The 72,089-nt window shown below is 42.9% G+C and overlaps 1 long non-coding RNA gene across 1 annotated transcript; it reads right to left on the reverse strand.

Annotated features, from left to right (window-relative positions):
- Positions 1 to 21,252: 21,252 nt before the first annotated feature.
- LOC119154534 lies at positions 21,253 to 59,563 on the reverse strand. Its single transcript, XR_005106486.1, has 3 exons — positions 59,064 to 59,563; positions 49,225 to 49,298; positions 21,253 to 21,357 (listed from the first exon to the last, which is right to left on the reverse strand). It is a non-coding gene; the product is annotated as an uncharacterized LOC119154534 (long non-coding RNA).
- Positions 59,564 to 72,089: the final 12,526 nt, after the last annotated feature.

The following is a 72,089-nucleotide window of genomic DNA, read 5'->3' on the forward strand; positions in this document are numbered from 1 at the left end:
ATGCTTTCCTTCAAAAGGTGCTCTGGCAAGTTTCAGGTTTCCTTGTGAATGCCCTACAAAACATTGTTTAGAGCTCTTAACGCCAGGCAGCATCGCCACTATACCACGCTAAAAAGCCTCAGGTAATTTATGAGCTATTTCACATACAAGGCCAGATTCTGGTCTCACGCCACACACTGTAAAACTAGAGCCACTTCCACTTCAATATATCCAGATCCAGACAAGTTCGCCACTCGGGCCCCTACCATGGTTTCGGTTTCCTCTATTGCGTTATTATTATATTACTTAGCAGGTCTGCCGATGACATTGCATTCAAAATGGAGCAATTATAAACACTGGCAGGAAACACTGCAGTAGCAAATGCTTTTTAAAAAATGGCAAGGATGTGAAGAAATTCAGTGGAGATCTTTCATCTGATATATGAAAAGCAGAGGACCGGGGAAGGAATCGGTGGGGCCACGAAAGGGAATGAGTGAGAAGTCAGTGACAGATGAGACTGATGCTGCGCTGAGCCTGAATTAATATCCTTTGCCTGAGTATTTACAGAAGAAGCTGAAGGTCACATCCCGGAAACAAGGATCCATTTTCTTGAGCAGGAAAAAATGAAATGTTAAAAGGCTTTATGATCCAATCTGGACAGGTAGTTAGTTAATTAGAACTATTAAAAGTTGACAGGACCCAAGACTTAGATTAACTGCATCTCGAAAGTTAGAAGGAAATAGCAAGGGAAATTGGCAAACCTTTAGTGATACCGCTTGATTGCTTCCTGAGGACGGTATATCTCAAGATGCCTAGAAAGTAGCTACTCCAGCTTTACATTTTAAAGATAATAATATTAAAAAAAAAAAAACAAACCCAAAACAAACAAACCCAAAACCCCAAAATCCAAACTTTTTTTTTTCTTTTTTTTTAAATCAAGGGAGGATTTAGGAATCCACTCACCAGTAATCCCAACTGCAGTCACAGAACGGATATTGGAAACATTAATATGGGACGGGGTTATGCAACATGTAGAAACAGCCAGCCCGGGGAAGGCAAGGCAGCTGGATTCACGTCATGTCTGTCAAATGTGCTTGAAGTTTTTTCAGCACTTTCCTCAACAGAGAGGCAAAAGTGAAGTGATGGGCGTAATTTATCCAGATGGAAGAGATTCATTTGGTGTCACACCCCACAAAGAGATTGATCTGTAGAATCAGTAAAGCACAGCACAGAAAAAGCGCAATAGCAAATGGCTTCAAAATTATCTGTGGGACAAGAAGCAAGGTGTCAGCAAAATGGCATGGTTCAGGGTGACTAAAGGGACAGGAACAAGGCACTGCTCCCAAATTTCAGCACCATACCCACTTTTGTTCAACTTTTATATAAATGGCCTGCAGGGGATATAATTTTTAAAGTGGAATTTTCTGCTGATAGCACATAAGTGTAAAATGGTGCACAGAGCAAGCAAATTTAAAATGATTTGAATAAATTAGGCTTATGGACAGATAAAGGGCACATCTAGTTCAGTACAGCAAAGTAAGACATAATGACTGCAAGGCACCAAATATAATCACAGGCAGGAAAAAGGGAGAAGAGAGAATACTGACCAGGGGAAAGGATGTAAGGTAATTACTGATAAAATACTAAATTAATGCTTAGAATAACCAGCAAAAACAAAGACAGGCAAATTCCTCATGCTAAAAAAGAAAAATTCTCATACTACATGCTGAGTTGTCTCTTCAGTAAAGCTGAATTGAAACACCTATTCCAGCACTCTAAAAATACTGAGATAAAACCCCAAGAGTTTGAAAGAGCTGCATTGTCTCAATAAAGACACACGAGAAGAGTTTTAAAATATGTTTTCCCCTCCCCCCAGCAAACAAACATACAAAATTACTTTCTCACACTTTGAATGTTAATTTGGGGTCTATCTCTGTAAAGAAAAACAAGCATAAATAAATTGAAAGGTAGTTATTACCGGTGAAAACAGCCTTTTTACTGCAAAGGTTATGACATTAACCCAGGGAAAAATTCATGAATATTCACAATCACCATTTGTCATTAAGAATCATAAAATGAAATGTTGAGTAGGGCTTTAGAAAACTCCTCCAGCCTACTAAATTCCCTCTTTACTACTTGCATTATGCTAGCGTATATCCCATTTTTTTTTGGCAGTGCATTCTAGAAACCAAATTCCTGTAACTTTTCCTCATCCATCTCTATGAGGAAAAGAGAATGAAGATAGGAATCACAAAGATCTGCAGAAACCTGCTAAAAAATGGATGACTAAAAATTCAGCCAAGGAGTTCTTCAAGTGTTTGCAACCAAAGCCAGGAATTTCCCCAAAGAAACACAAATATTAGAAGAGGACAAAGTTACTGGGTTTGCCCCTAAATATCTCAGAAACTATTTAATTTTCATATTTGCACCTGTCAGATTTGTTCTAGCCACCAGGTGTTACATAAAGTGTGTGCAAACACAGCAGAGACTTTTGCAAGGGAATAAAAGGGCTGGAAGCCCGGCTGGGGGAAAAAAAATTAGGAGGCAGGTGTTTCTCAACCGGGAGCAACCATAGACAGGTAGAAGGACTGAATAAAAAGATTAAATTAGGTGAGGCGCTTCAACTATTATCTCAATAGGCAAATGGCTTTGCCAATATCCTGCAAAGCAAAGAAACGGCACAGGCACAGAGCACAAAACTGGGGGTCAGCTTACTGAGCGAGCGCAAATTCTGCAGACGAAAGCCTTAACACCAGAGGGGAGGGATGAAAAGCCATAGCAATAAATGAAGAGCCATGGTTAAAGCAGAAATCATATGCATTCACTGAGCAAAGCTGTCTCCCACGTGGAGTGCAGCAGAAGTCCGTGTATGGGTACACGCACAGAGTCGCACAATAGCTTCTGAAACGTTTAGGAAAGCTCAACTGTTTATCTACATATCCATTCACCCTCATAATACGAAACCCAATGTGCCAGTGGAGGCCCGACTGTCAATCAGCAATGAGAATAGCTGTCCCCAGTGCTAAAACATCCCAGGCTATTTGCATGTTTACTGTGTTAAGTGATTAACACACCACAAGGGTGGCAGGCCAGGATAATCCACAGAAAGAGAACTGGGAAAAGGTACCCAGGCGTTCAAATGAAGGACAGGAAAAAGGGAGTGCGCTCCCATCTGTCCCTAAGTTTTAGAAATAAGGGAAAGCACAAAGCAGGGAGTTTAAATCCTGGAAGTCTGAGCTATGTCATATGAGCTGAGCATGGCTGGCTGGGCTCAGCCCCTCCAGAAGCTACAGCAACCCAGGTTTGTTTAGCAGAGGCAGGGAGTAGCTCCCTGCTGTGGTGCCCTGGAGTGCTGCTGGAGCTCTGGGGGGCTTCTGGCTGTGGGCTGCTCTCTAACCTCTGTCAATAAAGGCCACCCTGATGATATGCTCTAACATCTGTCCCCAGCTGCTGCACAGGCTCAAGACTGCTGGGTATTTTTGCAATGTTAGCTATATGTTACCTAGTCCCAGCACCACCATCCCCTGCTGCAATCTCAGAGCATCTGGGCTGCCTTTGGGAAGCACATTTCCAAAATGTCTGAACAGACTTTTTTCCCCAGAGAGAGCGAGCAGTGCAATCAGATGTCAAATTCTCACCCTATGTCCACATATTGCTGATGATAGAGCTCACCTCTGGTAGCTGGCGCTCCTGTTGCATTCACATCTTCCCTCTGGCCTATTAATATATACAGGCACTTGTGCTCATTGGCATGGTGACTGTGCTTATGTCAGTCATGCTTCTTTGTATTCTCCCTGCTTAGCCACTCGCTGTTGTGCAAAGGATGTGCGCATCAGGCTCAACACCTGCTAGAAATCTCTGAGCTCTCTGTGCCTTTCCTCTCTACCCAAGTGCTCTGTCCTCACATCAAGTATTTTGTATTCTTTTTCCAATCCGATTCCCATTTTTATTACTTTTCCCACTCTTTTTTTCCACCTATCCAGCTTTCTTGGTATTTCTTCCTTTGTTATATTTGCTGTATCACTCGGGTTTTGTTGCATTTGAATTGCAGCCATTCAGAGCCACATTAACGGACAACAAAATAAAAAAAAACAACTAAAAAATCCCAGCTCTCCTTCCCTTTTCCTTCCCTCTCCTCACCCCCAGGGAAAAAAAAAGATAAAAAAGAAAAAAAAGAAAAAAGCTGCTAATACCATGCAAGAACAAAAAGTGAAAGACAAGCAAACTGAAATTGTTGTCTGGCCTGTCTGACTCATCAACACAACGAATCCTGAAAGCACTTAACACACAGTGGTGACCAGACTCATAACTACACCATCACCTTATGCTGACAGGGGTCCTCACTGCTGCCACCTGGGCAATAGCGCCCTGCCCCCTTCAAGGTCTTTTTTCCCGCTTGTCCCCTCTTGCTGGGAGCAGCAGTCATGAAATGGCACAAATAAACCCAAATCCTGATCTAAAACCTGATCCAGCTCAAAATCAAACCTGATGAAAAAGGACACCTATTTCCAGCCATATCCAAATCTAATCATGGTCTAGATCTAACTACAAATGTATCCTCAGTCATAGATAACTGGAATTTATTATTTCAGTAAAAGGACTTTGGCAAAGCCCTGAAAAAGCTTAAATGTTCTGCAGAGACATCCCAAATTTTGGCAGTGTTTAAACTGGGAAGGTTTCTGGGGGTCAGGGTAGACCCTTGGGTTACTTAGAGGAAGACTAATTGAAAACCTAGCCCTTGCTGTGTAAAGCAGATGTTTTGATAGGAAGTAACATCAGGAAAACATTTGAAAAATGGGCTAGCTATAGTAGGAAATCAAGATATATTTCAAACCCTTACCACTTATTTTGTACCCCAAATTCTCTGTTCCCTTTTTTCTGTATTCATTTAGACCCTAAATGGCACAATGCTGCTGGAATGGTTTTATACAGTATATATTATTATAGTATTTATTACTATTAATGTTTAAACATCTTATTAACTCTCAAAGTAAAATTCACACACACACCCTCTACAAGATTCCTTTCTCATCACAAAAACTAGGAGTGCCTTCCAGATACATGCAAGCATAGCCTCCCCCTATGCTGCCCTTCTGAATTGCCCGGAGAACATCAAGGAGCCCCAAATCACAGCCCAGGGTTCAAATCTTAACTTTCAGGAATTCACTTTGCACTGTTCCTATCACCTTGAGGAGAGCTGCACAGGGCCACCCCTCGCCATTCATCATTTCCTCTTCCCTTAAAGATTTTTCTTTCCTCCGTTCACTTGCTGCGTTATTTCCCAGAGGACTGCGGCTGGATTGACTGGGCTTTAATTGCTCGGCCCTGCCAGGCTCAGTGTGGAATTTCACCTCCGCTTCTCCCCCCGCTCCTTCTCTCCAGAGCTGCTGCTGCAGCTCTCAGTGATTTCTGAGAACCAGCGATTAGTGATTCACTAAGTTTGTCACTTTATTGCCTTCATGTGGATATGCATGATGTAGGCCAGCTGATTTGCATTTATTCTCACTATCCCCTCTCTTTCTAAGACCTATGTTCCCAAGATATGTATTACTTTCCAATCATCCTTTATTTTAAAAATAGTTTACTGTTGTTACTACTTTACTTATCACTCCTTTCCTCCCCCTCCTCACTTATTAACGGACATGCTCTTCGTAGCATCAGTCCTCCCGCTGATGCGTTCGTACAGTTGGTTCTCATTCCCCAGACAGCTTTGGCCAGCTTTGCTACCTCCCCCTCTATCCCTACCACACTGCTTTTTCTAGGTTATACTCTTGCTTTCATCGGCCTGCTTCTCTGTTGACAAAAAGGTAACTTATGCCTTCATATATATAAAATCCTTCATGCGTCTACAAGAAGTAGACATTTGCTGCCACAGGAACCTCTGGCACAGAGCCGTCAGGAAAACAGGTAAGGTGAACAAGGAGTGTCTGCATTATCATAAACCCCGATACCTCGGCAACATCAGTCAGCGGTTGCCTGTATCCTTTGCTATTAACTCTTCCTCAGACTCCTCACAATGCAACCGAGTTGGGGACAAAGACTCTGCAATGGGCAAGAAGGTGCTCGTTGTGGGGAGGGGCTTGTTTCTGCTTCTTTCCTACCCTCTTAGAGCAGCCAAGCATTGTCAAGGGGCCAAAACCTGGGCCAGCTTTCCTTGCATTCCCTGTTTCTGACTGGTTCCAGTTACCACTCCTCACCTGTGCTCAGTGTTCATTTTGCTGGTGCTTACCTGTCCACACGTCCTGGCCCGGATTCTCCAGCTCCAGGACACACAGACTGCAGTCAGTCCCTTTTTTTCTCCCAGTGCTACAGGCACAGCATCTCCAAACACACAATCAAGTAGGTCCAAGCCAAAGGTACACCAGCAGTATTTTAAGTTTTTACATGGTCTCCAACTATGCAGCCTCTAGCTGGAAGCATAACTTGCAATATAACTTTGGCAACATTTTCTCAGAAGGGATTAGTTTCAGTGACTGTCTGCAAGAAAGGAAACCTCCCTCTGCCAGCTCTTGCCTCTTCCTCTTAGTTTTCCTGGTTGCTTTATCCTCCTCATGAAAGTACACTGTGCCCGCTAAGTACATGGGAAAGACACAGGGATGAGCTACAAGAACGAGGGCACACCAACTATCAGTCTAACATATGAGAAGACCAGAGCATGGACTAATGCCTCATTCCAGAGTTTAACAAAGAGCTTGTCAGCTTCTTGCTCTTTCATCCAAGCCTGCAAGCTCCTTTATGAAAGAGGGAGGAGGCTAGATACTCACTGCTCGTCTCCAAGAGGTCTGTGCTCCGAGGCCAGCCTTGCACACTCATGGGAATGCAAGAATCTTACAGTTGCACATGAGAACTTCAGGATCACAGCTGGATAGCTGAACCCTGGTGTCATCACATGAGGCTGCATCTGTTGCTTATGTTCAGTGGAGCAGGGGAAATAGCCAGTGAAGATAAGGAGGAAATAGGAAAGAAAGGCATCTGCATGAAAGCAACATTCAGCTGAAAGACTTCCAGAAGGCAAAAAATATGGGCTTTGGCCTGCAGAGCCTCTGCTGATGGGCTTGCACAAAGGGCCTCAGTGCGCAGCAGGTATTCCAGCTCTGTTGTTGTGCAGATAATTAAAAACAATAATGAGAGACTGGTTTTTTATGCCTGTGCTCTAGCCACAGCCACAGCTCCTGAGCTGCAGAAGCTGAGTGGTCCCTCTGCAGCAACATTTGCATTATTGCTAATCTGTAATTGGGATCCCTACTTAGCTCTATGACTCTCTGACCATTCTCAGACCTTTACCATTCAAGTCAAGAGGCTCCTTCTTCTAGAAATTGTATTAAGATTTGAAAGGACATTTCCTAATTTGCTTTAACAGGCTGCAATGATTTCTGTTCATATCTACGTGAGTGCATTGTCTTCCCAGCATACAATTCAAAAATAGAACAAGAATCATATCCATTTCATAATTCCTTCTAAAATCAGGTATATAGGAATTAAAAAACATTGATATTGTTATGTCTCTCTCATCTAGCAACAGGAAACAATGAGGTCTTGCTTTCTGCCTCACAGTAAGGACTAAATTCACATACAAATCTAAGTGAATGTGAAGTATTCCACCTAAAGCAAGCTAGCTGGTGTAAGCTAGCTACCACTTACTTTAATTTCTATCTTCTTACATCCTTCAGATTGCTGTCTTTCTTGCTACACATCTCTTTCAGCCCCTCATCATGTAAATTATTCCATGTTAGACTCCTTCAGATTCAGTTAGACCAAGAGGATTAATTTCAGAGCTGATGTGTAAGAAGGTGTAAATTCTGCACTGGGGTGTGAGAAGGGATGAGATTTTCCCTGCAGGCTTTGGCTGTCCTCCTCCTGGATTTACACGGAAAGGAATCCCAATCCCTTTATCATTGTCAGGAAGAGGCTGAGTAATCTAGAAGTACACAACATAGCATCTTAGATTTATTCTCACTCATCTCTTAGTTTGGGCCTGATACAAGTATTGCGTAGACTTGTCCCTTCCAAATTTAAGGCCTTGTCTGGAAATGGTGGGAGAGGCTCTTTCTTAAGGAGATAATTTTGGAGTTAAACAAACAAACAAAAAGGATATATAAGTCATACTGTCCCCAGTATAACTGAGGACATACTCAGATCTCTAAATGCAAGCCACATGAATGTCCAGTGCCGCCTAACTTCATTTTTATTCACTTAAATAGGAAGCTCAATGATCAGAGCTGGTGTGTGGCTACAGCTTTCACTAAGCCCTGTCTGTTTACAGCACTCCTGGGGGGATAAAAATCAAGCCATTTATTTAGGTGACTTCCTATAGATGGAGGTTCATAATTTCAGTTTTGCAAGCCTGAATGTTTGTGGATGATATAAAAAGATGTGAAACAGGTATCGACTAAAATCACCTCAACATTTAGATAGTTCCTGAATGTAATAAAATGTCTCTGTCAGAATGATCAGGTTTCTGTTGGTGCAAATTCAGCCTGGAGATAAACAGGCATGACTTCAGAGATGCCAGTGGCGTTAACCCCAAGATAAATTTGGACCTGTAAATCCAGTCAGAACACAGATCCCAAGAAATATTTCAGACTTTCTCCAGCCTTGCTGAAAAGACCATTCTGTCTGCTCTAATGCTTTGCAAGGAAGTGGAAGATGAATTACAAACCCTCAGCCCACTGTCTCAAGTGAAAATTCTCACTGCAATAGTTTTGAAATTCAGAAACCTTTTGTCCATTTAATATGCTAGAACCTTTCCCCACTGGGCAACTGAAAATTATCCCCACCTAATGATTATTCAGTGACATCTGCAAGATAAGTTTGATGTTTTGGGGGCAGTTTCTGTTGGACAGATGTCAGTATTATAAACTATGCTGTCTTTGGCACTAATTGCTATCATCCTTGTCAAACAATCTGCAGTACAGCAAAAAACCCAGAAGCAGCACTTACATTCAATTTCCCTTTTGCCTATGCCAGTTTTTCTTCATGTCATAGACACTTTCTTTTACCCCAGTCATTCCTGTACCTTTGAAAAACAGAGGACTCGCCAAGGTAAAAACGCAGCCTCTTCAAGCAGCATTAAACCCAGCGTTCTGTGTGTAGATCCCCACAGAGAAGACACAGACATTAAATCTCATTCTAAACTCTGTTTACTCTCAGTAAATATTTCTTCTTGCAAAAAGCATTGCCATGGCATTGTGCAAAGCTGTATAAACAGTTGTAATTTTTGTCCTACTTTTTGATCCTTGCAGCTTGCGTCCAGGTTGCTGAATTGTTCAGTTGTCAAGGGCAGGTTTAAAAATTTTATGCATCCGCATGGCATGTGATATAAGCTCTCATGCACCTGACATCTCACGCATGAATAAGTCAGGCATGGCTTGTGATTCACTGTTGAATCTAAAGACAAATAAGAGTAGCTTTCTATGTGGATACAAGGCAGTGAGCTCAATTTTGCAATTAGGAATTAAAAAATATTTTAAATCCCAAATTAGATTGTTTAAAAGACTGTTCCCTGGCAAACTGTTTTCTGTAAACCACTGAAGCTATGCAACTTTTTCTGTGCAAATATATGCATACTGGGTCCTTTGCCTGTCTTAAGATGGGCTGTAACGTACTCCTGACTTAGTTTTTACTTGTCCCTCTGCTAGTTACAGTGCTCCTTGTTCCTTCTGTGCTAACCTCACAATCCTCTTATCTCACACACTAAAGCACTGTCACTGCAAAGAACTATGATTTCTCTTAGGACCTTCTAGGTCCACACTGGGCATGGTACTGCAGGACAGGTTAGAAATCCAAAAGCACTGACATTTCAGATCAGTCTCAGTCAAACAATGCTTACTAGCTCTTCATGTATTCAGGAGTAGCAAGCAGTTGCAGAGTAAACAGCTGCAGAGAGTTATCAGTTTAATTCTGCCATGTAAGCAGAAGATCAAAATATGCAGAATAATTACCTACTGTCCAGAATTTCCTGGTTCATATTTGCCTATGTCCCAACGCTGCAACCAAAAGCATGAGCTCACTTCAGACCTGCAAGCAGCACCCTGTCCACTGCCTTCACGGCAAGCATTCATATTTAACTGTGCAAGTTTGCAAAATCAGGGCCTTAATTTGGGAGCTTTTGATAATTTTTCACAGACAGGCCTCAAATTTGCCCTTCCTATCCTATTGGCTTCAGTGTGAATTATATATGAATTTCCAGGGGCAAGATAAGGGCCACAGTCATTTCTCTCTCTTCTCGGTTTCCAGTCATTTCTTTTCATTTATTCCACACCAGCAGTTACAAAAAGTGGTCTGGGGATTGGAGTGCCATTCTGGCAGTGAGTAATAGGGAGCCTGGGTTTGTTAATATGGATAGTCTTCAAAATAAACAGGTAAACTGAAAGATACTGGAGGAAAATGATTATAAGGGGAAAAGAGGGATTTATGTCTAGCTCTGACAAACTGCTAATACCAGCTCTCTCAACCAACAACTAGTCCACAGCACTTTGTTCCAAGTTCGTTTTCCAGGGAGACATTTCAAGGCAAGCCTCCCTGAGAGACAATCACTCTCCCAGAATAAGAGACACGAAGGATATTAGAAAACACGAAGGCTGATTGAGAAGAAATTCCTTCCTATGGCAAACTGGGACATAGCTGTCATCTGAGGTTGTTTTTTTTACTCTATCGGGCTCGTAGTTTAATACCTTATTTTAAAATTTTTTTTTGGTCTAATCAGAGAGTATGAGGTAAAGACACATTCATGTCCTTCAAAAAAGGTAGCAACGCAAAGAGTTTCCAATTACCCTTTAATTAAAATATTAATTAATTAACAAAGTGTATTTATGGAATAATTATATAATTTCACACACCATCGATCGTATTTTAAACAAATTCATTTAATTAAGTTGACATGTACACGGCATGCTCTCCGTAGAGTTATTCTTAGAAACCAGTGCATGTCTGCCTTTAAGGAGATTCAAACTGCACAGGGGATGTTTACAATGGCCCACAGTGGCATTCAGAACAGAAATTAAGCCACTTCATACTTTTAAGTAAATTTAATACCAGTGACTGTATCCCCGAAGGCTGAAGTCCCCTATCTGCATAAAAGGCAGTGGGAAGGCAAGAGCAGCGCGGGCTTTCTCACAACCAATATCACTCATCCTGACCTGGAGGGGCTGACTTTAATAAACGGTTAATCATTATCCTCTTCGCCAAGCCTGTTAAGCAGCTTAAGAAGCTTGGCATTTCTGTGGTGGGACTCAGCTAAGGCTACCAAATCATTTCACGCAGCCTGCTGAAAGCCATCACATGCAGATAGTGCAGTGTGCCAGGGCAGCCTTTAAAGAGAGCTCTGGGTATATTTTGGCAGATTTCCCCTTGGAGTCATCAGCTTTGCTCTGCCTCCTGCACTCCCATGGGCTTGTGATGGATTGCAGCCCCGATTCAGGGGATTGTCACCTTGGTTTTCCTTCCAGCACCTGCAGCCTTGTCTGCCTCTGCGCTGTCGCCTCTTGCATCCTTACTGGTTTTTAAGGTTAAATCAGGATCTTCTAACATTCCTGTTCACAGTTTGGGTCTCTGATGTCCATTACCATCTATATCGGAATGAAGGTTTCCAAATTATCCGTGCAACTGCTAAGTCTTAAACCTTGTAAGTGTTTCAGGTGTCCCCCTTTCTTTTGGCCTCTCATAGGAAACTAACACATGGTTCCAGAGTTTCATCCCTTCCAATTACAATATTCCTCACCTTTCTGCAATGGTTTGGTAACATTTTTTTACTTTCTTCACTTAGCTTATTAAACAATGTTAGCTTGCTGAACAAGCCATATTAATAAAGCTGCTTGTCTGTTGCTCATATTCCCTTGTGGAAGCTCCATTCAACTTAATAGAAAGGTATTTGCTGAACTGGTTTTGGACATTCAGCGCTTTTCTAGAGTACCTGCTCCCTGGGAGTCCTTAGCTGCTGTTCTGTGATGGACGCCACTCACAACCTTCCTTCCCACTCCTCCCCACACCGGACACCTCACAGAGTCCTTTGCCGCTTGGTCAAGAACTACTCTGCACTTTGCAGCCTTCTACCTGTGCAGCCAACAGATAGTACTTGCCACCAGCTTCCGACATATGTCCATTTGGTGACAGCAGCCACATCTGGTTGCCTGTATAATGCAAACCTCACAGAATTCATCAAGCAAGTTCAAATCCCTGTAGAGCTGTTGACTCAAACGGATGTTAGTGGAGTAACGGGAATTATACTCTTAGGGATCTTGTCCCAGTAACATCACTGAAATGGGCTATTCATGAACGTGAACATCAGAAGCTGAATCTACCTGAGAAAAGACAATATAATGTACCTCTGGATGTTTACAGTCACACATTTCAATTCTTTGTGTTTCCTTATGTCTTTAAAGTAATTTTTTAGGTCATCAGAGTCTGAAAACACAGCTGTCACTCTTTTACTCTTTTGTTCTTATTGAGAGTTTATCCATAATTTAATGAAAGTTGCCATGAATTGAATAAGGGAAGAAAAGCAGCCCTCAAACTGCCCTAACCAGCCCCATTCACTTATCCACTTCCAATTTCTCATGGCATGGAAGTCAGAAGGAGCTAAAATTTTCAAGAACCTCTTAATGCTGCCTAGATTCTTCAGTTTCTGTTCAGTCACAGACAAATGCAATAAAACCCTGCATTAAAACTGGTATTTAACACCACTGGCAGTATAGAATTTGTGTGAAGTTTTACACTATACGTGTTTGAGGAAAGCTAGCCAAATGCAGAAATAAATTACGAGACTAACAAGACAATACAGGTAAGAATATTAGCAGTATACAAGTGCTTCTCGCAAATGGGCAACAGTTTTCAAATCATTCATTAGAAACCAAGATGAAGCTGATTCGTAAGTAAAAACATCCAGGCAGATTCTGCACTAGCATGGGTTGCAAGAGCTCCACCAACTTCTCTTTCCACTATCTCAGATTCTCCTGTTTCTAAGAATGAAAAACTGATTTGGCAACAATCTATTTTAATAGCAGTAATCTGCCTTCTGCCATCCAGGTAACTCTTCCAATTTCCATATATTTATACCAGCAAAGAAGGTATAACAAGCCCCCTGATCCACTTCTTTTTCTTTCACATGTGTGAAGTTGCACCCATAAATCCACATTTAGATAGTCAGATAGGTGGCCTGAGATTCAACTGTGCTAAGCATCCAGCAGTTTTTAATGAAATCACTGCCTTTTTTGTTAAAAATTACCACTACGTGAAGCTCTTCACACTGTCTCTTTGCAAAAGGTCTTTTCCATCTCTCCCTGTAGATTTCCAAGCATTTTGCCCACAACCAAAGAGACCTTCCCAGTGGAATGATTCTCAATCCCTCACAAAGCACAGCACATTTTCTTGCTCTCACAGCCAACCTCTTTCTTCCACCTCTCTGTTTTTCTCACAGCCTCTGCCTGCTGATTCCCAGCCAACTCTTGGACTTGCCACACAGGTTGCTTGTGACTGGCCCAGCTTTCCATCTTAATATATTACCCCAGGACTGCAATTACCCTTTTTCCTTTGCTCTCTGTTTCAGCCCCTTTGTCTTCAGCCTGGCCCTTGAATGTTGTTGTTTCACATCTCCCCAGTCTGTCCGCTATTTTCTCTCTCCGTTTTCCCACTCTGCCTTCTCTGGAAGCCCTTAATCACACCTCTGCGTCCTCCCTGCTTCACCTCTTTCCCTCTCTCTCTTTCTCTCTCTGGTTACAGCTCTGCAGGCAGGGTTTACGAGCAGGGATCTCTAGTGATGTCCTACAGGAATACGCCTTGGCACACTGTCTGGACTGTTCAAGCCCTACTGCACCCCTGAGTGCCACAAAAAGCTCTACGCAGAGAGGCAAAACAGAAAAGAAATGCTTTACAGCCACTTTCTCTGTATGCTATTTTTTCCTCTCAGCATCTAAAGGAGATTTAGGAGGGGGGCGGGGAGAAAAGAGCTGAGATTTACAAACAACAATCAGGCAGGTAAATATTCTGCAGTTTAATTGCAGTCAAGGGAATACAGAAAGAGTATATTCAAGGCAGAATAAGCTAAAGTCCCCTATGCTCATAACTGAGCTACGATTTCAGATTCTTCTGGTGTGTCACCCAGTTACCTTAATACTAGTAATATCATTCCTGGAACCCACTTAGCCCTCTTTAGAATTAACTAGTATCAAACAGCCTGGTCTGGGCTGGTGAGCTGAGTGCCTGCTGGGGGGTGCTCAGAGTTAGGGCACTTGATAGCATCAGGTCCCATCACTAAGACCACAGACACAAGAGAATGTAAAAATGAATAGTCACGCTGTACTCTCTGCTACATTTTCTTTCCTGGTTTATTTTAGGGGAACACTGGTGTTACTGAGAGCAAAACTTGGAACAAATTTTTCATACTGATCATTCCTACGTAAGAGGTAGGCATGGCTACTTATCAGCTCCTGCAGTGCATATCCCTTGGTGTACCCAGTACTGAACTGGTGCAGGCAGAGATGGACTGCTTCACTGAGCTGCAGGGTCAAGCCTAGTCCACAAGGCCCAGAATCATGCCCAGGATTTTCCTTCACTCACAGTGCTGGGTTCCAACAAGGCATGAGCACATTTTTCCTGATGCATCAAGATACCTGTATGACTCCCCAAAAGGCCTCCTATCATCTATCATCATGGTGGCAGGTTTACCCCTTCACAACTCCTTCTTAACTTTAATCTAGCAGCAGTGTGCTCAGTTTGTACTTTGAAAGGAAGCGAGCATTTATTTCTAAAGATTGAGATGTATCACTTATGCAGCTTCACAAAGCGGACAACAGCAGTGTCCGGCATTCAAGTGAAGCAGAAAATGTTGCAGTAATTTAGAAGCCAAAGTCATATAGAAATCAGGAAAATTTTGGCTCTTAACTAAACACAGTTAGAAAACAGAAACTCTATTTACTGCCTCCCGGACGGAGATTTTTAAGTGTGTTCTACATAAAATTATTTTGCTGCAAAGTACTTTGCACTGAACTGCAGAGACAGCTGATACAGGACAGCCACCCATAACTGAGCTACAAAATGCCCTTAACGATTCACTGAAGCATCCAAGCCTTCCTCCCCTTCTTAATCACACTCTTTGGAATTGTTAAAGATTCATGCAGAGTGCAAAGAGGAGAGTTGCTTTGTGTTGAAAGTACAAAGTCTATTGTTGCAACAGCCTGAAAATTACACCCCTTAGTCACGTACACCCGTGTAGCAAAAATAACCTGTGTGTTCCCACACAAAACTTGAGAGCCAGCAAGTTCTGGCTGGCACCGAGGGTGGCAGTGCTCTTCACGAAGCAGCTCCCCTGCCTGCCTGCATCCACCGTAACTGAACACCTATCCTAACAATTGATCACTGAGATGAAGATACTGAATCTAGTACTTCTCTCATAATGAATTCAACATTTCTTAGGACAATGAGCATTTAAATTATTGATCACATAAACGGTCCAAAACAGTCCATAAAATTAACATATGAAAAGAACAAAAAATATACCCCTCTATGTTTTTGTTGTTGGTTTGTTTTGGGTTTTTTTTTCCTGGTGACATACAAGGCACTGGAACAAAGCTCAGAAGGAAAAAAAATTCTATCTGTACACTTAAAGGATTTTATGCGTGGCTTTTTTCCTTAATAAGTCATGGTTAGCAAGAAAAAGAATGTGCCAAAACCTGGTATTTTAATTAAACAGTGTACATTTCTCACTGGTTTTGTTTGCTTTTCTGCATATGGATTCCTCTAAGGTCCTTAAAGTTAGCAAACACAAATGCTTTTAAAGATGTTTCCGTGCAATATGTAATTGAAATTCCTTAAAATATTTAGAGACTTCTAGGAGGGAATGTTCTGCAACAATAAATTACTGTAGTGTCATGGTAGCAACATCAATGGCACGGCTGAGAGGGCACAGTAGTTTTTAAACTCCTATTCTTTGCTACTTATAATTTTGTCTATATGCTGAAATTTTTTAGCATTAACTCCAAACTGTATCTTTGGAATGCTTTTTTCTCCCCTCTCCATTTCCTAATTTAGTTCTGCATCATAAGCCAAAAGCAGTTTTCTCCTAAAACTCCAAAATTGTCATGCCTAGAACTGAATGAAAAGAGTTGGGTTTGTCTTTTAAAAGGAACAGAAGTTTGAAATATCTCTATCGGGTAAGAGTATTTCTGTATAGCTTGAATGCGTTTGCTCCAGCCTGTGAGCTTTTCCTGGCTGAACCAGGATGCGTCTTGATCTATCAAGGGATGCTCACATGCCCACCTAACCAAGCATGGAGACAGTCCCACAGAGCTCCACACGTGCTTAGCACCAAACGCTTTACAGGATACAACCTCCATTTACAAGATACTTAATTCATATGGTAAGACCTCTATTATTTCTTCTCATTCTGTGTTTCCTAGAATAAACCAGTACACAGCCACACAGAATTTACATCTTCACTATTATTTCCTAGGCTTATGATTGATGAGATAAATCTTAAATACATGGAGTGGAATGTAACTGCTCATCCTGTATTTTCCGTATCCTGAAAGAGAAGATCACTTCCTTCTCAGACAGCTTAAAATCTTAGCTATTTGGGGCCAGATTTTCAGGTATTTAGGTGCTCAATTCCCATGCAGCTGCTTAACTAGGTATTCAAACACAAGAGGCCTTCACAGCACTTGAGAGACCATTTCTGTGCTTTCCCCATTTTAATTGTTTTTCAAGGTTTATCTTTCCTTTAGCTCATTCTAGACTTTTCTTGCTTTTGTTTGTAGATCTTTCTAGGGCTTCCCAGTATGTCCCAGGGTAATTTTCTCTCTTCCCTGCAATCTGCTTTTACACATTTTAAAGAATTATTGGGCAGATCACTGACCTTTATAGGGGGCAACACCAACAGCACTGACATTGCAGTAGGGTGTAGACGCAAAGCCATAGCCTCTAGACCTTGGGTGGACCATTATCTATATTGCAAAGAGATTCTCTGTGTATTCACAGCAGAGAATGCCATTGCACTATCCTTTACTTTTCAATTAGGAGTAAAAATACAGGCCAGCAGGCCAAATTAAGAAATTGGGTGGGTTGGATTAAACGATATTAAAAAAATCTGGAGAGTTAAATTGCTGAGCAGGTAACAAATATGTTATTTTCTGCCAAATTTTTAATGGTATCTTTTAAAACAAACATGCCATAAAGTTTATACGTAGCTATGGCTAAAAGTGCCTGCAGAGCCAGGAGCCATACTTTAGTATGGGCAATAGCAGTTGAAGCTATAGCTAGGTAAATGGAATATGGACAAACCTGTCCCACTTCTTTTTATAAAATAAAAAATTAATTTATTTTCTTTTTAAAAACCAGTCCTCTCTAATCTGCTAGACCCTCTGAGGCTGTCAGCAAGAGCAGGCAGCGAAAACCCAGCTGACACAGACTGCTCGGACTTTTCAAGGAGCGTTGGCCAGACCCCCTCCGGCCAGCCATGAGGCAAGCGGAGGCGCCCGGCCCCGCCGGCAGCGGGCATTCCGGCTCCGCAAGCGGCACAGCCGGCGGGAGCGGGGCCGCCGGGCCGCAAGGGCCAGCTCCCTGCCGCAGGCCGCCTCCCCCAGCAGGCGGGGGCTCACGCTCGGCCGCGATCCAGTACCCCCCGCGCGGGGATGCCCGGAGGGGCCGCGCAGCCCTACGGGAGCGAGCGGCGGCCGGTGCCAGGGCTGCCCCGGGCGGGCGGCACAGCGCCCCTGCCGCGCCGGCCCGCTCAGCGGCTGCCCGCAGCCCCGCCGGCACCAGGCCCGGCCGCCCGAGCCCGCCGGGAGGGTAGCGAAGGCCAGGCCCGGGCTCCCCCGGCCGCCGGGGCTGTCGTGCCCACTGAGGCCGCTCCCCCGGAGGAGCGCGCTGAAGCAGCGCTGCGTATTCCAGCCAGGATGCGTTATCGGAATAAAACCGCATACCTGTACTTCACCTGCCTGCTTTAATGCCCCCCCAGGTCAAAACAAGGTCAAAAGACTAAACATAAGTATTTCTTCTTTCTCGGTAACCCATGACACGTCTCAGTATACTTAACGGTATCCATAACAACAACTATTCCTTGAGGAAATTTTAATTACAGCATTCTTCAGAACTGTTGATTGTTTATTGTGACAAGACAAAGCACATGGGAAGAGAAGACTCATTGAGAAACATGCTTTAAACCAGGCTGAGGAAAAGGTTGCTTTACACTTTTATTTCTGATGCATAAAAAGCCACATTAAGCATAGGATGAAAAAGATTTAAAAAAAAAAAAAAAAAGGTGCCTGTACCTAGTATTGCTCTTGGAGGAGTGATCACGCTGAACAAATTTCAAGGGAGTTGAGAAAGCTGGAAGATGCACTGATTGCAAATTAAAAAGAAGAGCAGAAGATATGCAACAATGCTAGAATTTTCTTGGTAATATTGAACTAGATTCTGGCACCCTTAACCACTACAGGCATTTTTTTTTGGGGGTGCAAATTCTGGGACAAGGTATTCTTAATGCAAATAGAAGTCAAGACTACACCACAACTTAAGAGGAGCAAACAACAGCGCAGACTGGGATGTGTATTTAAGGGAAAAAGAAACCAAGGAGGAAGGAATGAGAAACTGCTAATAAAAACATCAAAGGATAAGGTAAATCAATTAGAAAAACAGGAAAGATCTCCTCAGTTGAGAAGGATGAGTGGATGATTCTTCCTCCCCACCCCCACCACATTACTGGCATCTGGTACAGAGAATAAATCCAGCAACTGCTTTTGCAGTGCAAAGATCTTCCTTTCCATTTTGTGAACAAGGGGTGTAGGTGGAAAACCACATTGACTTTAACGTGTTAATTCCATGTGTACTAACCTGAGTATTCTTCGTGAACCCTGTAAGGAACAAACCCAGCAGACTGACAACAGCACAGAGAGACTAGAGAATAATTCAAAGTCATACATGAAAATGATGAATGCTACCGAATCTCTTTTGAGGATCATCTACATTTTAAATAAATTCAGATTTTAGGTGACAAGTCAAGTTTACACCGGTCATGGGGTCACTATTTCACATAGTGACAACCAGAAAATCCAGCCATGCTTTAGGAACTTCGGGATCGTGTCCTCTAGCCACTGAGCCATTAAGCACAATCTGAAATTTTCAGGCTGTGACTGCATTAGCAAACTCTGACACCCGTCACAGCAGAGTACAAGCAGACAGGACTCAGGCATTAAAAAAAATCACAACCGCAAAAGAACTTCAGTCCAATATTCCCTCATGCCTCACTTTGTCTGTGTTAAAATCTCTTTAGGAGTATAATATACCATAGGATGCTTCACAATCAAGAAAGATACCAGCTGGGGCTTTGAAGTCAAGAATATCAACTCCCCATGCAAGAGTCCAGAGTAAGAAATTTCAGAGGAGGAAGAGGCATGCTGCAGAAATCTCAGGAAAAGGCCTTTCAAAGTGAGGCGAGATCACAGCTTCCCATTCTCCAAGTTAATTACTTAACCTCCTAGAAAAAGCAGCAGAAAAAAATTGCTTACACATGACCTACAAAGAGCAGGCAACATAGGAGTGGAAAAGCAAATCAGAACCAAGAGTGTGCTTTTGCTTAGAAGCTGGGCAATGGTGGTGGGGGACACAGAGTTACAGTATTGTGGTTAGCACAGTGGGACCCCGATTTCTCAACTGGGCCTCTGGACATCAATACAAGAAAGGTAAAGAACAGACAGGTGACGAGTTTCCATTTCAAAACAGTTCAGCCACTTTAATTTACCTGCACCACGTTGGAAATACGTAGTTTAGCTCCTCTCTGCATGCTCCTTTGCATTCAGTTTATTTCGTCTTTCACACTCCAAATTTTCAGTTACTTACTCAACTACCAAATCTTCTTTGCCTGCTTGTGAGCAGACACAGCACTATATTTAAATTTCTGTTCTCATTTGGTTTAGTATTTCAACAAAGTACACCTCTTGTTTCCAGGCTAACAAGTGCGCTGAGGAGTGGCCAGCACGGTGTTGGCCGTGAACTCAGTGATTTAAGGTAATCTGAAGAGAGAAAGCTATTTAAGGAGCGGGGAAGGGGGGTGGGAGGTGGTTAGAAAGACACTTTTCTTATGTTTCCCCTCTCTGTCAAGACTGGAAAACAAGTGTCAAAAGCCTTGCCTTGTGTTTTGTGTCAGCACTAATTACATCCCTGCTGCCGGCCAGTTCTGAGCGCTGCATCCCACCGAGGGGGAAGGCCTCCCACCCCAGCAGCCCGCAGACCCCTCTCCCCACGCCGGGAATGCCTCCAAGGGGGAGTGCGCTGCTGTTTTGACAATCCCTTTGTTTGCTGCCTGGCAGAGCTCCATCTCATTTCGTCAAAGGCAGTGTTTCCACGTCCTGCCCTATATTCTGCCCCAGCTTCGCAGCACCCCACATTCAGATACCCTTTCTCATTTTCAGTAATCTCTCATTTTCAGTCCATCTCACTGGAACAATGGAAATGTTAGACCCTAAAAACATTACCATGTTAGACCCTAAAAACATTACCAAGCATGGACACGGCATCTTTACTTCCCCGCATCTCACTGAAAACGAAGAGAAAATAAGTGGAATGAGGTTCTCCTCCACGTAAGTGAGAGTGGCAGATTCCGGCCCTTTGATAGCTGTCGATTTTGAGTAATCCTGGTGGGTACATTTAAATCCTTGTTAAGGGCTCCCACATTCATTAAAAATAAATCCAGTAGTTATTTGACTGTGTAATTATTAGGGATAATTTGCAATTAAGCAATTGGCTTCTGATGAAGGGACAGATAATTGATCAGCCTGGTTTGGCATTTTAGAATGGGGTGGGGGTAATTAAGTAAATCCAGTCAGCTAAATGTCTTCCTTCCCACTACATCTTTTCCCACCTTTAAATGCAAACCAGACCTCACGCAGCTGTGCAGGCCATGGGAGTCTAAGCCTATTAAAGAAATCTTTTAATGACTGTAAAACTACGACTAATTGAAATAAAAATATTTTCACACTATTTTCACATTGTGCAAATGGATCCAAAAATAATTCTTAATGCAATGCATGGTGCACAAACTCCTCTGCCTGACAAGTGCAGCATGTAATTTGCACTAATTAGTCCAAAGCGGGGGCAGTGTGAAATTAACATGATTCATTAATTCTGCGGCTTATGTTTTACATATTATGTGTTTACATCTCAAAACTATCAGGTTCTCTGCAACCCAACACACCACACTTCTGAAATTGTCACATTCAAGAAGTTATCCTCACATCTCTTTGGGTGCATTCAGATTTGATTTTTGAATTTGCAACTTGCCTATTTGTTTCAAAGCAACTGGTTGATTTTACGTTGCAAGGTTTCTTCCTTTGTCCAAATCTTGGCCTCAGCTCCTTTCTGACAAACTATTCTTTTGGGTGGCTCAGGTCACTGTGGGATAAGCATGAACAGAGCAGCAGGTGAAGAAGCAATTTTCAAGAAGCAATTTTCAAACTACTTTATGTTCTAAAAAAATTTAATAAATCCTTCGTATCGACTAAATCTGAAGTTTTCATGATGCTGTTCCAATATTTGCTCCTATAATGATATCAGGAGATGTTCATTAAAGATCTAATCCAGAGCCCCATGAAAGTCAACAGACAGACTTCCACTGGCTTCAGAAGGCATAAATATGCCAGCTTCTCTTTATGCTACAGAACACGGGCCTCCAGGAATTGTAGCATTAGCCAAGCTGTCTTATAAAATAAATTATCGAGTAAATGGTGCAGAAAAGCATTCTAAAATATATCAGACATAGCTAAATATTACATTTCTGCAAATTAAGGTGCAACAATTGTATTTACGTTGTTGGGACATACTCGCCATGTTGAACCTGATCCCCTGCTTCCCAATATACAGGCTACATTTCTACAGAGACTCAGTGCAATGTTACACCAAGAATTAGGTGTGATATTGAATATACCAACTTTGTTTACTTGTTATCGTACTGATTGGTAATGAAGTAATGATGATGTGTGTGCTTTTTATTCCATACAAGGCTTAAAGGCATGCCTGTCCCAGATAGCTCTCAAAACCTGGCTGACACTTTGTAAACATGTCTGCCTGTCACACAGAGGCAGAGGTTGGCCTACCCATACAAACATCTCTTCATTACTCTCAGAAATACAGCAAAAAGATCTGCTGAGATTCACCTGTCTCCCACAATCAAGAGAACTTGAGGCTGTTTTCTGTACCTGAAGGTACCTGGACAAGGTACCTTGAGGCATGAAAGAGCAGCTCCCGTAAGTGGTGGGAGAATGACAGGACAGTGTGGCAGAAACGATGCCTGGACTGGACTGTACAACACCCCAGTTGACAAGCAGGCATTCTGCACTAGACATCCAGTAAAGCCAAGAAGGCAGCACAGGCAGAAAACTGGCCACTCAAGGAGTTGGATGCACATCAGCAAAGGTAAGAGCTGAAGCGTCATGAACTGTGAGCTTGCTCAGCTGGGGCTCCAGGAGGAAATGGGTGGGAAGTGGTCATTTGAGACCCCTCCGAAAAAAAGGGGAAGTCAGGAGGAAGACTGTCCTTTGAGTGACATGCAAAGGACACACTGCAAATGAGAAAGGAGACTTTTTAACGATACAAGCCTGACAAAAACTAATGTCCTTCACACTATCTAAAGTAACCTGCTAATGTTTATAAGAACCACCTGAGGCAGAAAGCAGATAGGTTTTGGAAGGTTCATAGGTTCTGCAGTAAAAAAGAAGAAAATAACTCCATTAGAAACAGCCACTTTGAGGGCAGATGTCATCATCTGTTTAAGTCTTCTGGCTGTTGGTCTGGGTTTTTTCCCAGTATAAAAACATGTAGGTTTTTGGTTAGTAACCAAAGTCAAGAGCAGGAGTAACAGGCATATTTTCTTCCTCACAGAGACAAACTAACCTCAGGCTGGTCCCATCTTGCAGATCAGAATATGGCCACATCAGTTACCTTGTTGAGAACAACAGGGACAGACCAAATGTGTGTATGTAGCTTCACTGTTAGCAAATGCTTCGTTAAAACAAAGCCATTATTTAAAAAGATAGAAAACCGTTTATACACAAGTCCTCCATTTAGCAAGATTTCCTGATTGGCTGTGCATCATTAAATGACTTATTTGTGTCAGTCTGTTTCAGGATACAGCTGGAGCACGCAATGTCATCAAGAAGTGCTATTTGATTGCAGTGCAGTACTTTGGGTGGCTTTTAGAAAGCAATAGATTATAGCATTACCATGTACCACGCATAACATCTCTATGCCACTTAGCAAGTATGAGGCCAAAATGAACACTCTAACCTTGAAAATACATTACTAAAGTGCTGCCTCGTGGATTGATACACAAAATGGCTAAGTTTAGTGATCCTTCAAATCCTGGTTCCCTGGTGAGCACAAAGGGTTCTGATGTGCAAGGCTCTGTCAGCCATTGCATGGGGCGTAAAGAATGTGATACCTTCAGGAGTACTTGGGCTACCTGGAGTAGGAAAGGCACTTAGAAGAAAAATTGTATCCTTTGGTAAGGAGCAGACAACATTCCAGCATAAATTTAGACCTGTTCTTAAAACATGTAGTCAGGCAAATGTCCCTACAGGTAAACAGCATGGTACTGAAATATCCCAAATCAAAGCTGGGCAAATATGAAAACAAGTGCTATTGGTTTAGAAGTTACGCAACTTCACTGCTATGATCAACTACATTAATTTCTGCTCTCTTCAGAAAAGAAAGCTGGCTCATTTAAAACAGAGTTTCTGTGCACCTTGAAATAAATAACATGAAGATTTTTCTAGCACTATTAGGAGATTGAGCTGACAATACCTTAATAAGTAAAGGAAGTACAAACTCTAAGCATTGTGTCATGTAAGAAAGCTACAACGCCAGCTGTTTAAACACCGAAAATGGAAGCAGCATTTTTTCTGATATACTTTTACTAAGACTTTTGCCAGAATAAGAAGCTGACTCATATTGTCTGTGTCCTAAAGTCCCTTTTAGTTTGAGTGACACAACAGTCACTGACTCCAATGTGCTGTTTCTATGGGTATCACAAACATGAATAGCCTGCAGCCAAAGAGTTTTGATAGATAACTAAATGAGCTACATGACCAAATGATATCTGGTTTATTTTCATGCAGGTAAACTCACATTTCTGCACTATTCTGATTCTATGTAAGTCTGTGAAGAACGGAAATCTCTCCTTGGTTTTTAAATACATGATATCTTGGTACTTGAGGTGCCCCTTTACCTTTTCAAGTGCATTTTTTAATCCAAAAAAAGCACCCGTTTAGAAATGGATCTTCTTTATCTGCATACGCAAGTGCACAATTTTAGGGGCAGTAGGCTATTATTGTTATATCTGCACATCGATTTATATTTGTGCCTATTTGACTACTACCAATGTAGAGGTGGTCTTGTGTCAGGACGTGCTTGAGATTCAAACGTGAGAAAAGGTGTATATTCAAATCTGGTGTTTGCAGGGGGGGGGGGGAGGGTCAGGTCAGGGGGTGTTTGTAATTCCACACTATCTCTTCCTAATGGGAAACTTGTAAAATCTCACTTGCTGTCCTGGAAAGGATTTGCACAGCTCTAATAGAAATGCTCGACTAAGATGGATGGGTCTGGGAGTGTCACATGGCCTTCCTGAGCATAAGTTATGTTACTAAATCAGCATATTGATCTGGGAACACAGCGTCCTGGAATCCTGAAAATGTCAGGCACAGACTCAGTGCTTCACTTCTTTAAAATCAAATTAATTTAGCCAGCTTACTCTGGAGAAGAAATTACGATGTCAGATACAGGCAAACAGCAGGGCATCAAGCATTCCAAGTACCACTGCCTTTGACCGTTTTGAAAGGAGACACCAAAAGGAGATAGCTGGGTTGCCACCTAGTTCTCCCTTGGTGGAAAGAACAACCACCACAGGTAATATGTGTCTTTGCTTATGTGAACTCTGGCATCTCTGGGCCTCGCAACTCTCTGGATCTTTGGTGATTCCCAAAACAGAGGCAATCAAAGGGGTTGAGAAGTAAAATTATATGATTACATGTGATGATACTAGTTCATCTACCTTACCCATGGGCTACATTTGAGATTAAAGGCTCAGATATTCCATGCCCTTGTACTGCGATCCCCAGTTCTGCACACATGTTTAATCAAGTGTGCTAATCCACAAATGGGTGGTCAGGGTTGAAGCATCTGGTGTGAACAGAACACTTTCAGCAAGCAGGGCCCATCAGCATGAATAAGTTTGTAGGCGTTAGCCATGTATATTTAGTTGGTAGAGTAGTTAGATATTGGCACAAATTGCTTCTGGGGAAAAAGGGAAAGCCTGCCAAAACCTATTACAAAGTGGACATTCTCTTCTTACCTGACTCGACAAAACATATAAGGCAAGTGTACACTGCATGTAAGGAAAAGGAGTAACAGGAAAGTTTCAAAGAACAAAGCTGATTTATGTTCTCGACTAGACATACCAATGCATCCTGTTCTGACACCGCAAGACAGCATACCTAGCTTCAATTCCTACACCACAAGGACCAGGCGCAGCATGGGAGCCCCCAAGAAACACAAACTCTAACTCTGCCATACACAAAGAGTGGGGCTGGAGAAGCTCTGCTGGTGATTAACCCTGGCAGCTCCAAGAGTTCAGCTCCCTGGCAAAGGAGGGATGACTATGGCAAAGGCCAGATGCAGAGCAACCACCCCAATCTCCCACAGCTTCTCATGAAGGCTCCCACCGCCTCCCAACCTGCAGGCTTGTCTGGTCAATGCTATTACAGACATCTCCTTTTGGGCTTTACTATCCTCAAGCTGAACACACCTTTTCTGTGTTGAAAAGCTCACTAAAGCTAAAAGGTAGGCCTCCAACTAGTTCACTACATGCTGGTACAGAATATTTTAACTAGTCATTTTTTACTAGAAATCCTAGAGGCAATACAGGCATCACTACAGTGATCTGAGGGTCACGAAGACAGAGGCAGATGTATCAGGAAGCTGCAGCCAGAGAAAAAGACAACAGGACTTTGTCTGACCTGTACCCTTTGGGGATGAGATGGTCAGGCTGTTGTTATCCACTGCAAGCGAAAAATGCTCAGCCACAACTTGCTGATACTGCAGAGCTAGCAAAAGAGGGGGGAAAACAGCCTGAATATGTTATCAAGACGACTACAGTTTCTTCACTAGATTTCAGCAGAGAAAAGCTGTACAGAGACAGCCTGGCAGCCGCCCTGCCCTTCTTCTCTAAGGCAATGATGAAATATAACCAACCAAATTTCCTTGCTAGCATAAACTGGAGGATTCATATTGTTCATATTTGAAATAGGATTATGCAAAAGAGAGCTGGATTGTAGGCTGTTTGATAGGGAAGGGGGGAAAACAGTTCTAGGTCCCAGCAGGCCAAAACCTCCTTCAAAATAATATAACAAAAGGTGATGATGTTTTCTCTGGAAAACATTATACATGGCAAAATTCTATTTAGCATTTACAGAAACTGAGCAAAAGGGAATACAGATCCTAGGAACTTATTAGGTTCAGTGAAGAGAGTGGGAAGCAGGCAATAAAGAACTGCATAACATGCAGCACAAATACCTGTGCTCATCGCAGCTAACATGAACAGCTCCCTCATACACCAGACATTGCTTTTGATTTGTCCCTCTTGCCCCTCAGAACCTCCCCTTGGCTTTGCTAAATATAGACAAGCCCTGATGTGCATCAATAGCTAGCCTTAGTTTCAGCTCACCGCTTCCCATTTCTCACAGAAGTGGGAGCGGTACAGGACATCATCCAAGACCCTGATATTTATTTCCCCTGTTGTCCTGCATGAGGAATGACCCACAGCCCCACTGCCTCTGCTGTACTTTGTGAGGTTTCTCCACATCTCCCCTCAGTTAAGGGGAAAGCAATTCCCCAGGAGAGGCTTCGTCTCCACTGTCAGGAATGTTCTCAGTTCTGGCTGCTGAGGCACACAAAGATGTTCAAGAATATCATTAAATCAAAGCTAATCAGATGGCTCCCTGTTTGTCTCAAGACACTGTTCAGACTTCTTCATTTAAAACCATGCATAGATTTGGCTTAATCTGCTTCACAATTCTTTCCTTTCCAATTCCCCCACTTATCTAATACTGCTTTTTCTTTGTCATTTTCCATGCCCTTCCGACACAGCCTTCCTGTAAGTTTTCACCTCATTTCACCATTGATTTTCAAGCCCTGTCTGAGGATGCATTCCTTTTCTCCTCTGTGTCTTAATTTCTCTCCTTGAAAAGCAAGATCTATTTCAGCTGTGCTGCCTCTATGAAGACAGGGAACAACGCAAGCATGCTACAGTCACACTTGTGTCCTAGCCAACGAGGGCATTGCTTACAGGATAAATTGAGATGCCACAACACAGTCTTTCTCCTCTGAAGCTTTATATGCTCCTCGGGTGGTCTTGTGCTGGACCCTCTGCACAGGCCAGGATTTCGCAAATTGCAAGTAGGTTGCTTTTGATGCTACATTGCTTAGATCTCACGTTGAATATGATAAATCATTCCCACTCTTTACTCCTGATTATTTTCCTTCCTATGTTGCATAAAATAAGCTGGTATTACCATAAAATATGAAATCCCCAGGACTGTATTAAGTATTGCTTATTTTTCATGCCCTTCCCCCCCACACACTCGCACACTGAGCCTCCTTTGTAGGCAGTCATGGATTTCTATCATCTGAGGATCAGAGCACTATGCATCCATCAAGAAGTGTAAAATATTCACAGGAAGAGACTGCAAGATGAGGAAGAGGTCCAGAATGCATAATATGTGTCAGAGGAACGGATGTACACAGAAAATAAAAGTTCTGCAGACCGCAATAAAAATTTACTCCATGACAAGAACTGTGCATTTTTCCATGGCTGTCATAGATTTCATGGAACCAGTGAAATCCAGACATTTTCAGAAATCCCATGAAATTTACCTTTTCACCTGAATCCACATGAAATCAGAATTTTTCCATAAGAGCCCCCATAAAATTGTCATATTTCTTTAGAAGACCCCATGAAATTATATAGAATATTGCAGTTTCTTTTAGCCTAGTCTTTCATTGCACATCTTAAAATGACAACCTTGTCTATTCAGTTTTTGCATTTCTTCCTTTCAGAAAAAAAGATTACGCAAAAACATAATAGGAATGAAAATACTCTTCTGTAGGAGAGAAACTAAAAGCCATCATATATGTATTATAGTTAGCACAGAAAGTTTTGGTTTATATACAGTAAATTATTAATTCAAGAGTAATCTCAATCGAGCTTCTTTTTTTGACTATGGAAAAGCTGACATCACAGAAACTCTCATGAACTTTTGTTCATGTACACATTTCTAACGATGCTCCCTACTTCACTTCTTTTAGGGAAACACATAAAGGGTGAAGATACCATTCTAGTACCTGACTGACAGCAAAGAACTGCAAATGAGAAAGCGCCACCACAAACAAAAACTTCAGGAGGTAAACACAATGTGGTCAATTCATTCTCTAAACATACTATTTGTTAAAATAAATCCTCAGCTCTAACATAGAGGAGCAGACACTGTAGCACAAGTGTTCATTAAGCTCCCTGAGTGACAGTTGAGCTATTTGTTCAGCTGAAAATGAATCAATACACCAGCTCAAACCCTGCCTTCCGCAAGTTAGTCAGCAGGCATCCCAAATTGCAGCCTACCACAGGTGTCATTATTGCAGTTCTTAGTTTCATTCAGGGGTCCTGCACTTGAGTAAGACTACTGTCCCAGTAAGAACCAGAAATGCAAGTTCCTTCCATAGTCTCCAATTAAGCCTTGATCCAGAAGCAACACAATGATGATAGCAGGATTAAACTCTAGCAGTTGACCTAAACTCAAGAAGTCTCATGGAAGGCAAAAATAAAAAGTTTAGAAGAATTGGTTGTGCTGCTGAGAAACTTCTAAAGGACACAGAAGATGTAGCAGCAGGAAGACAATGGCCTAAAAAGAGCTGATTAAAATGCCCTTAAATAAATCAGAGGTCTTCAAACTGACTGGGCACTATGAATTTCAACTCGTGATTCTTAAGTAGCCATTTCTGCAATCTGAATCATTGGACAGTCACCTCTGAGAATGCAAGAGTAGAATATGAGGTGCCAAAACGCTGGGAAAGAGCAAACAATATCTAGCTCTACAAAGCAGGAAAAGCACAGCTAAGGAGTTACCAGCCAGTCAGTTTATCTTCAGTCCTCAGAAAAACACCAGAAGAAGTTAATCAAACTATTTGTAAGTGCCTAGAAGATACCATGGAAATGAATAGCAGCTAGTATGGATTTGTAGAGAATAAATCCTGTCAAATCAATTTAATTTTCTTCTGCCATATGGGAACAGGCCTCATGGCAAAAGCAAAGCAGGAGATGTCACATTTTGTGATTCAGTAAAGCCTTTGGTGCTGTCTCAAATGTCACTCTCACATGCACACTAACAAAACATGGTCTTAATGAAATGGTTGTGAGACAGGTACAAAAGTGGCTGGGCATGGTAAGTGGAGAAAGTTACCATTTGCCTAGTCAAAGCAAGCCATCTAGGGGGACAGCAGGATTACAAAACTCTGCTGTGGGTATGATTCTGTTTAGTGCTTTTGTGAATCTGGCCATGAAACAGCACACTTACTTGCTTGCAGACTATACAAACGGTCTGCAAAGGACAACTGCAAGTATAGAGGCTCAGAGTTTGAAGAGATGTTGACAAATTACAGCAGTGTCAAGAAAAGGGCTGAATTTCAAAGGGTATGGAGAGGAGAAGAGTACAAGGCAGAGATGGACTAATTGGAGAGGCCCTGAAGAAACACAACGGAAATGACCAGAGGTCCAGAAAATGTGTCCAGGAGAAAATATTTGAAAACTTTGGGGTCTTCAGAGAAAAGAATTCTTGGGAAGGCAATTTTAAGACTTGGAATGTGTAAAAGCTTGTCACACACAGGGGTCTTGCATGTTAGAAAGTTCAAACAATAACAGGCTTAACTTGCAGCAAGATGGATGCAGGTCAGCCATTAGAGAAAAACATTTATGGTAATTAAGATAGTGAAGCACTGGGGTGGAGCCTGGGAAAGCTATGGAATCTGGAATCTCCATCACCAGATGTTTTTAAGAACAGCCTAGAAAACAAAATTCTGCCAGGAATGACATAAATATAACCAATTCTGCAGAAGAGGGACTTCTTCAGACTCCTTCCAGCCCTGTTTTTCTAAATGCCAAATGTCCTCCTATGTTTTAAGGCCTCAAACCAGCAGAGTATATAAACATATAGTAATCCCATTGACTTCAAAGCAAGTACACATGGGATTTAAGCATATATTTAAGCAATTTGCCAGATCAGCGTAGCCAAAGGAAGTATCTTGCAGAAGTGACTGCATTTGTTTAAAGTGCCTTAGATATATACCAGCGTTATATTTAAAATGTGGTTTCCTGGATTTCAGTGGCTGTCTATAGAAGGAGAATATTATGGATTTGTGCTACAGCCTTCTAAATGATTGCTCATTAGCATGAGCCCTATAATACAGTGTCTGTATTCACTGAAGCTGGCTGGGGAAGGCAGGGTGGGAAAAGAAAGAAAAACAACAGGGAAGAAATGTCCAAGTGGGGAAATAACATGTTAAGAATGGCAGTATTTTCTACTCATATCAGCGCTTCTCCTTTTTTTTTTTTTTTTGTAAGCCAGGTTGCGTACTTGCATACAGACAGTTTCAGTATGTAGTATCTATAATGTTGAGGACACTAGATTATAAACACGTACAGAAAAGTGGAAAAGCTTCTACTGTCTTCCACATCTCCTTCCATATGTTATCACCAAATGTTTTGTTGTATGCCAATTTTCAGCAGATATCATTGGAACCAACATGTATTTAGCATATAATTCAGTAAGATTTGCTACAGATTAATAACCAACCTCTTCCTGTCTCTACCATATTTCTACCTTTTTTTTTTGGGGGTGGGGGTGGGGGTGGGGGGAGGGGATGGTGGTGGTGGTTGGGGAAGTCTCACACATCAGGTCCAAAAAACATCAAGTACCATTTCACTGTGAAGGATAAATGTGGTTTTATGCTACTTCGTTTGACCATTGCATTGGCGTTGAGACTGACACATACATTACAGAAGACTGAAGGATGCTTTGGTATGCCAGTAGCCTTAAGAACTAGTTAGGCAGGAAAAACGCATTAGAGAGTGAGCCTTTCCCTTGCCCTGGCTGCATAGGAGCCATTACCGTTTATTTTGTCATCGATTTACACTATAAATCCTCCTATAAAGATAAGGTGTACATATTATAAGCACCTAAAATTATATATACCTGCCTTTTTCTCAGAGCTGAAGAGAAATCACATCCCCTAGCAACAACACGTCCTTTCCTAAGCAAACACCTGATTAAAGACAAGGCACTTTGCTGATCTCAGGAGCCCTGTGCAAACCAGCTCTCTTGGATGGGGAGAGAGATGGATTTCAGAGTATGGGATCCCATAAATACACATGCACAAGGAATACCTCCAACGCTGTCTCCCTCAGCAGGCTGAACTCCTGAGTACTGTTGGCAATGTGCTGCTCCAGATTTGTAAGGATATCACACAGCCAAAAGCCACATCACCTAAGACTGCGAAAGGGAAACATAACATCTGGAAACAGGCAGGCAGCCACCAGGGTTGCTGAAATACTGCTCTCCTGCATAGAGAAAGCCCTGTAAAAACAGAAAAATCAATATGTTTCTGAAGTTTTCTTCAGGCACAGGTCAACACAAGTTTCCCAGGAAACCATGAATTCCCACAAAGGTGGGAAGAAGCTTGACTGCAAAGAACAACAAGCTGATCCAAGCACAAATGGAGAGCAAACGGAACAGGATGCGCGGGGAAAACCTCTGCCTGCATCCAGCTCTGCCAGGTCCCATACTCTCCACCAGTTCCTTCTACCTGGTCTACCAGTAGCTTTGACTTGGCTTCTCAATCCCCAGCAAGGGAAAAAAAAACAAAACAAACAAAACCCACCCCAAAACCAGCCTTCAACGGGTTTTTGTCAGGTTTAACTGAAAATACTGCCTGTGAAACACACAGCCCCAAGTAGAATGCCTTCTGCCACTCAAGTCCTCCCTTTAAGAGAGCAAGCAAATGCTTGAAGACAATACCCTGCCTTGTGCTCGTGCCCTGACATAAGAATTTTTTGTTTGCTTCTAGAAATGACTAATTTCAAGGCATTTAAGGGTTTGCTATCCATTTTGGAGCAGTGTACTTTTAACATATTTTATTATTATGACTTACAGTCAAGATGCAGAAACAGAACAGCCCACAGAGCCATCATTTAAATCCACTGATACTTCACATTTCACACAGCTAACACAATCTTTTGACCCACCAATCCAAATAATGTTTAAAAGCTTGAATGGCAAGAGGCTGTCTGCTCAGGGCTGCTGATATAGAAAGTCCCTGTATAAATCACAATATCACAGAAGTCACAAAAACTGTGAATTTTGGTGTCAGCTGTGAAAATATTCCATCTGGTTTCTGTCTTGTAGAAAAATGTTTAAAATCTGTCTAAGTACAGGAAGTTTATTTTTGCTTCATCAATGCAGCAGAAGTAAGCAGTGTAAGACTGCTGAATCGTGCCTCAGAGCCCTGCTATTGCTCCAGGTGCTTGTGAGGTTTCCAAAACAACATTTCAGGTTTCATTCAGACATCCAACCACACTACTATTTAATTTCATGCCGTTATTACAGGCTGAGCAATGCACCAAGTGGATTTGTAATAGTTACTCTTGAAAATATAACAAAAGCAATAAGGGGCCCCATAACATCAGTTGGTTGAAGCTGACTTTGACAGTATATTTGCCGGGGGATGGAATACATCTACATCAATGTGCATTTGCTTCCCTCACGTGTTAGGTCCCTACTGCTAGTAAGCCACTAGTAAAGCCATTCAATCCATCTGAATACCTACTTGCAGATTTAGGAGTTTAGAAAGCCAATTTCAGCAGGCTGGGGCCCTGACTCTTTATGTAGCTCTTGACAGGGACTGATTTTATACTTTCACTTTATTTCTCTTTTTCATTTAGGTCATTTATCTACTTAATGGAAACTGTATAGAAAAATTATGATAAAAAATTACACAAGAGATATATTACTTTTTAAATCCCCATCATTATCATTACCCCATCCCAGCCAATGTGACATTCAGGAAAGAGCCCAATATTCATTTTATTTATACTATGTCACCTCCCTGAGATTCCTGACATCTGGAATCTCTACACTGTATCAGTTAGATCTAGTATAAAAAGGGAACAAGAAGCCAACATGTAAAGGAAAACACCAGTGCTGCCAGCAAAATCCAAGATTTCTAAGGCCTAAGCTTTTCAAAGGTGCTTATAATAGACTCAAAGCTATTTTCAAAGGAGAAAAAAAAAGACCAGTGCCCCACAGGATTTGGCTTGCTTACCCCCTTTCATTTCCCCTCCACCAACAGCCTACCTTCCTCTGACAACACCTTTAAGCATGTGGTGAAGTGGAGGGGCATTTCATAGCTCACGGGGGTAGCAGTTTGGATGGAAGAGGTTGATAGCCCCTTCTACACCAAACACCTGGGAAGGGACTGTTTGGGATGAACCGGAACTTTTGAATGATTTGATAATTTAATGAAAAATTGAATGACCTAGGTAAGCCTTACCAGTCCTGCGTTCCTGTATCATAGCAAGACCTTTAAAACAAAGTATAAACTCCCTCCTCTTCAATGGGAAAGGCCTCCCACAGGAAAAGCTCATTGTCACACGTATTTTAATACATGGGTAGAGGTGTTGCTATTGCAGCTGGCTACAACAGATAACTCTCCTGTTTCTGGTCCTCCATTACCTGGTTGGCTTTTTTGACACCTCCACCCACTCTAGCAGGTGCTTTGCTCTCCAGGGGATTGTTTCTGCAGAGGGCAAAGAGTGGATGGAGTAGGCAGGAGGCACCTATCACATTTGCTTTTCTTTCCTAGCTGGTTCCCAGGGTTTTTTCCTTTCCCTACTACACTTCATGTGCAGAGGGAACAAGGGTAAAGAGACCTTTAAAAGATAGCAGGGAACTGCCATGGTGATTTCAAGATGGAGCATGCAATTGCTATTTTTGATTGTGTTAACCCAGGCGTAATTATGTAATTATCCACAAAAATTTTGTCAGAGTTTTGCATATCTAAATCATTAACTTTAACAATTGACAGGCTGCTTTGATTAGTATTTTCACAGACTAGCATAGCATACATTTGTCAGCTTTCCTATGATTAGTTGTAATTTGGAATTTGTTTATGCAAAATGTTTTTATTGCTTGTTTGGGAGGAGGGAAAAAAAGGAGGGCAGAGAAGACATGTTTATCCTGTCAGGAGATCCCACAGAACTTGCTAGGGTTGCTGCAAATGTATTTTTGCTGTGCTTTAATGTCATTAATTTGGTGAACTGATACATCAAATGTTGGTTTGTGTTTGCTAATGGGGACAAGAACTCTGGGTGAGCACCTTTTGCCATACAGTGTCTTTGATTTTTACATCAAAATATAAGCAAATTAATTCAGAAGCACCTAGCACTTCACGTAACACCGTATTTAAAGTCTATTGCTTTCCAAAAACAATACTGATGCATCACACAATCAGTGTAAACATTTTAAAATGCTGCTTGTGTCCAATACCATAATGCCAGCTCAGCCTTTTCATTCAACATTGTAATTGATATCATAATTTAAGATGCAGTTTATTAAGCTAAGCAATAATAAATGATTCCATCCTGTACCTGCTAGTGGATCAGTTTCTGAGTTAAGCTCTCTGAGAGAGAAATTTGAAAGCTACACAGATAGTCGTTCACAAAGCAAACCCTAATGTAGCAGAATTGTGTAGACATGAGGTACCGTAATGCCTTTGAAGTACTGTGGCATGGAGTCTGGTCATTACCAAGTTACCTGATGGAGGTGAAGTGCCTGAAATCTTCACTTTCTTACTCTGCTTCCCAAGTAAAGGCCAGATGTGACGATATGCATCTTAAAACAACGCATACACTACCTCTAGACATTTTGCTTGGATTAGTGTCACCATTTTTCAGTGGCTGATGGGTACAGCTTTTTCTCTGGTTGGCAGGGAGTTCAGGTAAGATCACAGTTCTTGCCTTGCCCCACCATTACAACTTCCATGTCTTGAAGCACTAATAGTCTGTGTTATCTTCTTTTGTACAAATAATTTTTAAAATCGGGCAAACTCACTGCTTTTTGTGAAAATTCTCCCATCCAGCAACCTCCACCTGACTAGCTCATCAACAGTCACACAACTTCTGAAAGGAGCATGGGAAGCATGCTCTGCCTTCATAACCAATGACAGATTATGATTTACGACATTATCACCAATGACAGATCGTGATTTACAACTTCATCTACCCCATGGTAGTTGCAGTTTGGTAATTGCAGTTAAAACTTGCCCACTTCCTACATGATCCTCAGGGACCACTGTGATGGGCACAGAATAAATCCCAGCTTTGCAGATCCCATGTATGTCTAATAACCTCACCTAGTTAAGCATCAGTTTTCTCCATCAGAAGGGTAGGCCTGCTTCAGAGACTCATTAACAATTAATGTGAAAGACATATTAGATTTTTTTTAAATAATAATCCTAAATAATTTCATATATATATAAATAAACGTTATGCTCTCATTAGTAATTATCTGAGCCCCATAATTCAACACTCTTTGCTCAGGCACCTGATGCTTGGTTTTAGAATCTCGCTTCCTAGGTATAGCTGACTACTAGCATATTCACTGCATCAGCTCTCAAAAGGCTGGCTCGCTGCTTGGAATTCATGGGGAGCAGCCCCGTCTGTCTTTGTAGGAATTTTGGCTGCACGACTGAGTACATGAAAATCAGGGAAGCCAGAAGAAAAGAATGATCTGTTACCTGAGTTTCTTTCACCATTTGAAATTCACTGAAAGAGAGGCATCTTTGTAGCACAAGCTGTTGGCAACTCCTCTCTCTAGAGCATATCATCAGTCTCAAGCTTACAGTCTTTTATTCTTTTAATTTTAATTGGTAGCTCCTGCCTAGAAACCAGTTGGGAATTGAATTGCCTGTGTGTCCCCATGCTCCAGAGCAATTGCCTGTATATTCCGCATGCCTCCAAGCAGTTGCCAGCCTGCTCCTCCTGCTTCCTAGTAAATGCCAGTAATCTGTGCACTGGTGTGTAAAACTTACAGTACTTGATTACGTCAGGAAAGAGAACAGCAAAAAATGCAGTGTATGCTGCTGTTTTCACCTCAGAATATGCAAAGCGTCCCAGCCTTCAGCCTCAGTGCTGTCAGAGCAGCTCAGCTGAAGGTGAGGGACAGGAGGCCTCCTGGAATGTCCTGGAATTCTTGAACAACCCATCCCTACACCATACCTGCCCATCCGGCTAATGCTGACGTTAAGACAGCTTTGCACTGCTACCATCCTTACAACAGGATTAACAGCTCACACAGGGTTCACTGCTGCAGGTTCACTACGTCCCCAAGAAGCTGCACAAGTCTCAGGTTCTGCCTGTAGGGGAAGAGTACAGCACTGCTACCCTATCATCGCTCTTCCTTGAGCCAGTTAAAGGCAGATGTAGGCTAGGCTAGGTGGCAGGAATGAACAGACGCCACTATGTAAATACCTCATCTGTCCCTTTTAGAGCCACTCATTCATTGACTCCATTTCAAGTCCAGTTGTTTCTTCCTGTATAGGGTTAATTTTCTTCTTAGCAGCTGGTGCAGTGCTGTGTTTTGGATTTGGTGTGAGAACAATGCTGATAGGATACCAATGTTTTTAGTTGTTGCTAAGTAATATTTATACTTAGTCAAAGACTTTTCAGTTTCTCAGACCCTGCCAGCCAGAGGGCTGGAGGGGCACGGGGAATTGGGAAGGGACACAGCCAGGACAGCTGACCAGAACTAGCTGAAGGGATGTTCCATACTGTAGAATGTCATGCTTAGCATATAAATCAGGGGAAGAGAAGGAAGGGGGAGACGTTTGGAATTATGTCATTTGTATTCCCAAGTAACCGTTATGTGTGATGGAGCCCTGCTGTCCTGGGGATGGCTGAACACCTGCCTGCTGATGGAAAGTAGTCAATGAATTCCTTTTTTTGCTTTGCTTGTGTGTGCAGCTTTTGCTTTACCTGTTAAACTGTCTTCATCTCAGCCTACCAGTTTTCTCACTTTTACCCTTCTGATCCTCTCCCCTATCCCACTGTAAGGGGAGTGAGTGAGTGGCTGCGTGGTGCTTAGTCACTGCCTGGGGTTAAACCACAACACATCCATATTAAGTGGGATGAGTTAGCACAAGAGAGGAAACAGGTATAGAAAGGAAGAATGGGAAACTTGACTCTTCTATAATGTGTTCTCCCTACCAGCACAACCTCCAAGCAAATGAAAGAAAGATAGCACTGACTCAACTTCCTCCAAGATTAGGCCAAGAGGGAAGAAAACGTTACTCTCCAAATCACCAATCTGTACAGAGCTCCTGTCACAGCAAAGCTCCCATTACACATCACTCTGGACTGAGCCTACAGGCCAGGCAAGCCATGCAGAATCAAAAGGATATTTCTAACATTTATCAGGAGCTGCAGTTGTTCACAGAAACCAAAGTAAAACAGACTACATAAGTACTTGTTCAGAAACTGACCACCAGACCAGAAGTCTCTGTGGGTCAGGCACTTTTCCATCCCAAATCAGAAAAGTTGCCTGCAACTCTTCAGTCTTTTATCGGGGTCATGGGGCTACTTTTGTCTTCTCACTCCTTTGCATCCTTCTGTACATGCTACATTTTCCTGTGACCACTCCAACAGCTTATCCCTTCAGTGGACAAAGGAAAAGCTATGGATACTAACTATCTGGACCTGTGTAAGGCCTCTGACATGGTCCCCCACAACATCATTCTCTCTAAATTGGAGATATATGGATTTGATGGATGGACTATCTGGTGGATAAGGAATTGGCTGGATGGTCGTATCCGGAGAGTAGTGGTCAATAGCTCAACGTCTGGATGGAGGTCGGTGACAAATGGTATCCCTCAAGGGTCTGTATTGGAACCAGTACTATTTAATATCTTCATCAATGACATTGACAGTGGGATTGAGTGCATCCTCAGCAAGTTTGCAGACAACCCCAAGCTGAGTGGTGTGGTTGACATGCCTGAGGGACGGGATACCATCCAGAGGGATGTGGACAAGCTCAGGAAGTGGGCCCATGTGAACCTCATGAGGTTCAACAAGGCCAAGTGCAAGATCCTGCACCTGGGTCAGGGCACCCCCTGGTATCAATACAGGCTGGGGGATGAAGGGATTGAGAGCAGCCCTGTGGAGAAGGACTTAGGGGATAATGGTGGATGAAAAGCTGGACATGAGCCAGCAATGTACCTTCACAGCCCAGAAGGCCAGCCATATCCTGGGCCACATCAAAAGAAGCATGGCCAGAAGATCAAGAGAGGTGATTCTGCCCCTCTATTCTACTCTGATGAGATCCCACCTGGAGTGCTGTGTCCAGCTCTAGAGCCATCAGCACAGGAAAGACATGGACCTGTTGGAGTGGATCCAGAGAAGGGCCACAAAAATGATCAGAGGGGTGGAACCCAGCCCCGAGAGCCTTGGGGTTGTTTAGTCTGGAGAAGAGAAGGTTCCAGGGAGACCTTATTGAAACCTATCCTTATATAGAGGAGGCTTATAAGAAAGATGAGGACAGACTTTTTAACAGGGCAGTGACAGGACAAGGGGTAACGGCTTTAAACTAAGAGGGTACATTCAGACTAGATACAAGGAAGAAATGTTTTACAAAGAGGGTGGCAAAACACTGGAACAGGTTGTCCAGAGAGGTTGTAGATGCCCCATCCCTGGAAACATTCAAGGTCAGGTTGGACAAGGCTCTAAGCAACCTGATCTAGTTGGCGATATTCCTACTCACTGCAGGGGAGGTAAGCTAGATAACCTTTAAAGGTCCCTTCCAACCCAGACTGTTCCATGATTCACTTTGCTCACCTCCAGTTCAGTTGCTTCCTTACCTATCCTAGGTTCCCATGCCATTAGTGTGCCCACAATGCAACCATTCTTTGACCTGATGGTCAGCCCCACACTGCCTGGTCTCATTCAGTTTAGGAGCTGCCTGTTTCAAACCCTCTTCCACCCTTCTAAAGCCAAGAGCTTCACTGCTTTAGTGTGCTCAGAAGGCCTCAGGAGCAAGAGTCCTTGTCCCTCAGGGGCTAACGCCATGACATCAATGTTTCATATTTTCCTTTATCAAGCAGCTCCAATGGGCTATCTATATTTTAAACAAAGGTATTGTCATAAAGACATAACCTGGACAGACAGTAAAACTTAGCTCCTAAAGTAATGTGAACCTTGTACAGCCATTAGTTAATTGTAATTTCCAGTGCAAGTCCAAATGATCTCCTTTGAAACAGTTTGGCCCCAGTGGGCTTGGTTTAAGTTCAATAGTGTATAAAGATGGTAATTCTTCACTCTGTATTGAATTACACAGTAGTGCCTTGAATAGGCTGGCATGGGTTGCGTGAATTACAGCTACTTCACCTCCCAGCCTCCTTCCTTTTACAGAGTGGGAAGCTATTTCACCCTGCTTTGCAGAACTCGATACCTCCCTGCATTTGTCAGGATGAGGCTTCTTTCATTTCCTGCCACTTCATCCCGCTTTGCTCACAGGAGAAGAGCATCTGGCATTTCTCTAGGTATGCTGCTGCAATGTTCCTGCTTCTCCTCCCTGTGCCATGAGTACAAGGCCTGCTGAGAAGGGATGGTACAAAACCAGACTTACTTTCCTTCATCCATCTGCTTACCCAAGTAAAGACTAAGACTGGCTGTCCTGTTAGGCTTAATTTTAGCATGACTAGGACATCCCCTGTATGAATGAAGCTTCCTCTTCATTTTTGTGTATTTGCACACTAAAATATTTCAGATTTAGTTTCCTTTTTTTAGCCATCCTTTTTAAAGGAAAACATTTTTCAGCTTCTTACTGCCATTTCTCCTGCCTGACCCCCAAATTCCTGTTCAGCTACACTGCAGCAGAGTTGAAAATGCAAAGCAAGGCACCTTCACAAGAGGTCCTGAGATGGACTGGTACAGTACAAAACATCATTCTAGCAGTAACGTTGTTCAGTAGCCACCCAACTAGTTTTCATCACTGGGAGTTCTTAGAAGAGATGTATCTGATGGAGAATCTGACCTCTAAAAAGAGGCATATGTCTGTTTCTGTATGAAACATACACTGCATCCTATGAGTACAAAAGGTAGACTGAACTGTGAACCACTGGCATATCATACCTGGAGGTCCCTAACAGTGAGGGGGTTAACTTGGCATTGGCAACCAAGCTGCCCCCAAGTGAAGTAACACTGGGCTTTGAACCCTTCCTCCCAAGGACCATGGCTGAAACTCTCCCAGTTTCTAATGCACTGACAGAACTCTCTCTTCTTTTCTCTTCCAGACACTTTAAAGGAATTGTGTTTTCTCGTCCATGAAATTCAGGAAAGCAGGGATATGTCTTTTCTTGCCAGCAGAAAAAGCGAGGGCTGTCAAGACACCTAAAACTGATCATCTTCACTACACTAGCAGGGCAGGGTTTTGTTGGGTGGCTGCAGCAACACTGTATAAAAACGACGTCAAAAGGAGCCATTTAAACCCATGTAAATCATGTTCACTGACGTATAACCGCATCCATCACTCCTAAATGATATGCCAATCCAAAAAGTGGGGCACCAGATCTTTCCATTGTGCTCAAAATGAATACTAACTTACCCTCTTGGCATCTTCAGGGAGCTACATGCCTCTCAGTTTAACACAGGTCACACAACATGACTTTAGTATTAAGCAGAAGCCACCGCAGGACTGTGGTGGCAGTGTTTGCAATGTTGTTCAAATGTTCCTCACTTGACAATGCCCTTCATTTATAGTTAACGATAATGTGACAGCCTATTCTCCTGGCGTACCATCTAACCACATGCAAAATTCTGCATGTGCCTCAGACTGGAATCCTATTTTTATCAGAATAGACATGTGCACTGAGGCTTTAACCAACAGCTGAGACAGGGTTTTAGCGTGAGATTTTCAAACCTGTCTCAGGTATTTAGAAGCACAAATTGCAGTGAAAGACTAATTGAACTGTGCTTCTAAATCCCCCAGGTGCTACTGAAAATCTCTTCCTTAATAACTTGGAATCTCCTAAAGAATAAACCTCATCGAACTTAGATGGGTATGCAGATCCTAGGGTTAAGATTTTGAAAAACGCTCTGTACTGGCTTAACTCCCATTGACTTCAGTGGGAACAGAATTAAGTTGACATTGAGCCTTTTTGAAAATTCTCCTCCAGGTGTGTTTTTTCCACTTGAATTTGAATAATCTGTTAACTGCTGAGATTGCTTTTTGATTTATCAGTATGAAGAATTTTACAGGAGTTTTTCCCCTTAATTTTTGATGAAATGAGACTCAAAAAACTGAAATGTACCATCACCCAAAACTCTATCTGCTAAATCTACAGAAGGAACTATGTTTATTTTCTGTATGCATTTACTATTATTATTTGTACTTCAGCAGCAACACAGGAACTGAAACCACAGGCATTATTGTGGGTGGTGCCGTGCACAGTCTGTTAAAATATTTGTATGATAACAGGCAAGCTGTCTAACTTAATACTAATAGTCAGACTCCAGAGTAACCCAAGAATCATAATGAATATCCCCAGTAGGTGTAATTATACAGCAGCTTTTCAGTTACTACTTCACCTCCTTGCAAGCGTTTTCAGGAGACAGAGATTTCCTTCAACTCCCCTGAATGTTTTAGTTTACCTTTTAAATTAGCCCTACTTACAAGAATAAGGAAAGATATTTTTTTAATGTTGGTGTGTCCCTCACTACAGTTTTGCAGGCTGCGCTCTACTCTCCAAGATGCACGAAACAAACTTTTAGGGGTGCAAACTATATTCACTTTCAATTTGAAAAACACATTAGGGCCCAAACTTTGCTTCTGGGATGCAGGTGTTAATAATACAAATAAAAGGAAACACACAGTAAGGAGCCCTCTATTTTGCAACAGCATCACTGAGGACAGACTCTCCATGCCCCAGATTCCTTGTGAGAAAAAATAACTGCACTAATTCTGCTCACAAACAGCACAATAACCACTTCTTTGTTCCCACCAAAGATACAACAGCAGAATCCTGTAAGAGAAGTCATCTGATATGTCAGCTCATTAAATTAGTCAGAATGGCTGAATGGGGAAGAGGAATATACCATTGTAAATGTATGTTAATTAACAAATGCTATAAGAGAGGCATTTAAATGTATGAAAATGAATATTAATGAGATTAAAACACCTAATTATTGTGCATCTAATGGTATTATCCAGAGCATCCAACGAAAATGCCTAATTGTTATGCATCTAAGGCAACTGTGGAAACCTTCAGACACAAAGATTCAGTGTACATATTACAGATCATATTATGACTTTAACTAGAGATATTGCAAAACATATGCAGTGAAACCTAAATTTGGAAAGATTTTTAAATTTTTGATTTACCAAAAAATGTTAGATTTCACTAATTCCTTATATCATTGTTGCACTTCAAAACTTCCTATCTCTTCTCACTGCTTCTGAAACATTACACTGAAGTGCTTCTATGTTTCTGCACGGACATCTCCATTTTGCAAGAATATCATTAGAAATGGTGGGCTGCAAACTGGCCTTAAAGGATGTTCTGAGGAATTTTTCATGAAATCGCATGAAGCAATGCTCAGCCTGTATGAAATTCCTTTCTGTTCAGAGGGCTACCAAAGGAGAATCCTGAGTTAAAAATAGTATGGATTCCTGGAATTAAAAACTGCCTCATAATACATATGCATTAGGAAGATGAAATAAAATTATACAGGCCACTTGAATTCTATTATTTCCTAATTACTCAGTGGTTGGCTTTACAACCTCAATGTTCTTTTAATGTAAGGTTTTTTAGTTGGGGTTTTTTTGGTGTGGTTTGTTGGGGGTTTTTTTAATGTAATTGCAGATAGAGAGCCAATCTCTTGACCCCAGCCAGAAGGACAGAGGGAGTTTTGCTTTATAGAGAAAATTCCAAAGTGGTCCAGCCATGCACATATTCCCTCTCTGAGGCTCTAGAGCGTATGCCAGAGGCATGTCCAGAGAAGGATATATTTTAATGACTACTCTCTGCATGGTATTTGCAATCCCAACAAGACTTAATATCATTCACACATACGATCAATGAAGTCTTAATCCTACCATCAAAGCAATTAATGAAAATAGAGCACATTAACTTAGTATTGGAGCCAGAATTGATTCCTGAAAGACAGCTCTCTCCTCTCACAAAACTGAGTTATTAATATATAAGCACCAATGCGACAAGCACTTGAGATATACCTTGACATATACATTTACTGTCACTCAAAATTGATTACAATCCATCATATTTTCTAAAAATTATACCTTATCCACACTTCTCATTTTCTTATGAGACTGCTGCATGGAACTGTTAAGAAAACAGTTCATGAAACAGAGAAACATTATTCTGGTGGATTTACCTTATCCATTAAGCTTTTTATCCCATCAGAGAAAGAAATTAAGTTAGTTTGTATTATTTACTTTTAATAAATCCATGCTGCCATCTATTTACCACCTGTATTGCTGTAGTTGCTTCTGAACTGATTACTAATAACTCCAGCAATGTGCTTGGTACTGAGTTCAAGTTAAATGCACTGCTTTGAAATCACTGCATTTTCTGCTGTTCCCATTTGCAGGTTGCTACTGCTCACCTCAAGAAATTTAACAATTCAAGTAACAGCAGCAGTGCATTTTACATTACTGCACATGTGAAGGTTCTTAGAGGGATTTCCCAACCCCATAGACACAAACCATCAAAGCACTTTTGCCACCACACAATTAACGAAGAGCAGAACCAATCTGTCAGCAGTATTTTGCACTGCCTGGAATACAATTGGAATTTCTAACAGAAAAAGAAGAGTTTTCCAGGTATTAACTCAAGTTGTTGCCTATACTCTCCCATCCATGCAGACAACTCCAGCAAAAGGCACCAGTATGCTTCAGTTAAGCCAGCCCAAGTTCAAAATAAGAATAGTAGTGTATTTGCCTGCCAATAGCCACACTTCTCGATATTTTTCTCTTATGTCTGTTTGAATCCATAGCAATAAATTGTATCAATATGGGTTGGTGCATTTCTTACATGTGACTTTTTTGGAGGCAACCAGAGTAACCCTACAGTGAGGGCAAGTTGTTTAAAAAAACAAGATCAAATCCTTGCATTTACTAGACTGCAAAATCTGTACACCATATGGGACAGAGACAGCTGCCCTCAAAAGCATAAGCAACAACACTGACTCTGCCAAAACTAAAATTTTCAGTCCAGGGAAATGATCTGTTTCATACACAGCAGTCATTCCTGCATGGTGGTTAGCACCTTGACTTGAATAGAAGCTAGTCATAAGCTGTGGTAGCCCAGATTTTACAGAAGACATTTGGTCCCTCATTCCCCAAAGCAAAGCACTATAAAAAACACATCCTCTATAGCAAAACATCATGTATATTCAATCTGACAAAAATAGAAATATATTTGTAAATGCACAATTCACACAAAAAAGTTAACCCCTTTTCAGAAGGTTTATGTAGTCAATATTAAACTACTATGCAGAAGAGCTGAAGATATTGATAGCCAGTAATGCAAATGAGATTGCAGTTAATTGTTAACATCTCCTGGGCTACGCTTCCTACGTCCCTGCACAGATGATGAATAAAATTATTTACCTATTCAAGTAATGAGAGCTATGCATTTTGATATCCACATACACTGTAACTCAGACCTCCTCTGAGACCCCTACCTGTAATTAGGAACAGATGTAGGATCTTGTTCCTGAATTGATAAAAACAAATTTCAGCCCTCCTATGATATATGGCTTAGTGGCACAGCTAATGGGAGGAATACCTCTGCAGAAGGATCCTCCTCCAGGCACTGGACCTAATCAGCTCCCCTCTGCACAAGAACCCAACTACTCTAGGTATTTCTCAGTGCTTTTCCATCACTGATTTGGGACACTCACCAAAACATTCACAGGTGACAGCAAGAAAGTGACAAGCAGCATTTATATGGCTTCACCTCCGATAAAGAAAACCATAGATCTGTACCATTCAAAACCATAGTAATTCTCTAACACATACAGACTTCTCCATGGTGGAGTCCTTTAAAATTAAGGATACACAACATTATGTGCTTTCAGCAACAATTCTCACAGCTCAGCACATGTAGCTGGGGAACACTCTCCAAATTATTTCATGGAGGAAACTCAAGATGACATTCAGTATAACATTTTATTCTCCAAACATCATACTACTGCAGCAAAACATGCCCACCACAAATGTTTCATGACCTGAGAGTAGCCACATTTCTTCCTTTTTATCAGCTGGCTGAAATAACCCAAGGGGAATAGATACCTGCCCAGTCTCTTGCTCTCACACATAGGTACCAATACCAGAGCTCAGCAGAGAGGAATTTGCCATGTGAAGATGCTGTAGGCTGAACCTTCCCCACTCAGATGCATCACTTGGACCACCCCATGTGTGCTAGCCCCATTGGATACTCTGACAGCAACAAGACAACACTGAGGATATATGGCAGGTCCAACCCGGTCATAGCACTAGGCCTGCAGAGGTTGAAAAGATCTGCTGTGATCATTTTCACTGAGTGAGACAAATAACGATGCCTTTCATGTTCCTTCTTTGACCACTAAATGCCCCTTTCTTGATTTACCCTGATCCAGCAGAGCCTGTAATTCCCACTGACTCCTAGCATAGGTGACTAAAATTATGCCTTGTGAAAAGCCAGAAGAGCTGCAACACCTCAGGCCTGTAGAAGAGAAACAGGAATTTGTATTTACTGAAGTCCTCTTAGTACAAGAAAATTTCACCGGTTTCATTTAAATCTGACTGAAACAATTCAAGTTAAACTGATGTGAATGCCTTCATACATCTTTATTTAAAGATGTTAAATGGGGGTTTACTTGATTTCAAACCTAATCCAAATCTAAAAGAAGCAACGAGATGAAATAGGACTGTCCATGTCACATTTTGCATTGGTTTAACTAAGCAGGTTTACCAGTAATCTTAGTGCAACTCCCTCATGTATACAAGGTCTGAAAATACATTCACTCTCCAGAATTACCCTGCTTCATGCCAGCAGAATTTGCAGCTGGAATGGGCTCAGGGGAACCTCAATGCCTAGAAATAAAAGAACTGGGGGGGTTGGGGGTGTGGAAATCATAGCTACTGTGCTCACAGGCCCTCCATGGACATTGCCTAAATTAGGGTAATTAATATAGGGGAATGTGTCTGTGCTTCTCAGTAGTTTATAAATGCTACAAAAAAAGGAATGTTTTATATGTCCCCTGACAGGTTTTAAATGTTAATAAATGATGTGCAAGGAGGTATTTTACATCTCTCCATTTAACAGTGAGCTGACAGCTGCAATTATAGGCCAGTCTCTGACCCCAGCAATCCTTCCAGGAACCTGAGGAGTAAATGGAGTAACTTTCTTCCAGAATAACAAAGTGCATTGAGATGCTGGCTCAGCATTTCAACATCCAGACACAGAACTAAGGTGAGACATTTCTGACACCCTGGGATTCCCCTTTCACTGCAGTATGCACTTGCCAGTCCCTGGTACCTGCTTACCTTGTCACCAGACACCCACTGCTACCCCTCCTGTGGTAGCAACAGCTCTTCATCTTAGGTATGGGAGTGAATGGAGCAACCAGCTAGACAATTACTTGCTGTGTTTCTCCTCCACTGTGGCCTAGAAAAAGAACTAGACTATACCTGGCACATCCAGGGCAGCAGAGGTAGACAGGGGACATCTCATGTGTCACTGCATGCTCTTTCACTCTGGTTTTGGCCAAAAATTTATTGCCTATGAATCACTGTGGCATCCTCTCTAGTACCAGGTTTCTGTGTCTGCACACCTATCTTCACCAGCATGGACAGACCAGGAGAGGCACGTCTATTCTTTCAAAAGATAGCAAAGTGACTGCTCAATAATACGTGCCCCAGCAGAAAGTCTCACTAGTTTTTAGCAAGCCCAAGCTACCACCCTTCCCTTCTGCTCTGCCCAAGCTTCATCAGTAGAACAGAGCCTCTGTGAAGTTTAAGGAAGCTTGAAGCAGTATTTTACGTAGGTATGTTTCAGGTTGCAACCTTTCTTGCAAAGTAACAGCAAAGTGACGATTTTTGCTTGATGCCAAGGCCCTAAATCTTCTCACAATACTCTGTTTCTGCATGCCTGTATATTTTCACCTTCTCTTTTCTCTTATCTGAAAATAACCTTTGGTCTTGATCCTTAAATTGTGTTCGCTGTTGTTAGCGTGCACATTCATTAGTCCTATTAACCACTGAGGTACTGCCTAAGGCAGCACACAGCTGTTCTGAAGCACTTTAGTCCATGCTGTATGCGTTGTTTCACTCCATAGGAATTGCACCCCACTGATGACACAAAGCAACTCAGATCCTGAATGAAATCAAGCAGAACTGTGATTAACACCTTGCATTTTCACTACATCATCCTGAAGTCAGGGGAATGGGTTTTACAATTCCATTAAAATCCCACAAGGCAGTATCTTTGCCACCAAAAATCTCTTACTTCCTTTTATTTTAGAAGGGCAGAAGCCTTCAGCTTAATATATCTGATTTATTACAAAACCTACATTTTTTTATTATTTCCCACCCCATTTATTTATTTTTTTTTACACAAACGGCTGTAAAGTAACTTATTTCTTTCCTCCTCTACTTTCTAGTGTTGGACAACACTGGTGACAAAAGGGAATGTTCAACTATTAGAATTATAGTTTTCTTTCAATTAGTCATTCCACAACTGCACCTCAGCAAAGCTTAGAAGAAATCTTAGGTAGCAAGAGCAAAGTTTTGTTTCAGATTTAGGACAGATTTAGGTTAACATTTTCACAGCATTCATGCTGTATCCAATTACAGCCAAACACCATTTGACATCTTTCACTTATATATTCCTCCTGTTTCACACAAAGATTTCTCAACGGCATCTCAGGAATGGGTCTTGTTTACTCCTGTTAAAATTTAGGCCTCTAGTACAGAATTTCTGGGACTATGTTATATCTCTTCTTCAACTCCAGTCTGTGTTTGGTTATGTGTTTCTTCTGGTTTGCATTAACTCGTATATAAATGGTTGTGACCATCCTTTCATTCTTCAGAACTTTACTGTTACTGATTACAGCCGTGTTTCCAGAGCTTTTGAACAACAGGGACCACATGTGAATACACAGTTTGTCTGAGGCATCATGTTCATCTCATTCTTGATGGCGTATGTCAAACACATTCATATTAAGTCAAATAATATTGCTGTGGCTACTACAGCCATTATTTACAATGAAGCATGACAGTAGATTATTATATTTGTCTGTCTGGTTATTATAATGGCCTGTTAATTAGATTTAGCTAATAAAATGGGGGTAGAAACAGCACTACCATATGGCTAGTCACATCTCCATGGAACAATGGCTGCAGGTACTGAAACTTAGCTTGAGAGCTGACAGCCACAAGTGTGTGGTAAAGGGCTTCTGACGGGCCAGGTACTGGAAGCTGTGCACCAGGAGGGATGCTTCCCTAACCCTGGCACCCTCCAAAGCCAAATTTCACAGGTGCTGGAGGTTACCCCCTCGCAGGACCCCATGCTCAGCTCAACCTCTGAGAAGCAGCACTTACAGCCCCTGCTACTTTCATACCTCTAATTCAAAGTGGGGGAAAACAATATTGTGCATACCTCCTTGAAAGATTGCCAGTCCCTGCAGCTAGGAGATGAGGTAATATGATAAGGAAGGCCAACAGCAGTTCAACAGAGCACTAGATCGTCTTAACCCTCGTTATTGTGCAGACCCATCCAACCAGCTGCTGTTCTACTGTCAGCCACTGCCAATATTCAACAGAGATTACACATTCCTTCTCAGTTGCAATCTATTTTTTGTGTTAGAGCACCTCAGTGACATTCACAGGATATGTCCTGAAAGTGTCTCACTCCTGTGTAATCAAATTAAAGTAATTCAGCAATGGCTCATTTGCTGAAACATATAAACATTGTATCTGCCCTGTATCTTGAAAGAGTGGCATTTTTCTACAGGGAAAAGTTACTTGCCACAGACTTGACTGAATTGGCAATTTCTGTTTATCAACATCCCACAATTCTTTCACATTTACAAAATACAGTAATAATACTTACCACCTTATGGGCTGCTGTGAGGCATAATTCATTAATCCTTCTGAAGCGCTCAGAGATCCTCCAAAGAATGCAATCTGGAAATAAAATTATCATTTGTACATGTGGGGGATTTACTATATTCATATCCATTACACAGATGACTGGTTGTGGGGTATGGAGTTTGCTCTTGTATGTATGAGAGTGAAAACTCACCACATTTTGGTATACCTCAGTGGTACCAGGAATCACGTGACTCTTAACAGTATTTCTGCTTTTTTATTCTTTTCTCTAAACCAGTATCTAAGAATTTCATTTAAAAATAGAAGGCTCACTAGACAAAGTAAGTTTGTGGACTTGTTAAACCCACAAAAATTATATGATCCCATGATACGAAAGACATAACAAGTGAATTTACACATTCATGAAGCAGTATCAGGCAGTGCTAGACACCTGCTGAAGGTGACCTGAACTGTTGCTTGGACACAACTACTTCTTTCCATTTGCTACCAAGAGAACCAACAGCAACTAAGATCACTAAGCAAATCATTTAGATGCCCAACATTAGAAAGTATGTATAGTCCCCAGATGCAACAGAAATTACAGATTCAAACCTAATTCAAACCACACAGAGTGCCTTCAGACAAGCTGAATGTCTCTATGGAAATGTATTGCCAAACTCTGCTCACCCTTGAAGGTGTGCACATTTCAATTCAGGAGCGCTGATTTGGATTGCCACATCTACCACGAGACTCCAGTATGACACTGAGCCAACACCAGGTAAGGGATTTTCTGGCATCCAAAGTGCAGGTGGGGAGCCTGCATCACCTGGAAGCCACCACTCTTATCTGCAGCTTTGAAAAAAATCCTTTTAATCCCTCTCTGCCCCTGTAAAATGGGGGTAACAGTTTTCCTTCCTTCCCTGTTTGCTGTCTGCTTAGTCTGGGGATTTTTGTGGATTGTGTCTGTCTCTCCTATTGTGTGTAAACGGGATGCTTAATATAGTGGGCCACTGATCTTAGCTCCTTTACGCACTATGGGAAAACAAGCACACTGATGACACCTCAACTGTGGCGATTGTGTATCTACATGCTGCTCACACAGACAGAGAAAAGCAGTCCACTTTCATCCCCCAAATATATAATTCAAAGTGCCAGTCTTTGTTGAACAGGCTTGCAAGCTTAAAAACTGCCCTTCTGGGCCTCCATGTTTGTTGTCCCTCAGTAATTTCAATACATATATTCACCACAAGGAAATCAGGAGTGGAAGGAGGGGGGGTTAATTAAGCCCTACTGCTCCACAATTTTTGCCAGAAACTTGACTCAAAACAGGTTAGACCAAGAATTGTGCTCTAATTTTTTACTGCATGCTTTATGCATTTCTAGACCTCAGCTAGATTAGAAGTGGATGGGCCAACGCAAACACACATGTGCGTGCACACACACAGAGTGATAGGTGTGTTTTTCTGTGAGAGTTTGCTTTCCCAGTCTTTCTGCATCTGTAAGCAGGAAGGCTTAAAAACCTTGCAAAGAAAGTCTGTTCCCATGAGAATTCCTGACTCGCTCTCTGCAGATTCAAGAAGCGATCTCTGGCTACTGTGCATGGGGACCCCAGTATTTTGGCAGGGTTTTAACATCAGCATCATTAGAAACATTGATTTATTTTAATTGTCACCTTGTACCCTACACTGCCAAATGCAGTCAGAATGTCAATTCTTTATCAATGTGAGCTGTTGACATGGAAACAGATCTGCTGAAATGGAAGCAATAAGAAAAAACGTGTTACTCCTCCAAGTTATACTTAGAAGTGGTAAATCTGTGTGTGCTACAACAGATTTAAATACTCAATAAACCTCACAGAAGAAATAAACAACTATTTGGGGTAACAGTCATTTTAGCTGTTTACATCATCGACTGCATTTGGAAAATCTCCAGTGTTACTATGGTAACCACTTTTGCTTAAATGTAGTTGTGGACGCACTTTAGGTATGATCTAAATTGACTGAAGATGGAGGAACAAAACTGGGAGCAACAGCTGAAAGGGTGACTGGCTGCTTCCAATTAGCCCATCCTGCCTGCTGCATGCACTGGCAGGGGTACAGCCAGAGTGCTACATAGCTTAGCCACCTTGGCTCGCCCCCATCTGCGCTCTCAGAGAACCTAAAGCAGCTGACAGACTGCACCAGGTAGGTTTTAAAGATAACAGAGACACAAAGACCTGCTTATCATCCCCAGGCAGCTCACAGTGCACCTAGAGCCGCTCATTCGCTCCCTCTGGTCACCAGATAGGTGGTGGGAAAAGGAGTCAGGTGAGAGAAGGAGCCTCCAAGAGGGGCCAGAGGCCCACTCTGCACCTCTGCCAGAGTTTGTGGCTTTTCTCTCTGGGATCTCTCCCAAGGAAGAGAGCAGAGCTGCAGAAAGGCAATCTGTAGCACAAGCCTTCTTCCAAAATCTGCAACTTGGAACGGACACTGCCTCACGATTAACTTCACACAGCTAAGAAACTGTCCTAAAAGATGCAGTGTAGACCTTTGACCGGCGCTACATTTCCACTAGAAAGATTAAATCTCTGTGCTGCTAAAGCTAGTTTCATAGTCATAGGGAACAAGGCCAGAGGGGCCACTGTGATCTGCTGTTCTTAATAGAGATTAAAGGAACCTATGGTCTCCTGCACACCTGCCTCCAACCTGAAAGCAAACGATGGCAAGTTGGGAGATCACTGAGCAGAAAATGGAGGGAGAGGCTCCTCTGCCCTCTTGCCAGATGCCAGGGCAAGGGGCAGCAGAAGGAACAGACATGTTTAAAACAACTTCTCTAAACAGGATCATGGAGGCATTTGGAGCCAGAGACTGTTCAAAACTCGTGGATCCTGGCGATACTGCGAGGCAGTCCAGTTCCAAACTTGCTAGGGCAGCCTGCTCTCTCCCTCCTGCTTCAAATGTGGTAAGACATCTAAACACGTGGATTTTTTCTTTTCTTCCCTTTTCTGCATGATTACATTAGATAATGATGCATACCTCCCAAAAGCTTGTGCATCAATTAACAAGGGAAGGAAGGACACACATCATTAATTACACACCAGCCTGTGAAACACAGACATGGGATATAGCATAATGTTCTAAAAATAGCAGGAAGGCCTGCCTTGTTTAGGTCAAGTTTTATTTGAATTTCCATAATAAAGCATCTGATATTAAACAATGAAGCAGAAGATGCACCACTGTTTAGCCTCAATGGGTGTTCTAGACAGATCTGCTATAACTTAATCCACACACCAAAGTGCAAAGCCAAGGAATGTAAGTTACGTGAGCATGAGACAAAACAGCGCTTTAAACTTACACAGCATTTACCAACCCAAAGGATCCCAAACTACTCTACAAACCATATATTAACTTCAATGCTTCCATCTGTATTGTCATCTTACATATCTTACTCCATCTGTATTATCATCTTAGCATTTGTATTTTGGTGAGATTTAGGAGGTGTTGGGTTAGATGCTGGGCCAAATTGCTGACACAGCAACATGCAGTCAGAGATGAGCCAGGCTGCTGGCTGTCATAAGTTGTTCACAGACATGGCTATATCAAGGAAATCCTGCTTTTCCCAAATAGGGATGAGGGAACAGAACTGGATGAGAAAAGGACCTGCAGTGCATGTGTCTACAACCGCTCCACATCAGCCTTGGCTAGTGAGTGGGATAGCATAGTATTTCTAGACCATTAAGGCATGGATATTAGAGGTGTACATACTACTGGAATGACAGACAGCTTCTGGCTGAATCTGCTTGTAGGCTAAGAGGAACAGACTGATGAAGGAGGTAGAAAACCATCTTGCTTATACCCAGTTTTCAAATAGGGAATAGTAATCTGCAGATCACAGACGAATGCTGCAGAACTGAAGAAAAAAACCCAAACCAGCTGCCCCCAGCATAAATCAAAAGCTTTTTTCACACACACACAAAACTCCCAACCTTCTCCTTCCTCCTCTGGAGTGGATTACGGCTGCCAGAAAAATATATTGCAAAGGAACAAAGAAAAAAAATAGTGGAATTACTAGTGCAAATTCATACTCTTGAAACACACCCCATGGGCAGTTCGGTTTCCAGTTAGAACATGCAAGATTGACATTTTCAAAGCCTCATCTGAAAACATAAATTATGATCTTCTTCTATAAAGATGGCTATAAATGCAGCAATCTTCTATCTGTGCCTCCATCTCCAATGTTAAAAACCAAAGGTACTGTTTTCTAATGTCCCTAATACATCTGAGGAGCAGATGATCCCCTGAACGCCAGAGTCTTTTGATCCTATATAAATTGGATGGTTTTGAGAATGTCACCTAGAATTCTCATGTCAGTCCTAGGAAAACATAATCTAAAACAGAGGATAATTTTGATTTTCCCCCTGACTCAGCAGATGAGGAGATAATTAGATATGGAAAATGAGTGTTCTTGAGGGTAAATATACCTGCTGTAATCCTACTGCCAACTGAATTAAGGTTTGCCTGCCGCAGTAAGGTGTATGTTAACTCAGCTGGAAGAAAGCTAAGACCTGTCAGATTTCAGAAGTCATGGTGGTCCTTCCTATGTTATAATTTAGTGTTTTAGAGCATAGAAACCAAGGGATAGAGGAAAGAGAACCAGAAGACAGGAAAGAAGTAGAAGTATTTCTTGTCTCTGCCTGTGCTTGTATGTAACAGCAATAAAAGGATCCAGCAACACCACAAGAAACTGAAGCAGGTGGATTGCCTATTCTTTTCTCCACATCATATCCAAATGATTCCTTTTACTGACCAGCAGCATGAAGCGGCTTATTTTTTCAAGTGCTCTTCAGCCTAACCATGACTTCCACCTCTGGAACTGGAAGAATCCCATATGTCAAGTAAGCAAAGAGAGGTTATCCTTTTGCAGTGATAGCTCAGCGCTGATTGAAAGTCTCATTTGTCAGGGGAAAGAATTGTTGGTTTTCTTTTTAGATTAACCCAGAAGAAGAAAAATATATTTGTCCAGATCCAGGTGCTTTTTTCTTCCTCCAGCAGCTGCTAGTTTGAGAGAATTTTAAATGGCTGGCCTTTATGAAATGAATTGGTAATCACAGCCCTGTGCCTCACACACTGTAGACTGAATGATCCAGGGGACTGGTAATAGGATAAAGCCTTTCACCTCACAGGCTGCAGTTCAAATTCAGAATAATTCTTAGCTTCATAAACACCATCACTACATGATGGGCATTTGATTGTTATCATACAGGTGTTTTTCCTAGTGGAAAAGTATTCAAGCTACAGACAATATACTAATTATTGTCAGTAATTAGCAGCACTCTTGGCAGTGGCAGTAGAGGGACTTGTAGAAAATTACCCATATGTTCATCCCTTGGAGGTTGTCATTTCAAGGCAAGGGGTCAAGCCCTTCAGAGAGTTGTTGCCGTGATTCTTGTAGCTCTTTCCCACCCTGGGTATGTTTTGCGGATAAGCTGAGTTCAGATTCCAGAGCTGTCAATCTACCACTTTTATTACCACTAAATTACTTTTGTTTGAAATGCTGGAGGCAACTTTGAATGCCGGCTCTAATTAGATTGTAATTGTTGGAAGATCTGAACAACTGTGGCAGACTTGGGTGGAGACTTTGGTGGCTGATAATATTTGTGCAAATAGGTTTCATAAGCACAAACCTACAGCTGCTTATAACAGTGGGCATTTTCTTAGAAAATCTATACTACTAATCATCGAAGCCAGACTGGAAAAACTGTATTTCCACATGCAAACTGAGTGATCTGCAGAAATTGTCTGTCCAAGCAGACAGTTTCATTGGTCAGACAGTTTTCATGAGCCTAAGATGTTTTGGTGCAAACAGAAGAAGGTGAGTTTAACTGGTAACAAATATTTTTGTATAAACAGACCAAGGTACATTGGCATAAGCAAGAACCAATAGCAAGAAAGAGGTATATATGTCACCATGCTTTCAGAACAATAAGAAACCACAAACTAAAAATAAAATAAAGTTCAAATACATATATGAGTAAATCCTACCATTTAGCACTAGAAGCCTTATCCTTCCCTAGGGAAAAAGTATTCTTGAACAGTCCAGAAACTCCATGCCCTGATGATGAATATCATTTTTCCTCTGCCTTCCTTTGGGGATGTAGACCCCTCAACACTTCAACCCCCTCTAATATAACACAGTCCATAGATCTGCAGGGAAATCCTGAAGATCTAAGAGTGAACATTTAAAGGCCAGGGAGCTTCTGCTAGGAGACCCCGTGTTTCCACATAATCTCCTGAGGTCTACCTGTCATAATGACAGCATTACCTCTTTGTGCAGCTCCAGGGAAAGCTGTGCAAATATTGGATTATCTGGTTCAACGGCCAAACAAAAAACAATCATGGGCAGAAAAAATTTCAGTTGATTCTACTTGAAATAAAAGCTAAGGGGGATGGTTTGGCTAAGAAAAAAAAAAAAGAAAACAACAAGGAAATGTTTGCCTTTGAAGTAGTAAATCCTCTGTTCTCTATTTTTGACCTGAAAAGGAAAAAAATGCCCACAAAATTGAATCATTTTTTTAAACCTTTCCTTTTCTCCCTTTCTTTGATTTGGGGGTGGGGGGCTGAGCTATAATAAACCTTCACCAAATTTCATGTCACACCGAAGCAGATTTGGTCTCCCTGGAGTATTTGTTTTCTTCAGCAAACATACCACTTAAAAACACAAACAGAACTGTACAGTCTGAACTACAGAGATCCAGCAATCAGATTTTTGTTTAAGAAAGAACCGACTTCTGAAGTAAGAAGACTGATCTACTCTATCACTATGGATCTAAAATATGATGGCTGAATTTTTTCCCATGAAGAGAGAAGAGTACCAAGTACCATCTTTTGAAGGGCGGACTAGCAGCCTCACCTACTCACTATAAATACTAACCCCTTTGTTTTCCTCTCCTTTTTTGTTCTCCTTTAAGTAAAACCACAGCCACAGTTCTTCACTTAGAGGTTGAATTTTTTTCTTTCTTTCTTTTTTTTTTCCTCCTGCTGCAGTAGCTATGTAAAGTGATAGGTACAGATGGATTCCACTGGTGGCAGCAAAGTCCATGAGATACCACCAGTGCATACCCACAAGCTTGTGTAGCCTGTTCCTTACATGCATGGCTGGAAGTGAGCACACCTGGAAACCACTCTGGTTATCGGTTATCCTACAGCTCTATGACTGGTTGGGTTGGTAGTTGGCTCCTTCCATAGGACAAACTAAATTTGATTCAGGAACTTCTGCAGCTGAACTGACATCAGTAAATATGAAGAGATACCCTCTTCTAAATATATACACCAAAATTAGAATTAAATTTGCTCAGAAGAACCAAAAGGAAAAAAATCAGAAATCTGCAGAACTGCTGCTGGTAAATACAAGCAATACCATTTACCAAAGGAAACATGCATAAGTGTATACAAAACTGGAACAAAATTTGCTCAGAATGACAAAAGTGGGAGAGATTCAGAAGTCTCCAGGTCTATCCCAAATCATAAAGTCCAGCCCTCCAGACTTTATGTAAATCACTGTTGAAGATAGCAAGAGGCAGGTAAATGCTCGTTTAAATCTCTTTCCTCCAGACCTATGTTACATGCAGAACAAGGCACTGGAGAATATCTATGCTATGTTCTACCAACTAGTATCCACAAGAGAGTTCACTGTCTTGGATCACGAGACCACAATGCAAATCATAATTTTTTAACCGATCTTCACAGACCTTCTCTAAACAGCCAAGGCTTTAAGGGGCAAATTATTAAAGCTACAGAAAGACACAATTACTGAATACAGAAACCAGTGCAGCACTTGCATATGTGTTAGAGGAGTATGGGCCCATACAGCTCAGCAGCATCATTACAGAAGATGTATAATTTCCAGAATGACACTCAGCTTGTTCAGCATTTGCAAGTGCAAACATTCAAAAGAAAAGAAAAAAAACTTTCACTTGCAGTGACCAACAACAGGTAATAGTCAGCTCCAAACTGAAAAGGCTATAGGGCACGAGCAAACTAAACACCCTAGAAGTGCAAGTTGAGAAATAGCAAGGTCTTTCACAGTTTACCAGCAGCTTTGCACAGGAGTGGAATGGCTAAGAAGTGAAGCTGTGAAGAGCAACCTGACAGCCAACATGAAGAAGCTAGAAGACACAATGACAAAGCAGAATCAGGACTTCAAACAGCCACAGAATGAAAAAGAAGAAATTCAAAAAGAACTCCACAAGTTAAAGGCGGGGGCTTGGGGGTGTGGGGTGGAGGGAACAAAAACTTGACAGTTTGGAAAAGAGAATAGCTGAAAAGGTATTAAAATGTGCAAGGGCTGGGAGCACAAGTGAAGATCCAATAGTAAACACACAAAACAGAAAAATAAAATTCTTGTTGGGGAATGCAGTATGTTCTTTGACAATGTAACAGCAAAGATAAATAAATACATCCTTACTTTCCATTCTAGGTGACTGTGAGATACCAGAGAAGAAAGCATGCAGGTGTTATACGGGGAAGAAAGTCAATGCAAAGAAACAGAAAGCAATTTAAATACAGAAAATTGTTACAAACTCCTGTAAAGCAAACCTCTTTAAAGCATAAGATAAGCGGTCTTTTCTAGGTGGTCACAAGAAAAACAGAAGCATTTGAGAATGGAGTATTTTTAGAGGCCATGTTTACCCAAGTCCAAATGCAGAAACAACAGAGGAACAGACTAGGTGGAGAGTTTTTCCTCCTGCTTATTCCAGGCTCACGTAAAGGTCAGAGAAGCATTGTCCCAGTTCACTACACAGCTATTTTCTGGGATCAAGGAGCATGTTAAAATGAAAGGACAGGAGAAACCTTCATCAATCCCACTAATACGCAATACCCTGGGCAGTAGAGCTGCCTGTTGAAAATGGCACTACTACCTGGTTTAAAGGACTGCAAGAGCCCTTAACATGTTACACTGGCACTAGCAGTCAGCAGAAGGTATAATGTATGGCACCAGTGCTTACAGGAGCCACCTAGGCATATAAATCTGCCCCAAGAGAACAAAGCTGCAGAAGAATACATCCGTTAATCTTGCTTTAATAGTTTATGGCACACACAAGGAGACATGCAAAGGCAGATCCCTATAAAGCCAACCCATGTCAGCAACACGTCTGGCAGTGTATCTAATACTGTAATTCTAAGGATCATATTGCGGGGACTCTGCCTCTAAGACATCATTAAAGCCTGTATATACATTCATGCCTCACACAGGCTTCAGGGACCTCACTGCCTTCTCAGCCATGTTCAGCTAGAGACCAGCGCTTGCAAGAGGGAGAACATCTGCTTCTCAGAAACTCTGCTTATTACGGCTGAAAGTAAGGTGCCCAGCTTATTCACCACTACTTCATTATTTTTATTTCTCCGACAGTCAGCTGTATCTGTTCACAGACATGCACACTGGTTTTGTGCTGCATAACTCTTCCTTCAGCAGAGTTAACTCTAGATTTACATCTGTTTAAAATGAGGGTGGAAACAACCTTAAGAGTTTTACAATTCCTGAGCTTTAACAATTCATATTTCCACTTCTGGCAAACCTGCAGAAGCATGCAGTCCCTAGCAAGACTAATTTGTGTGCTCACATGGAGAGGAAAAACGAGTGCCCATGTGAACATACAGATAGCGCTCATCTGATAATAACAGCCTGGAACAGCAGGACTGGGAGCCAGTAGCCGCTGGTATCTCTCCGTCCCATCCCCCAAACATGCACACATTGCATTGGCCCTGGCACACGAGCTGTGCAAGGTCCAGGGGCCCCACAAAGCCTACAGCAAAATCAATGTATACCTTTTGTTTAGGGAGCACATAGAGGAAAAAAAAAAAAAAACAAACCAAAAAAATCTACCTCTCAGGCAGGCCCTTGGCCAGATGCAAGGGGAAAAGAAGGCACTTGGCTGCTTCTACTGACCAGCAGCCATGCTGAACTCCACAACCCCTTGCCTGGGCCAAAGGAAGAGCTCCCATGCAACCCGGAAAGTCACTTGCATTACTACTGGAAGTACTGGTACCTGTGCAAACACAGGTTTAGGGCCTAACCCAGCTGCACAGTACTTTTCCCTCAAATACCGCCAGGCCCCCGAACAGTCTGTCCAGCAAAATACTGACTTCAAAACACTGTAGGCGCGCAACTGGCCTGTGAGGTACCGCACCGGCTGTGACCGCCTAAAGCTTATTTAAGGCTTCTGCAGCGCCCCAAGTCACGCCACCGGCCACCCCGGGTGCTCAGGCCGCTCGCCGGGGCCGAGGCCCGGCATCTTGGCAGGGCGGAGGCGCTGCCCACCCTCCCGTGCGGCGGGGCCGGGGGGCCGAGCGCGGAGGGCCGGGAGCTCCCTGCCCGGCAGCTCCGCCAGCTCTCGCCTGTGCGGGAACGGCACCCGCGCTCGAACGCGCGGCACTCGGGCAGCGTGCGCCAATTAAGAACACAAAGGCACTTTTAGCGCTTAATCATTAACCCCGAGGGGCGGCGGGTGTCTCTTCCCCACCTTTCTGCTTCGTCACGCCGCCGGGGAGCGCGGCTGTGGCAGCCGGCGGCCGCAGCGTTACCGCCGCGCCAAGGGACAACATGGCCGCTGGGCCCCCCGCGGTGGGGAGGCGGCGCCGCACGGCGCGGCACAGCGCGGCGCGACCCGCCCGGCGGCAACACCTGCCCGGCTGCTGCGGCGGCGGCGGCTCCCCCGCGGAGCCGGCGGCAGCGCCCGCCCAGGAATTACGAGCCGGCGGGGGGATGTCGGAGGATTATGGAGGAGCCGCGCGTCGGCTCCAATTAGGATCAACGCTCCCGCCGCCCCCGCGCCGCCGCCGCCGCAATGGCGGGGCCGCAGCGCCCCCTGCCGCCGCCCCGCCGCGCCGCCGCCCCGCCCGCAGCACCCTGGCGGCGCCGCTGCCGGCCCGGACCGCGCAGGGCGGCGGCCGAGCCCGGGCAGGGGCAGCGCTGCCTCCGGCCTGGGGGGCGGCGGCGGGGCGGCGGGAGCGGGTTGCCCGCGGCGCAGCCGCTGCGGCCGCTTGCTGGGAAGCCGGTGATGGTGGGGGGGTGCTTGCCTTGTTTTTTAAGGATTTGTGAATTGAAACCGGAGGGTGCCCCAGGCCGCCCTCACAGAAGGGTTGGGGTTGGGAGAGACCATGCAGTCCCAACCCCAATGCCCTGGGCAGGGACACCTTCCACTAGACCAGGTTGCTCAGAGCCCCATCCAGCCTGGCCCTGAGCACGGCCAGGGATGGGGCATCCACAGCCTCTCTAGGCCACCTGGCCAGTGTCCCACCACCCTCATTGTACAGCAGTTCTTCCTCATGTCCAGCCGAAACGTACCCTCTCTGTTTAAAACTGTTGCCTCTTGCCCTGTCACTACAGGTCTTAGTAAAAAGTCTTTCTTCATCTTTCTTTTAAGCCCCTTCTGTGTATTGAAAGGGGTCGGAAGGGTTTCCCTGGGCCTTGTTGAAGTTCATGAGGTTCACATGGGGGCACTCCTCCAGCCTGTCACGGTCCCTCTGGCTGTTGTCGCTCCCTTCAGCGGATCCACCACACCACTGGGCTGGCTGTCGGCTGCGGGCTCGCTGCGGGAGCACCCAGCACTGCCGTCTGTGGCATCGAAACACATACAGAGCGGTACCAGTCCCAGTACAGACACCTGAGGGACACCCCATGTTACCCATCTGCTTTGGACATTGAGCCATTGCCCATCCACCAAACCCGTATCTCTCCAAGTCAGCAACAAGAACATTGGCAGGGTCCTGGCCTGCCTGGCTGTTGCTGATGGAGGAAGGCAGTGCCTGTGCACAGAAACTACAGGCTTTGGAAAACAGGAGGTTGTTACCCCAAAAGAATCAGGCAGAGCGCTTGACACGCTGGCTGGGGCCACCACCAGCCGGGGCACAGCTGGCTGCATGGGTGCAGGGTGGCCGGCCCCCACCAGCATCCATGCTCACTCATCCCTGACTGCCCACGGTAGAAACACGTTCTCCCCAAATTACTCGGCAAGTAACGAGCGGCAGCAGCAGCTGCTACAGCAATATAAATCCATGGAAAAGGATTTTTTTCCCTGCCTTTCCCAAGATAAAAATCTCAGAACAGCAAAGGCTACACCGTTGACTAGGCTATTAAAGTGGTATTTATGGGGTAATCACTTATTTTAACTGCCAGCCACATAAAATTTATCATGGAAAAAAAAGACTCGTGGAATTTTATAATTATCATTTACATTTTTTTAAACCTATTTAACAAATCAAATTTGCAGTCCCTCCACCCAAAAATACATCAGAAGGAACGGGAAGAGAGAGAGGCAGCAAATGGGCAGTTGACTCATCTCCTGTGCATGGCTGCAGGGGCACTTCTCTGTGTGGCCGAACCCTCCTCTGCACAAGAAAGGCTCTTAAATGGGGCTAGGGAGCAGAGGGTGCCTTGCATAGGTTTGCACCCCTGATGCACCATGAGCAGGACTTTATGGTGCCCCCAGCCCTCAGACACCCAAAGGAGGTGGCTGTGATATGGGGAAGAAAGCTGCAGGCACGCAAGCAGTCAACAACAGAGTTGTTTTGCAGTGAACTATGTATGCCAGTTTGTTGCCGTCTAAACATCTTTGTTTCTGCAGGAGGTTTGTTAGTGAGGTGAGAGCGGCGTCCTGGCACCCAGCCCAGGCCAGCTCATGGAGAATGGGCCAGGCGTGAGAAAGCTTCGCTCAGGATCATTCTGGAAGAGATTCAAGATGGGACTTTCCTAGATCACTTCAGGTCTAGTGAAAAAGAGATGTGCATGAGGAGGTTCTGCAGGCCAGACTGTGAGGAAAGGCATGCTCAACATGACACACGGGCTCTGCCAGCAAGGTGACAGGCATCAATAAACCACCTCCACTCCACCACCCCTGAACATCAGTATGCAATATTTGGCAAGTGTACATATTGCTTGATAGCAGCACACTCATGCAACACCTGACCACCTCACACCATGCTTGTGGGATGGATATTACACCTTTGTGCTTACAGACAGGGAAAAGGGGGTGGAAAGCCCTTGAGGGACACAGCTGCAGCCCCACAGGGGGTCACCAGCCAAGCAAGATTTACAGCCAAGATTTTGGCCAAGGGTTTTTTCCACACCAGATCCCTGTCTATGTGCATCTTGTGCCTGGCAACTGGCAGGCTGAGGTTTGGGGCCCTCAATCTAGAGAAAGCAAAGGGAAGGCATAGCAACAGAGATGTGAACAGGGCTTGAAGGCCAGCTATCCATCCATCCAATCCATCCATCCATCCATCCATCCATCCATCCATCCATCCATCCATCAAGCAGCCCCAGGGACCACATGTTTTGTCTGGTTTTTGCTTATCCCTCCTTTATCCATGAATGCTCTCACTGCCACTCCCCAGGCCACCTGATCTCTCATACTTTGCAAGGGTGAGTGTCAAAATAACTGATTAAAATGGAGGAAGAAAAGCCAAATGCATCACGTCTTGCCTCACTGAGGATCTGTTGTACTTTAGGATCTTTCCCCCTGCAACTCATCTGTACAAAGCAGGCATACTGGATTGCACATTGGCTGTTAGTAAGAAATTTGTATTAGTTAAGCAGGTCTGCAGAGCCAGAAGTTTGCTATGCCACATGCTTGATCATACTTTCAAATTAAAATGAAGGAAAACAACTACCTCCCAACAATGCAAATCAGCTGTTTAGTGCCAGGCTGCTCATGGTACTTCTTCAGTTTTCTGGGTGTCAGAGCAAAGGGTGCGTGTGTACTTTGGCCTTTTTGGAAAACATTACAATTAATTCTTGCACTTTTTAATATATTTTATTATCAATTTTTTAGGAGAGCTTCCTAAGCATGCTGTGTAGATAGCAGCATGCTGGAGAGCAAGAAATTTTGATTTCAGCATTACTAAATCAGTTTGACAATTGTGGAGAAAACATGCAACTTTGTGTGTATCTATTTACATGTAAACATCCAAATATTTCATGCAGTGTAGATGCCTGTGCAGCAGCAGGGCTCTTTGAACTGAATGTGCCCTGCAGGGACAGTCCATGGAAATCACGGCTTCAGCATGTGGTGGATTGTGCCATCAGTACAAAGTGGCGGTGGGGTTTTGTCATTAATAAAACCACATCATTTACAGTAGGTGAGTCTACTCCAGGTACCAAATGTCCAGAAAGAACCTTATTCCGTCCATTCCTTCTGCTGAAGTGCACATTTGTCATCAAATAAACTTTGCTGTTTTAAAGGCATACTAAATCCTTGCAAAGAGGGATTTCATTCTGGAGAGAGGAAAATTGGGCAATACAGCTGTACGAGTCATAGAGCAGAGTGTATAATGACTCATTATTTATCAACAAAGACACAGCCATGAGCAGGATGTGATGGTCTGGGATGGGCTGATGTCACAGCAAGGAGTGGGAAAACGGCAAAGACAATGAGAGTATTATGACTATCTTTAACCACATAATACAATCAGACACTTTATTACTATTATTAGTCACTGCAGTTCCGTAATTCTACAAACCCACTCCATCCGTGTACAAAGTTGTGAAAAATTTATGTAGCAGATCATTATTTTTTCTTAAAAATTCCTTCTCATTTAGTTTTTCTGAGAGATGTCTAAACTTAGTGAAGTGGTTTTGAAAGAAAAGCTCTGAAGTTATCCCTTGGGGAACAAAAAAATAAGGTATTGCCAGCACAATCCATTCAAAAGAATGAATCAGTCTCCTGGAGAATGGAGGAGTAGTTCAAAACATAGGACTAAATGAAAAAAAAAAAAAAACCCTCATATTCTTTATGTTTGCTTCTCTTCCTTTGCATACTTCAGGCTTACACTTTCAACCTTTTATTTGCAATCACAGCAGCTGGAAACTTACTTTTTCAATGGAAAACAAGAATCTGGCTTTAATCATATGAATCCCAGAGCTACAGCTTCAAGGAAAGCTCTTTCCCCTTCAGCTTGTGATTTGGCAGTGCTAAAGGTACAGACAGCTCTGAGATTTACAGGGACAGTCCATAAGAGATAAACATTTAATAAGTAAACTTTGGCAATACTAATAGCCTCCAAAGGAGCAAATTCTCATCCCTTTAGGAAGAGCGAGCTAAGAATTACAATCTGACATTTTTTTTTCTTTTTGAATCACGTAGGAGAAAAATGTGGCAGACTATAAAAGCAGGCAGCTGGAGTATAAACGTCTTGCAAGGCTTAGTCCTTAAAGAAAGAGGCAAAGAGCTGTCCACAGCTGCCCTTCTGCCTTTGGGGAAGGGCTGCCGCAGCCCTCTGCTCATGCACCAAACCCAGAGCACAGAGGACCTAACACAAATCCTCTCCTGCCTTTGCCTGAGGGTCAACAAACCAACAAAGTCAGTATCTGACCAGGTTCCCCCTGGGCCATCAGCTGAGTAGCATCCCTTTACCTGGACCAAACCATGGCTCATGCCCCAGCAAGTGGTCACAGCATGGGAAAGGGTGGGGGCTTATGGCCCATTGGGGACTTGCCTCTTAAAGGCGTGTGGGTGTTTGTCTTCCCAGTGAGCAACGTATCATCTCTCTGACAAAGAACATTATCAGTTTTAAGTCATTTGTTCTGCCCATTGCAAAAATCTGAAGGAGATTACTACAATTACCTTTTAAGTTAATTTCTATCTAGTTTTTTTATATCACTGCAGTTATCTTCCATATAAATTTCTATGCTCTGTTTCCAAACAGTTAGGTAGCTGATATATATGAAGAAGTTAAAAACCACTAACTCTTGTGAGGAAGTGGCTGCAGAAGGACCATCAGCCCCCACTGTGCCATAATCATGATGGAAATGAGGAACAAAATCTTAGATGCTTTTTACCCAGTGAACTGGAAATCAGCAGCACCAAAAGCTTTAACACGCAGCTTGTCAATACAGCATGCTTCTCCCTTGTGCATTACCTGAATGACATCCCCAATAGAAAAATAAATCAGAAGCCTAACCCTGAGGGAGCTCTCTGAATTCACAGTGGTCAGTGCTGGGCATCAAGGAGGGAATCCAACATCTGAATTTAATCTTATTCTTCCTTCCTTCTGGGACCCAGCACATCTTTTCATCCTCTTCTTTCCTTCACTATCATTTTCTGACACAACAAAAATCTGTAAAGATAAAGCCATTTTTATTAACTTCTGGAGCCACATATTACATCTGCTCTAAGCTTTTCCCTAGACAATTAATCAGTGCATCCCTTCAACCTCTACTTAATAAGTCACTGGCACCAAAATCTGTTTTACCATGCCTTTTCCCAAATTTCTCTGTCCCATCCAGTTGCATACTGGTACCTTCAGCCCCAAGCAGAAACTTAAGGCATTACATGGGGAAGCAGAAAACCATAAGGGGGATTTTCTATTGCCAGATGTTTTGCATCTGCTTGATTTCAGCATGGGGAATGTGTTACGTTAGGGATGCCTGGGAATAGTTTTTCTGCGCACCGAGGGAAGCTGTAGCAGCACACCAAAGCGAGTCTCTCCTACCATCTCCCTTCTGAAGCCTGTAGCTGGTCCTGTTGGCAGGGTGGGCAGCCCAGGACTGTGGGCACCGTGGGGGCTGGCTGGGTCTGTTTTCAGCAAATTTTGCTTCATGAGGCACTTGGGCTGTTTTACAGCACAGGTTCCTGTCCTGCACATCCCGTCCTGGCACCAGCAATATGCACCAGCAGTAGGCACACAAAATTACTTTTTACCTCCTTTTCAATTCAATAGTTTCTTAGTGTTACTTGGGTAATTACGCTGGTGTGTCTCCTTGTAAGCGTTTTTTTATCGTCCCTAGTATTCCCCCTGGCAAAGAGCTGAGGGGACCACAAATTTTCGAAAAGCACTCTGACTTAAGCTGGCTTCTGGTGATGTAATGAAGCCATCCCTAAAGTCCAGAGTGTAAAACTATAACCAAAATGTAGTTTTTTCTTGTTTCCAGAACAATTTCTTCAGCACTATTAAGAAAAGGTCTGTAGAGTAGAAAATATACACTGAACTGCTTTCCCCACCCCCTACGAGTACAAGAAAGCATTTTTGAGGGTCTATTCTAAAAAATATTTTGGTAAAATGCTTATCTAACAAAACTCAGCATCTGCTATCTGGCTTCTGCCAGCAGAGAAATGCATATTCTCAGCCTCCATGCTTCTAGCAGTAGTTTTGGATTGGCAATGAGGACAATATTTTCATCCCAACAGGTCATTTTAGCATTTATCCGCAAATGATGGACAAAAGGTTTTTGCAGTGAAAGGTGGGAAGCAGAGCAGTATTATTTAAGAGGAACGCTGGCTGGTTTTGAAAATGTTCAGTAAAATAACTATATGGGGTTTTTTTTACTCATCTCTTAATAGATACTTGAAAATACAGGAACCAGCCCTCCCAGTGGAGGTACTAACATTAATGCTAAAGAATAAAATGCGTCAAAGGGTTCACTCAAGCTATTTGATTGTCAAAATACCTAATTTCACTCTTCTAAATGAAGCTTTTTTTAGAAAAAAAACCAAGCCAGACATCATGCTGATCAAAGCTAATATATTTGGAGCACACTTCTAAACTACAACAGCATAACATGACCAGAGGCAGTATTCTGTGGTACTGGTATGTTCTTAGTAATTTTTGTTTTCCCTTTTAGTAAGCAGATTGCTTCTGCACGTATACAGTGCTCCAGATAAGTCTGGTGAAGTGAAACATGCTTACTTCTGTTAGTAGTAAAGCCATATATTTGCAATCTCTTTAGTGTCTCCTTCAGCTTTTAGAAGTGTTCCTCTGAGCTCATCCCGTTCATTAATACATTATCCAAAAAACCAACTAACTCTTACCCCCCTCATCCTGTGGCATATGGATTGGCCACTGGGGGTTAATACCATGTTTGTAAATAGCCCCCTGGGTACGTTCACTATCAGATCCTTTTGGAAGACCAGGGAGCAAGCTGGAGATATGAATTCCCCACTTCTTGAAACTTCTGTGTATGAATCTTATGGTGTAGGAATTGGGTATTGATCCATTTGCAGCTGGAGATTTACAGTAACTTTATAGTTCCCACAAATCCTTACCTCACTGTGGGTCTTGGGAGCACGTATGGCTGGTACAGCCCTGGCTCTGGCACTGCAGGTGAAATTATACCTTGCCTCTGCAATCCATCCCACTGCTCCTCCAATCCGTCCGGCCACATGTCTGCAGCCACCCTCCCGTACACAAATGGCACTACCCTCGCTCACACAAACTGAGAAACGGCATCGCCTGCTCCTTCCAGCCTTCCTGTTGTGCCGGCTTATAAAACAAATCTCTGCCCTAAATATGACTCAGTGTTTTACCTGTGAGCTCCCTCTCCCTGGCAGGTCTCTAGCATGCTGCTTTTCAGTCTGGTTTACACTTATATATTGCCACTTTCTGCCTGTCAGCAGGAGATGGTCTCCTTCAGACACAATTAACTCTAATGGCAAACAGGTATATTGAAAAGTTACCGCGATAAGCACACAGCCTAAAACTCCTTATCTCTCCTTTCTGGGACACCATAGCAGCAAGTTCATTTCCTTCAGACTTATTCTAGAAATTTTTCTTCGATAGACTCCCTGGGATAGCCTGCACGGGCCCCCAGGCTTAACGCTGCATCATTTATATTCACATTAACAGACTATATAGGAAGTCAGCCCATCCCACCCAGGCTAGTAAAGGGGGTTGCATCCTTCAACTCTTTCTCTAAGGAGCATCCCGGTTCTGAGCCACGCTCATCCATACCCCAATGTGTCCCAATTACCCTATCCCAAAGGCGTTTCTAGATTATCGGCTCCCTCTGATGGTGGTACCATTTTATTCATCACATGCAATGAGTTTTTCAGTTGGCGTGGCACAATGTCATTCAGCACAGAGGTACCTGGGTGAGGCTGGGTCCTCTCAGTAGCAGAGATGAATTAGCACTGCACACCAGTGCCATGCTGCTATACTTTGCCTTTCCCCTCTGATTATATAAAGCTCCACACTATCAAAGCTATACTGCACCTAAAGTACCTCTGGTGGCTGCCCTCAGGGCTGAATCATGCTGTACAGACATACACCATCTTTCTGGTGTTTTACCTTACAAACAAATTGCTCTTGACTTGCACTTCAGAAAAAAAACCAAAAACAAACAAACAAGGAATAATCACTATTTCATCTTATTAAAGGCTCAGTAGTATTTCTTCCTCTTAGCTGAATATAGAGGTGAAACTTGGATTAAAAAAACCAACAACTTACCCCCCCCCCCCCAAAAAAAAAAACCAACAAAAAACCCACTGTGGTAGGCATAATATTTTTAGATGTTCTGTTATCTCTTTACATTCTTTCTCACCAAGTTCTCATGGAAAATGTAAGTCTTTAGGTGCTCAAAACGCTTTCCAACCAACATTAGGAAAACAGCCTTTGCTGAGCTGCATTTTCTATAGCATTTGCATAAAAATACAGTTCAGTTCTCAGTATACGCTGCAAAAAATCAGACTCTTTTATTTCCATTAAGTTGGAAACTGTCCATATTGCCATATGCAGCCATTTTATCTTTCCTTTCTTATAAAGCACAATCCTTGATGCCAGCTTGCTTTATGCTTTTGCCATTCACCGGGAAGTAAAAAATAGCAGCACCATTCCTGAAGAGAGGAACAGCAGCAGACAATAACTTTGCTTAAAATCCAGAACAGCAGAAATTCACCAAAACTAACCATTTAAACCACCCCATTGCAAAGTCAAGGTTGAGACTCTGTGTTTTCCTAGAGACTGCTGGTCTGCAAGCGAGCTCCTAAAATGTATGTGATAGCAGTTTCCCAATGCCTCACAAAGCCGAGTGTACATAATAAACACTTGATATGCAGTCATTTAACAAAGCAGAGCTTCCTATTTCTGGTTTTATGTGATACATGGTACTTAAATTTTGCACGAAAGCAATGCGCTTCTGTAGCAAAGCAGAGTATTTGCAAACAATTGCAATAATCTGGTATAAAGTTGGCTCCCTTGCTGTTCAGGCTGATTTCATTCGTACAGACACAGACCATAGCATCAGCTTTATCGAAGTTACAGGAAGAATAAATTCAGCCCTTTTAGTTTCTGTTTACAGAGCCATACAACTTTTACAGTTCTGTGGGCAGAGAGGTTTCTGTTTAAAGAAGCATTTTTCTGGAGAAGGCTACAGCACCATCATACGATTTCAAGGTGCTTAGATATAAATGAAATAGCCAGGTAATTCAAAAGGTGGCCCCTTGTGTTCTTCATTATGAGTGGGAGGTGGTGATGTAGGAAGTTTTTGCAAAAGGGCTGATCCTGTGAGAAGAGTTGGTTTTACTAATCACGATGATTTCATGTCCAGCTTTACCATGAACAGACCATTACCGGCTCCTCAAAGAGTCCCAGTTTCCCTGGTTTTGCACATCTAATGGCACCTGCTACTAACTCAGGCAGTATTAGGTCTGGACCCAGCCTTTATGCCTTGTTTGTGCTAAAAATTACTTATTTAAGCCTCAAAAACATCTGACCTTTTGTTTCTTCGCTTTGACCACACTGTGACATTAGAGAGCAAAGCTCAGATCAAAGCGCTTTCATTTGACTCATTTTGTTAAAACACCCTTTCTCCACCTCGCAGGAGCTTTTTGGTTTGTTTTTGGTTGGTTGTTGGTTTTTTTTAATTGTTCTTGGGTTTTTTTTTTAGGGAGGCAGAGTGGTGCCTCCTGAACACAACGGAGTGAGACTGGAAAAACCAGGGGCTCGGCACAGCGCCAGGCACATGCCCAGGTGTGGGAGCTGGAGTCAACATCACACTGAGAAGTCTGCTTGGGTTTGGGCAAGCATCCAAAATGCTTTGCATGTCTGCAGGGGAACCCTCAGCTCCTTGCTGCTGCCCGGGGCAAGCCACCAGCAGGCACAGGCAGGGAGGTGAGCTCAGGCTGCCACCGTTCCCCTGTTCCCATGTGCTGGGCTGGGGAAGGGCCGAGCAGATGGAGAGGGCACCACCACTTTGGAAGACAGGAATGGTTGGAGGGGGACGGAGGGAAAACAGTATTTCCTGAACAAGTCACCTCGAGTTAAAGCCTCTGGGTTATATACAGTAGCTGAGGCTGATGCTGTCACCCCGTGAGCAACAAAGGAGATGCCAGCCCCCGTCTGAGCTCACTTCCTATTGTTGTGTTCAGGGAGCAGCTCTTTGCAGCTCTTCCCTGTCGCACAGGCCAGGTGAGGGCTGTCTGTCACAGAGACACCCTCCTAGCAAACAGGGAGGCAAAGACAAGCCCAGAGGAGAAGGGTTTGGCCACAGTGTTTGTTCTGGGATCTCCCCTCTCAAGCTCCTGTGCAGGTCTCTCCCCACCCTGCAAACCCTCCAGCCTCCTCCCAGACCTTCACCCAGGGACAGCCTTACACATGGGAGGCAGCAGGGAAAGTTAATCTTTACTTGTGCCAACTCTAAGTTCTCATTTGCCAGAGAAAGCAGCTATTAGCCCTCTCAGGTAATAAACAGCTTTTTTTGCTGCTCATCAGCAGCTACCTACCTTCTCTGTAGGCAAGAGCCAGCCCCGCTTTTTAACATTTCTCCCTGTGTCATACAAGAATCAGCAATCCCACCCAGGGCTCACCCAGCGTCTGCAAACGCTGCTCAGATCTGGCAGCCAGCACAGACAGGGAGCTGCAACCGGCACCGTTTGGCTCCACTCATTTTGGCATACTGGGGTCCTGTGGGCAAGGTACCCACCACTAGTAAATATTCTCATTTAAAAAATTAAAAATAAATGAAAAGGCATCCAAACTGCAAAGCTTGCCACGGAGGCACTGCCAGTGTTCCTCATGGCCAAACTGGGCAGGGTGGCAGGGACCTCCCTGCAGCAGCAAAGGCACCAAGACAGCCAGGGGCTGGGTGAGGTGGATTTCCCTGAACAATAACACATGGAAATGGAGACCTGTAGAAAGGAAAAAAACACAATCAACCAAACCAGAAATAAGACCAAGAATAAACTATAGGAGGGAAGTTATATGGCTATAAGGAGAATTAAAATGAAATCTTGTCTCATTAATGACATCATCCCAGTTATCCTTTCTGCCTCCTCCAACACCTATCAGTTATTACATCCTCTTGCTGATTTCAGATCTTCAGCTGCATCATCTTCCACCACACTTTTGCACAATTAATTACTAGGAGCCATCCCCATCCCGTGAATGGAGCTATTAATCTTACTAAGAGTTATCACCTAAACGACTACTTCGAGATTAGGGCCCTGGCATGTGAAGCTTTCCAGGCAGCAGCTGCCATAAAACCATTCAGCATCTAAAAAGAGGCCTATGCAAGTCATCTAAGTAATGTTAAAACCAACAAACGATAACCCATTGGATTTGTGCCTGGTTGCATGATGCCAGGGCTGGAGCCAGCCCTTACTCCTGTATAGCCTCCAGCCTCATGGCAGCTCCTGGTCTTGCGGAGCCCCAACCCTGCCCAGGGATTAGTTTATGGAGCTTTGAACATTGCCTTTATCACCAAATACCTCGGCTGGGCTTTTTATTTAAACATGTTAATTACTTGTGTGTTGAAATTGCAGCACAGCCACAAGCACATCTTGGATTGATTTCTGCCACGGCGATGCTCACAGCCCTCATTTAGCAGAGCTACCTGCACCCTGCCCCTGTCCTGCAAATTGTGTGAGTGAAGCTCAGCAAAAAGGAGTTGGAAGGGGGTTTCCAGTTATTTAGAAAGTACTCATAAAGCATTTTAAGAGTGTTTTCAATCTGTATTTTAAAGAGAATGATCAAGACCCACAGCTGTACTACATCAGCGGAATGACAGTGATATTAATGAAAAGAAGTCAAATTATGCCAGCTGAAACACTGACCCTGGACTCTTTAGGTAAATGCAAAATATGCAAGCACAGAGATCATTGAGAGAGTGGGTAAATGAGTGCGAAATTTCAGTGCACCTTGG

Source organism: Falco rusticolus, chromosome 1 (genome assembly GCF_015220075.1).
Source record: "Falco rusticolus isolate bFalRus1 chromosome 1, bFalRus1.pri, whole genome shotgun sequence".
Classification (NCBI taxonomy): domain Eukaryota; kingdom Metazoa; phylum Chordata; class Aves; order Falconiformes; family Falconidae; genus Falco; species Falco rusticolus.